This window comes from Rosa chinensis, chromosome 2, assembly GCF_002994745.2.
Source record: "Rosa chinensis cultivar Old Blush chromosome 2, RchiOBHm-V2, whole genome shotgun sequence".
NCBI lineage: Eukaryota > Viridiplantae > Streptophyta > Magnoliopsida > Rosales > Rosaceae > Rosa > Rosa chinensis.
In genome coordinates, this window is record NC_037089.1 from 51,367,159 (window position 1) to 51,439,247 (window position 72,089).

The 72,089-nt window shown below is 36.4% G+C and overlaps 4 protein-coding genes and 1 long non-coding RNA gene across 9 annotated transcripts; 1 reads left to right on the forward strand and 4 right to left on the reverse strand.

Moving 5' to 3' along the window:
* Positions 1-9,972: 9,972 nt before the first annotated feature.
* On the forward strand, positions 9,973-15,147 carry LOC112186427 (protein NUCLEAR FUSION DEFECTIVE 4). Of its 2 annotated transcripts, XM_040514697.1 has the most exons (4): positions 9,973-10,627; positions 12,900-13,413; positions 13,501-13,789; positions 14,277-15,147. In XM_040514697.1, exons 1-4 carry the CDS (start codon positions 10,298-10,300, stop codon positions 14,740-14,742), a joined length of 1,599 nt encoding a protein of 532 aa, XP_040370631.1. In that variant the 5' UTR covers positions 9,973-10,297; the 3' UTR covers positions 14,743-15,147. The 2 variants fall into 2 exon arrangements, with proteins under 2 accessions (XP_040370631.1, XP_024180626.1); XM_024324858.2 differs by having other exon boundaries at positions 9,974-10,627; positions 12,900-13,789.
* A 153-nt stretch (positions 15,148-15,300) lies between these two features.
* Positions 15,301-16,582, reverse strand: LOC112186429. The gene has a single exon (XM_024324860.2). The coding sequence runs from the start codon at positions 16,473-16,475 to the stop codon at positions 15,858-15,860; it is 618 nt and encodes a 205-aa protein (XP_024180628.1). The 5' UTR covers positions 16,476-16,582; the 3' UTR covers positions 15,301-15,857.
* A 4,208-nt stretch (positions 16,583-20,790) lies between these two features.
* LOC112190776 lies at positions 20,791-22,145 on the reverse strand. Its single transcript, XM_040513462.1, has 4 exons — positions 22,142-22,145; positions 21,770-22,026; positions 21,591-21,679; positions 20,791-21,068 (listed from the first exon to the last, which is right to left on the reverse strand). The coding sequence occupies exons 1-4, from the start codon at positions 22,143-22,145 to the stop codon at positions 21,044-21,046; spliced, it is 375 nt and encodes a 124-aa protein (XP_040369396.1). The 3' UTR covers positions 20,791-21,043.
* A 6,245-nt stretch (positions 22,146-28,390) lies between these two features.
* On the reverse strand, positions 28,391-32,453 carry LOC112189610. Of its 4 annotated transcripts, none has more exons than XR_005806924.1 (9): positions 32,220-32,453; positions 31,924-32,109; positions 30,383-30,565; positions 29,562-29,743; positions 29,283-29,473; positions 29,118-29,204; positions 28,838-28,879; positions 28,700-28,756; positions 28,391-28,587 (listed from the first exon to the last, which is right to left on the reverse strand). It is a non-coding gene; the product is annotated as an uncharacterized LOC112189610 (long non-coding RNA). The 4 variants fall into 4 exon arrangements; XR_002931995.2 differs by having other exon boundaries at positions 28,393-28,587; positions 29,283-29,457; positions 32,220-32,450; XR_005806926.1 differs by lacking the exon at positions 28,838-28,879 and having other exon boundaries at positions 28,394-28,587; positions 29,283-29,457; positions 32,220-32,449.
* A 2,382-nt stretch (positions 32,454-34,835) lies between these two features.
* Positions 34,836-37,182, reverse strand: LOC112188153 (amino acid transporter AVT6E). Its single transcript, XM_024327201.2, has one exon. It carries the CDS (start codon positions 36,882-36,884, stop codon positions 35,415-35,417), a length of 1,470 nt encoding a protein of 489 aa, XP_024182969.1. The 5' UTR covers positions 36,885-37,182; the 3' UTR covers positions 34,836-35,414.
* Between the last annotated feature and the right edge of the window lie 34,907 nt (positions 37,183-72,089).

Here is a 72,089-nt window from a genome sequence, read left to right on the forward strand (position 1 = left end):
TGGTTTAGGCCCATTTGCAAGCACTTCTGGATTCAAAAACCCGTCATGAACGTTGCCCCCTTCCTAGACACCATTCCACATAGGCTATACTTACTAAGATGAAAAAGTTCATAAGTGTGAAGACAGTTCAACAAGTGTTAATAAAGGCCGCCCTCAACCTTAAGGGACCTGAGCTAGGTACCAATAAGGGGTTTAGGCCAATATTAACAAAAGAGACTTCACCTATTCCTCTCAATTTACAACCTACAATTAAAATTCGTGTTCAATAATATAAACAACATCCTAATTAATTTAAACTAAGTTTCAAACAATTTTTAAACAACAAATATATACAATAAATGACACAATTTAGCAAGTGATTTTTCAATCCCCGGCAACGGCGCCAAAAATTGACGCGCTTTGAGCAAGCGCGCAATTTAACCCTGAAATATCGTTAGTAGTATAAGCAAATAGGGATCGTTCTATCCGGGGATTGAGGGTACACTTGTAATTGTGAAACAAATAAAGAAAAGTATTATTTACAAAAATAAAATAAAGAATAAATATATACAAGTAAACACAAATAAGGGGGGATTAGGATTCTTAAAATTAAAATAAAAATAAATAAAATAAAGAAAATATAAAAACACGTGTACAAAAATGAAACATAAGAAACAAAGATCAAAACCCAAGTTTATCATTGAATTCGAATTAACCCTACATTGTTCTTGCAAGTCATGTGAATGGAGTTGATCATGTGAAACATTCGAAAGCAAACGATTTCCCATATTTTACTTTTCAATGCTAATTAATCTAAGTGAAAGCACATAGACTAATCCTATCAAACATGTAATCAAGCCCTAGAAAGCTAGTCAATCATGACATGTTCAACGCATGAAACACATAGAAAGGCTATCAACTCAAGTGTACAACTTAGTATGAATAAGTTCACCTAATTGCAATCCTCTTTAATTGAATTCGATTTTTGTCCAAAACCTTTACTACTTTTGATTTAAGTTCATAACACAAAAAGTTGAATCATGTTCTTAAATCTAGCACCATTCATATCAAAACCCTAAGTGTTTCGAACCACATAAGATTAAAATACAAAAGATATCTATAAAGCAAATTCAATCGAACAATCACACATAAGCAACTTTGGAATCACAACATAAGAATCGAAATTCTTTATTCAATCATAAAATTTCAGAATATAAACCTTGTTCAAACATAAATGTCAACTAAAAACAATTCTCACGAAACTAAGCAAGATTACAAAGAAAGAGGTTGAATTACACCGTGAGATGGAGATGGGGATGAATGATGAAACGTTATGGATTCTTGAATCTCGAAAGCAAGCTTCAAGGTGGAGGATGGATGATGATGCTCACGGCTCTTTCTTCTTCTTCTTCTCCCTTGCTTGAAACGTTGAATGCACTAGAGGATGGAGAGAAAAATGGAAAGGAAATGGAGAGACAAAGAAGATGAGATGGATGAAGGAATGTGTGACTAAGGAAAATGGAGAGGAAATGGTGAGACAAGAAGATGAAATGGATGAAGGAATGTGTGACTAAGGAAAATGGAGAGGAAATGGTGAGACAAGAAGATGAAATGGATGAAGGAATGTGTTTTAGAGTGAGAGGATAAGGTGTTTATATAGGGAAGAGAAAGAAGAGTGAAATTGGAAAAGATGGAGTAAATTAGTGTGAGTAATGATGGAGAAAACATGATGATTACACCCTAAAACATAGAATGTTTTTGGGTGATGATGATGGTGGATTAGTGTGAGAAATGATGGAGAAAACATGATGATTACACCCTAAAACATGGAATGTTTTTGGGTGATGATGATGGTGGATTAGTGTGAGAAATGATGGAGAAAACATTATGATTACACCCTAAAACATGGAATATTTTTGGGTGATGATGATGATGGATTTCCTTCTCATTTACTTCAATTTTATCTCCACCATTTGTAGGTAAGTGTGGACATAATGCTCATTTCACCATCATTTACTCCAATGTACCTAAGAAAATAGAAATTGAGTTAAAAATCGATTCGTTAAGGAATTAACTAAGCAAAATGTGAGGAATTAACTATTAAAATATCACATTAAAATGCTCCTATCAGCTCTCTATTATAATTTTTAGCTATCTCGCTCTTAAAAATAAAGAGCAGGATGAGGCTCTCTATAATTTAAAACATTCATTTTAAGGTATTTTATATAATTTATAAATACATTTAAACTATTTAATATTCATTAAAAAAAAATATATAAATTCAAAACTAGCTAAAATAGAGAGCATTGATGAAAATATAATTCTAAAGTGACTAGCTAAAATGACTTTTTATTTTAGCTACTTTAGCTAAAATTTGACTCAAAAATGGCTAGCATTGCTAAAGATGCTCTTAGGAGCGAGTTAACTCAAAAATCGTTCACCGCTTATCTTTCACCAAGATATGATCATGATTAGTATATGGTAATTTTTTTGGGGACTGAGATTAGGGATTACTAAATTTACATTTTTCTTTGAATATCATTTTGTAAATTTTGTTATATTCTTTGAGATTTAATTTGTTGTTTGAAGATGAATGAGATTGTGATGGTATTTTGAGATTCACATTGCCGGTTTGTACTTGATTCCATAATATGTTGTTTGTAAACTATTCACATCGAGTTGAATGTTCATGAGATATTTAACAAGGAACTTATTCCAATCTAAATAAGTTGTTTCTTCACGAGTTCACGGACATCAAATCAAATTGAAATATACAAAACAGATTAGCACCTTTGAGCAAATATGACACACATAAATCAAGAAATATAAAACAAGTTATTTTTCATGTGAAATCCACCTCCATTCACAATTGTTTGTGTTTGTGAACACAAATGCACAAAGTGCAAGTCATATATTGAAATAGTTTACCTTATTTCATATTTTATGATAAACATATTTGAGCACCTATTTATGTATACACCAGGCATGATCACTCGGTCACTAATCATGAACAGTACTTTACTCATGTATACACAACATTAAATTAGAGAGAAAGCTCAAAGAAAAAGTAAGTAGCAATGAAGTATTTGGGAACTCAAACCCTAGTGTATAATACAAGCACTAGTAGATTAGGGATGGAAAGAATCCCTAGCGGGGCGGAGCTTCATTGGATACCCGCCCCTAATGGAGGGAGAATTCGGGGACAAATGAGGGGGAATGGGGATGTGGATTCCCAATCCCGCTATCTAAGATTGGGGATGGGACGGGGATGATATTATGATCCCCATTCCCAAACCCGTCCCAATAATATATTTATATATATATATATATTATATATTTTTATAATATAAATCATAAATATATATATATATATATATTTATATATTTACTATTTTACTTTAATGGCTACACTTTTACTTTAATTGTATTTCGACTTTTGCACTCACTGAATTATGATTTATAAATTTAATCATGTTTTAAATTTATTTGTTGTAGATTTTGATTTTAAAAAAGGCAATATGAGAAAAAATTATTTTAGTTATTAAATTCTTATTGGGAATTTGAGGCAGGTTTGGAGGCTTAGTCCTCAGTGGGGATGAGGACAGAGAATCCCCAATATATTTTTATTAGGGATTGGGGCGGGGAATGACGCCAGGGATGGGGATGTGATTTATGGAAAATTGTCATCCCCAACCTGCACCATTGCCATCCCTATAGTAGATCTTCCAATCATTTATGGAAAATTACTTGATTTTGACATCTAATTGAATTTTGATTCTAGTTTCCATTCAGAGTTACAACAAATTGACTTGCAACTCTATTTTACAATGTTCTATTTAAAGCATCTTTAGCAATGCAATTTTTTTGTCAAATTTTAGCCCTAAGTAGCTAAAAAGTCATTGGATGGTTTTATTTAGACCTATCTGTTTAGTATTTGGACCTCCCCTCACCATTTCCCCCCTAAACTTCCTATTTTATCCTTTGTGTTAATGACAACGCAAATCTAGCAAGCTTGTGAGCCACTAGATTGAGCCGTTTCTTCACATGCTTCTATGAAATTAACTCAAACTCAATCACTCATTATCAATCTAACTACCACTCCTCCAATTTTGCTATGATCCTAATTATGACCATTTAGAACATTGAGGATCCTTTTCACTTCAACACTTCTTACCCCTGATTACCCACAGTACTTCAACCCATGCCATAAGGCAAGAGATTTAGTTGTTGCAGGGTTAAGAGAATAGGGCAGCGGCATGGATAGAGCACCCATTAGACCGCCTGCCGTGCTAAATAGAATACACCCTAGACTAACCTTCCCATTCTCCTTGTTCACAGCCTCGTCAAAAAACAAAATAGGGACAGACTTACTGCTTACCTGGTCTTCAGTAGTCACCTCTCTTGTCAAGCCTGCTTGTGTCGAAGGGGAACCTCCCGATATCTTAGTGAATTCCATTTGCCAATCTAAACATCGTTGAACAAGCTGCAAAGGGTCTTAACTCCTGCTTCCCATGAACGACATCATTTTTGTTCTTCCAAATCCACCAACATATGAATGCAAACAGCTCCAGCTCCTTACATGTACCCGGATCTGCAACTCGGATAACCCTATCAATAAAGGACTGCCCCTTCAACTCTTTACAACCCCTCCTAGTTAAGTGTGTTTCCAAACCCTTCTTGCTTTCTAGAATTCCCACAAGCTATGTAAAACAAACTCCATTGAGCAACCACACCTATTGCAACCATCAAAGAAGCACACTTTCTGGCATTCCAATAATATTACTTAAAGCGTAGCTATATTTGAATCAAATTTTTTTTTTGAGGGAATATTTGAATCAATTTTTATTTTTAATTGGGTAATCAAAAAGTATATATGAAATGTGTTTAGTCATTAATCATGTTTGTAACATAAAAGAAGATACATGTCACAATTATATTGGTTATTGCCATTAATTACCTATATTCTTTCTTCCTAATATGTAATGAAAACATGAAAGACCTCGTTTGGTTCATGGAAAGTAAAGGGATTCTTTTGTCTTTCCTATGGGATGAGAAAGTTGTCATGAAATTACAAATTAATGCAATAAAATAATAAAAGATGAGTAATTAATGCAAGAAATGAGAGAAGGAGAATGAATCCCTTGTGGGTATGGGATGATTCACTCCCCCACTTTTTCCTTTCATTTGGGAACTCGTTCCTCTTCTTGTGCTTACCAAATACATGAAGTGAATCAATTTCCTTTCCCATTGTTAGCCAAAGTCACTCTCAAGTATAAGGAGTACAAGTAACAGTGTAGGGATTTAAGAAAGGTTGTCGAACCCATAAGGATTGGATTCCTTTCACTAGCTAGGGTGTTAACCTAAGGAGAGCTAGAATATGCAAATGTACAATCACAAACCTAAAATTCACAAGGAAATCTAGGCTCATGGGGAGTATATACATTGTGGTGGTAGTGAAATTGTTTGTTGGATAGAGTGGTGAACCAATTTAAAATAAATGCTCAAATGTAAACAAAACTACTCTAAACTAAACTAGTAATATAATTGATGAAGTAAGGGTTGGATTGTCAACCTCCCTTGCAAGTATTGAAGTTTAAATACAAGTGATGATGCTATTCTAATTTCCCAATCACCCTCTTTGCATCTGAATAAGACTACTAAGGCTTAAACTCTTTTAATGTCATCAATTCCAATCGGATAAGTCTAGAATTAACTACCTAATAACAAATCATATTACCGGTTAAGTCTCAATTCAGTGTTCCTAGATGCATAAAGCCTTGAGTTTAGATAATCATGTAAGCAAACCAATCTTAGATTTAGGTGATTTTAACTCACAACCTTCACATGCACATAGAGGATGCTATCATGCTATCAATGCTCAAGGTTAATTACTCCTTAAACAATTTTTCATGAGATGACAAACACAACACATTCAAAGTAGTTTGAATGAATGCATTCACTTCTTGAATTAGCATATGAAGATGAAAATCACAAATAACATCAAATGTCAATTAAAACATCAATTCATAAAAGTTTTGCTAGGGGTTTCAACCCTATTCCTAACAAAGTAACTACTCACTCATAATCATACAAATTAACATCAAATATATAAAGTACATCGAGGTAAATTAAAGAGTTAAGGAAATAATAAACTGGTTGAAGCTTGACAAATCAATAGGTAGCTTCTCCTTCATTTTCCACCTTCAATGCTCCTTGAATCCTCCTTGATGGTGGAATAGATGGATGATAAACTTCTTGATGGTGATGATGAATGGAATGATGATGAAGATATGATGCTCTTTTGGCCAATTTTGAGTGGTAGTCATGCGATAGTGGTGGTGGTGATGGAGGTTGAGGAGTATGGATATTATGGGTTTGGATTTTGGAAGGTGGAGATGGAGGTTTTGTGGAGTAGATTGAGAGAGAAAGAAGATGTAATGGGGTGGTGTGGGTGATGTCTATTTCTTGTGAAGAATGAGTGCTTAAATAGATGGAGAGGGATGTGAAAATGGTGTTGAGAAGTCAAGATAGTAGCTAGGTTTTTGAATTAAGTAAAGAAGTAGAGTATGAGAGTGGTAATAGATCCCAAAAACGAGAGAAAAGAGTGTAGGAGTGATGGTGTAGGTTAGAGTAGGAAATTATGAGTGAGAGATGATGATTATGCCTAAAACATGATAAATATTGAAGTGATGATGATGGTGGACTTTTGAGTAATAGGGAGTGTTTGGTTGAATTGAAACCAAAAGGTTTGGAATTTGGTTAAGATAGAATGATGGTGAATGGATGTAATAGAATAGATGCAATGGTACTCATCCTCCTTGCTCCTCCATGAATATGGCCGGAAAATACCTAGCACCAACGTGAGTGGTGGTGCGCCGCCACTTGTGTTGCCAAAAGTGGTGGTGTAAAGAAAATTTGCCCGAATTTCACTTTTTTCTCCTCTTGTCAAGATTTTTTACAAAACATGGAATTGGATAAGTCAACATTAAATTGGACTTTAGAACAAGTAATTTCTATATTTTATGGCAGAAATATGTATATGAATTATAATCCAACACCCATGCCATCAAATTCATGAACCAAACGAGACCTTCGGTTGAAGGATGATATTTTTCTAGTCTTTCAGTAAATAATGATCAAGTGAAACACAAATTCTTTGGTTTGAATCTTTCTGGTAAAAAAGAAAGCTGTATTCCTGATTATTCGGAATTGAATCGAATCATATATACGAGTCAAAGGATTTTAAAAATAGAGAATGAGATAGTGGAGTTGTTGGAGTTGATATTTGAGAAAAAAAAAACCCTTATATATATATATATATTTTTTGCAAAAGTAACGTTTAGGGGATCTATTGGAGGTTCTCTAAGAGATACAAATAATAAGAACAACTAGCTAGAGGCTTCTGAATTAATTCTTATTACCAATCCTTATCTACGATTGTTATTCCAAAATCATGATAGCAAAAGTGCCCTAGCTAAGCAGATGATGAACAACTTCGTGAACCTTCCAAAAAATACACTTTGTGACATTTATCAAAGAAGACAGGATGACCACTGAATATCTAAGATAACATGTCTTGCATCTAAAATTTGGCAATTTAACGTTCAAAAACTTCACAATAATTTTCTTTTTCTTTTTAAGGAGACACAAGAATTTTATTGATAATATGGCAGCATTACACAGAAGTTTATCAAATACAAAAAAATTCCACTAACACAACTTGTTTTTTAGGTCATCATCCTTTACAAAGGATATTTTCTAATTTGACTTTGGTCATTATATATGTTTTTTGTTTCCGTGTCTTTTTTTTTATTAAATAAACAACTCATATACAACAACTAATTTATTGTGAGTCAAATTCACTTCGCTTTAGGAAAATTATCATATTTGCTTCTTCTATTGCACTGGCTGTGATATCTCAACTTAGTGATATTAATTCACTTAGCAAAGGTACCATGCATAATACGGTAGTGGAACTATATGTACTTCATTCAATTGGAGTTCTTAGAAGGTTACCTTGTGCACCAAAAGTCACATATATAGATTAACTGGTTGACTCCACTTTCTCATGTGGTGAAAGTGAATACATATGGGACAGCTAGGGGTTCCCCTGTTCTGGCAAGCTTTGGGGGAATTGTTAGAAATCATTTGGGTCTCTCACTTGGTTTCTTTGCGGTTTCACTTGGAGTTGCCACGACTCTTGAGGTTGAGCTCTATGCTATTCGCTATGCGATGGACATTGCTTGGAAAATGGGTTGATGACGGCTTTGGATTGAATGCGATTCCTCACTAGTCATTCATTTTTTATCTTCAGCTTCGCATTCACAGATACCTTGGAATTTAGCAGTTTCCTAGTATAACTGTTGTACTTTATTGTCTTTGATGGTGGTTCCTTTCTCACATATTACCGCAAAGGTAATCAGCTAGCAGATAAGCTAGCTAATTATGGAGTGGACAATGCAGACTCTCATTGGTGGGATAATTGACCTTCTTTTGCAGTGACTTCTTATGGCAGAAACCTCTCTGGTCTTCCAGAATATAGATATAGTTAATGTTTTGTTTGCTTTTTTTTTTCGCACATTTCTTTTTATTAAAAAGGTTTTGGTTTGGTCACCCTTTCTATTTGTATTTTCTTTTAGTTTAATAAAATAAATGGAGAGACGGGCGATGGGTTCCCGAATGTAATGGCCCTCTCCTTCGAGAGTGCAGGTGGGCGCTTGACCCTCCAAATCGACTGTTGCAGATGAGCTAACATCGCCTAATCTTGAATTTATAAAAAAAAAAAATCACGATCTTCCTCTTATAAATATGATACTTATATCATTATATTAAATAGTACTGAGTATTTTTTTCTACCTTCTTTACTTTTGTTATATATATATATATATATATATATATATATATAAAACCATAAATATTATATATATATAAAACCATAAATATTAGCTTAAACAAAAAGTACGATGTCCCATCGTCCCCTCATAGTCTTCGAAATATTTTAACAAAGTAATTTGTGCGAGGGCAATTTGACTGTTCAGGCCATCGATTAAACTATCAAGTAGCAACTAACATATTAACATGGAGAACAAGTGCTGTCGTATTTTAAGTATTAAATTATTCTTGGTGATGGCTCTCCTTTTAGATATCTTGCGGTGCATCCTCTCTCGAATTTGACGTATATTCTGCACTGTGTAGTGTGTACCATGCGCCATTTCCAGTACCACGTTATTGGCTCCATTGAAATCAGGTACCATTTGAAATTCACATGTTGCACGAGTTGAAAGTTAGTTCATCCCTTTTGGAAAAAATAGAAAACAAATGCAATTAGGGTACAACAACTAAAATGATTGGACTGTTTAATTCGATGACTACTATCTACAACAATTGGTGGATGCAGTTGCGGACTCGACTGCTATCTACAGCAACTTGATTGAGCAAAGGAAACCACGCGGACCAATTTGCAAATTTTTTAATTGACTAGTTATTTCATGTATTTTTATTATTTCGTCTGACATTAATGTAAGACTACATCAAGCATACTACCTCCCTATAATGATATACTCGCTCCACATAGTGATAGACTAAATTGGCTTGATGGCCTTGCTAACTATGGTGCTTCATCAAATGGTTTTACCCTGTGGGATTCAACTCCAGGTTTTATGGTGAGTCATTGTAATAAGGATCATTTAAGTCTTTCTAATTTTTCATTTCGTTAATTTGTATTTTTTTAGTAGGAGGTTAGCTGCGTTTCTTATGTATGTCTTATATTCTTTAATTTTGTAACCTTCCTTTCATTAAATAAATTTCACTCACTTGATTGAGTTTAAAAAATTAAATAAATAAAATACAATAAAAAATTGGCTTGATGGCTGCTGACGTTAAAAGATGGTCCACGATTGATACACCATGTCTTAACTTTCTCTAATTTTATGCATACGTACAAAACATATGATTTGAATATATAAAAAGTTGAACTCAACATCTGCCCTCTGGCTTGCGGCCATTTCTTCTCGACTTGTCACTGCCCTCTCCAGTCTCCATGAGTTTCGGTATAACTCAGTCCAACGGACAAATGCCATATCTCATAAGTTAGGTGGCCTTGGTACCGATAGCTCTAAGACCCTGTTCTTTCCCCACATTTTTTCCTTCCCTTTCCATCCTCTCCTTTTGACCCTTGTGTATGTTTTGGACCTTCTTTTCCACACTTTTCCTGCCTTTCCTCTATTTCTGACCACTTGGTACGAGTATTAACTCATGACTTGACTGTCTTGCAACCACTAGCAAGTATCAAACCATATGTTCCATTGTAGCACCAAAAATGCCAAGCCCAGTCCTGAAAGCTGGGAGCAGACCACCATGGGTGGGTTTGGGAGCGGCTGTTTGGGTCCAAATTGCTGCTGGCAATGCCTACAACTTCCCACTGTATTCTCCTTTGCTGAAATCCGTGCTGGGTTATAACCAGATGCAGCTGACCATTCTTGGAGTGGCCAGTGATATTGGAGAGAGTGTGGCTTTGCTTCCTGGGATTGCCTGCAACAAATTCCCTCCTTGGGCTGTGCTTCTGGTTGGTTGCGTGCTTTGTTTCTTCGGCTATGGAGTTCTCTGGCTTGCTGTTAGTGAGACTGTTGCTAACATGCCTTATATTTTGGTGAGTCACCCTTTTCGTGTCTCTGTAGTTTCTTCTCTTTTATTTGAGTTTTGGCAAATACCATTTCAAATTGGTTTGTGGGGTTTCAACTTGCTGCTGAGTTTGTTAACTCCAAGTATTGAAATTTTGCTGTGAATTGGAATGTTTTGGATACATGTATATATGTGCAAGGGGGTTAGACTGCACTTTTGGATATGACCTCCTTGATAGATATGAATATCTGAACTGTTGGATTGGAATATACATATTAGACGTTGTTTATGTCATTGCATAACTTGTTAAAAAGTATTTCTTGAATTATGTATCTACCACTATCGTCTTGGTTGTCCTCTAATAAGATTTTGATCATGATTTTGACGATGTGGTGCATCATGCTGATATTCCATTTTCTGCTATAATAAAATTAGCTTTTCATTCTTCAAAGGGAATGTACCGATGTTGAGCTGCTAACAGTGTGGCCTAAGATTTGAAAGAAATTCTTAAAAGCCATCAGGGAAATAAAGTGTTTTTCTTTCCTAATTTCATTTATTCAAGGAGCTATATCACATCATTGTAAAAGAAAGAACCCCATGGCTGAAAACAAATGCATGCTATAAAAAAATTATCACAGCTTCCTCCCAAAGTTGGGGTTTAAGTGTTAATGTTGGATGGGTCTAATCAGAAAGAGGTTGTTGGATATGAAAAGAGATTAAGGTTTGCCTAAACTATTTGTCTGTGGTGGAATTGACCACCGTCCAGTGTCTCCTAAAGTTCAAATGCTTTGAAAATGGTTGTACCTTTTGGCTTTGGGCGTTCTGGTAGCCTTTGAAAACTCCTGTAGTGAGAAATCAAGTCTGCTGTTGATTTTGTAACGTACTTTCCTTGTAAAGATACACTATTTGCAATTAAAACATTACAGCTATCAGGAAACCGTATAGCATAAAGGGAAGAATTCTCTACTGTGTATACCTGGGGCTTGTGCAACTCTATCTTATATCAATGACACAAAATACAGTCTGGGTGAAAGCACCAGAAACTAGACACTACACAAAAGTCAAATGCATTTTGCTACAGTTTCAGGAACGTGGGACGTTATGCACAATAGATACTGATTACATGGGTTTATAAATGGTTTGACCAAACACAAGCTATATGATTTATGGTCTCAGCCATAGAGACCATAAGGATGAAAAAATAATCAAGATATGGTTCTTCTAAGTGTGCGTGTGTGAAAAATTTGATGGTTATCAATTAATTCCAATTTTACTGTAGTTGAGTTTGGCAACACACTCCTGAATTTCTTGCAACACCCTTCCATCTACACGTGCAGTGAACAAATGTTCTTTCTAAGCATGGATTGATTAGATTTTCAAACCCGAATGATTTTTCAACTTCGTTTCCACTAAATTGTGGTTGTACAGTTGTTATTTCTTGTCTCTATTTTGTTGAGTAGAGCTCACCTTGTCAGAAACTAGAAAATTATGCTTAACCACCCTTGGCTCTGGATCCAACGGTAAAAAAAAAAACTCAAAACTTAAAAATAATTCTTTCTACTGTTTGGATCTAAATCCAAGGCTAGTTGAGCATAATTTCCTTGGTCAGTTACTGACATTTGAATACCATCTCCATTTTGTGTATGTAGTAGTATGGAGTTACTAGTTGAGTTTCTTGGACTTTTCTCTACAAGCATGCATTAATCTTTGTGTCATTACGTTAATCTGTTCAATCATTATTTCACTGTTTTTTTTTTTTTTCCATGGAGTAGTGCCCCAATCTATGAGAGTTGGCTTGGCTATTGGCTTCAGAATAAAATTAGTATCATGGAATTCTTTAAATGCATTAACTTGTTATTTGAAATTAGTAAAATTATTTAAATGCATTAACTTGTTATATACATGTCAAATTCTTTTTTCTGTATTCATTTTGTCGTTCAGCTGCTTCAGCATTGCCTCCTCACCAGCATTCTTGTATGAACAACTGAAGATGTTAAGTTATGCAGCTTACAAACCAAAACTATTCAGGGAAAAAGCTACTTTAAACGGAAGTCTATTAGTGCTAGAAATTAAGAGGGGGAATATATATGTATGTAAATAAGCATTCATGTTAATTGTCACCTCTTTAATATGGTGAGCTATCTGCATTTACCATTATTTGCTTTGTTTAGGTTGCAAATTTAGTTAGTCAAAACTGTATTTTGACATATGTTATCTGCGTACAGTTGGGGTAATGATTTTGGTATATATGTTATTTTTTCATTTGGATCTCTAACGTCTATCTTTTGATGCTATGGCAGTTGTTTATCACAATTCTCATTGCCACGAATAGCAATGCTTGGTTTGGCACAGCTGTGCTTGTTACCAACATGAGGAACTTCCCTCTCAGTAGAGGCACTGTTGCTGGCATTCTCAAGGGCTATATTGGGATTAGTGCTGCAGTTTATACAGTGGTATACAGTTTGGTGCTTAAAGAGTCTGCCTTAAATCTATTGCTGTTCCTTGCTCTTGGGCTTCCTGTTTTGTGTTTGGCCTTGATGTACTTTATTCGGCCATGTACTCCAGCTTCTGGAGAAGAGTCTTCAGAGCATGGCCATTTTCTCTTCACTCAAGTTGTCAGTGTTATGCTTGCAGTCTATCTTCTCATAATCACAGTAGTAAACCAGATGATATCCCTTAGTCAAACAGTTTCTTATATTTTGATTGCTATTGTGGTTATCCTTCTGCTGTCCCCCCTTGCAATTCCTGTCAAAATGACATTATTTCCTGTAAGGGACCGAATTGATTCTTCAGACCAACTTGCTCCACCAGAAGGTAATGCAACCCAAACAGATCCTTTGTTGACACCATCTTCATCAGCTATTAATCTTGGAAGTTTTCATGAGGCTGATGATTCTTCAGACGTGGAAACTCTTCTTGCTATTGGGGAAGGGGCAGTGAGGAAGAAGAAAAGGAGACCTAAGAGGGGAGAGGATTTTAAGTTCCAAGAAGCTTTTATAAAGGCTGATTTCTGGCTGCTTTGGTTTGTATATTTTCTTGGGGTAGGTTCAGGAGTAACAGTGCTCAATAATTTAAGCCAGATTGGGGTTGCATTAGGCAGCGATGATACGACAATATTGTTGTCTCTCTTCAGCTTTTGCAATTTTGTGGGTCGTTTGGGTTCAGGTGTTGTTTCTGAACACTTTGTCAAGTAAGTGCTCATTGACTTCTATTAAATTGAACAACTAGATCTAGGCTTTATTCCATTTTTCTTGTTTTTGTTTTTTAAAGTTGTTGTACTAGATCTGATGTTTTGTTTGGGCTTCTTATATGTTCTGCTAACTCAATTGATTGACTTGTGTTCTTTGTACCTTCATTTTTTTATTAATTGAAAAATCTTTCAGACAGCTCATTGGTGCTTGTCCCTTTATGTATATCCTTCCTCTTTTGCCTTCCATCTATTGCAGGATTAGCAGATTGGATTTTTTTGGAGATTGTACTTTTTTGTTCTTCATTACTACTTAGTTTCTGGTATTCACATTAGTCCTTGAGATTTCTATCAACATTCTTACAATCCCAAGATTATGGACCTTCCTTGTTTCCAGCATATGATTACCTATCTTCTCTGTCTTTGAATGATGGAGTTGTTCTCTTGCCTCTAAGGGAATGACATTAATATCACATTTTGTCCATTGCAGGAACTATACACTTCCTCGTACATTTTGGATGACATGTGCACATATATTGATGATCCTATCGTTCATTTTGTATGCGTTAGATCTCAGTGGTACTCTCTATGCTGCAACTACTCTGCTTGGTATCTGCTATGGTGTTCAGTATTCTATGATGGTTCCAACTGTCTCCGAACTTTTTGGATTGAAACATTTTGGTATAAATTACGGCTTCATGTTAATTGGAAATCCTATTGGTGCAGTTCTTTTTTCAGTTCTTCTTGCTGGTAATTTATATGATGCTGAAGCTGCTAAACAAGGAACCTCCACCTGCATAGGTGCAGACTGTTTCAGGATCACATTTATAGTTTTAGCCGGCGTCTGTGGGTTGGGCACCATCTTGAGCATAATTTTGACAGTTAGAGTACGTCCCGTTTACCAAATGCTTTATGCCGGGGGTTCTTTCCGTTTGCCTGCTAGTGCAATCCACTGATGATTGGAGATGTTATTATGTGATGACATCAAGCAGCACAGGTTCTATGGAGAGTTATTCAGATAACTAGGGAACATATCCGCTGCTTATATCAGTTGCATTTACGCTATAAGTCACCCCAAGCAGGCCAGCGGCATATGTTGGTTGTGTGCTACTGGCAGATCGACTGGCAGATCGAGGAAAAGCTAAAGACAAAGGTTGTGGGGGTTATCATATTCAAATTGATGTATTATTAGAGTTTGAGGTATGCTGGGTTTCTTATGAACATTTAAGAGGAGACCCTTTTTCTCTTCTTTTTTTTCAGTCATCACAGTTATGTTATATTTAGACATTCTAGAATGATTTATATTGGTAGCCAACCTCCATCATGAAGATTGACACTTCAATGCGGGTTGTTTTTCAGAATGTCAAAGTCAGCAGTCTTAATCCCGTTTGTCAGCTCACCTAAAAAACAGCCCCTTGAAAAAAAAAATATAATAATAATAATAAAATAAAAATCAAATTCTGTGATCCAAAATGATGCTCTTGTTATAATCTTTTGAAAATGAAAATACATCATACAACAAATCTTTCTCGGGATCTTATTCAAAGACTTGTCAAAGACTACTTACAGAATAATAGTAAAACAAAAATTGTTACACAAAGTACATTATCGTTGTACCATTTTGAGTTTTTGACAAATTGTCGCCATGTTTGCCTCTCTGAAAATACGTCTAAAATAGATGTTTTATGAAGGTTCACCGAAAGTTCGGATATATCATATAACAAATATCTCTACAATTTCTTGTTACTGTAGTTTTTCATATTTAATATAGTAAATACATATCTTCACAATCACACTAAACACTACTGCTTTCAATTAGAATCACAGATAAAGACGAGACACATACAAAACAACCTGTCATTGCTGGACTCGACCCTTGAATTTAAACTTTTGCCCAATGCATGACCCACCTACACTGGAAAAGCTAAATAACCCTTGTGCTGAACAAAGCCAAAACTCTCCCATGGTGGAAGAACCAAAAACCAATCCCTCACCATTAAAATTACCATCATAGACAGATGACAACAGTGAAGAATCAAGAACAAACTGACCAAAACACTAGAACAAAACCTCAGGTAGGTTTCAAGTCCTGGAACATGGTATCCCACCTGATCTCTTCAACCCCGGTAGACCAGTACCCGTCATCATCTGCGTCCATCTTCTCCTCCTTTCGAACATCGTACACCACCGGACTCGAAAAACCGTCGCCGTGAGGCTGCCCGGAAACCACCACAGGACTATTACCAGCTGTACCATTTGTGAGCAACAACCTGGTGCCTTGTACTTGTTTGGTCGCCCCCAACTTCTTGTTCCTCTTCAGCATGGCTCCTCTAAACCTCGACTTGTAATTACTTGGCCTCGGAACGAGTGCTAGAGCTGAAGAATCCTCACTGCGGCGAGTCCACGTCCGTACGAACTCAGCAAAACACCTCTTGGTCTTCTTGATCGCCACTATAAGCCTCGTCATGGGCCGCGGAGCACTACTTGCTAGTCTACCCTTTTCTTTTCTAGCAAGCTTGAGGATCTCTAGCCTGTGTTTGGCTATGGAGATTCCCATGCTTTGAAGAAACTCGTGGTTGAAGTAGAGAATGTCTTCTTCCTCGAGTTCATTGTGAGCAAAGCAAAGACCATACTCGTACACAAGCGAAGGCTCTAGGCCGGTTTTGGATAGCCATGAGAACCAATCCATGATGATGTAGAGTGAGTGCGCAATTGAGTTTGTGTCTGTGTGATGATTTGAGAATTGAGAGAGAGAGAGAGAGAGAAAAAAAAAAGAGAATGAGGGGGTATGTATAAAATGGGGGATGAGAAGGGAATGTAAAATATAAAGTATAGGGGTGGTGAAGTTGTTGAGGGTGACTTAGACTTGCTTTTGAGGTTTGGGGGTTTCCTTTGATTTTCTTGTAAAATGTAGGTTAGTTGTTAGTTGAAAACTTGAGAGTGACTAAAGAAAAAGGAAAATGTGGTGTGGGGCATCAATGTCCATTATCCTCCAAAATGGGCTATGTGATAACAAACTTTATGGAGTAAGAGCTAAGGCTTCCATGTGAAATGGTAATGCCATAAATCACGGTATGGGAACATAGAAGGGTGCGTGGGTCTTTCCCATTACTAGGGTTTGTGCATTCATTTGGTGGAAAGAAAGTGGCATAAATAGGCTCAAATTTGAGAATTGACAAGTACCCTGGTTTGCAAGCTAGGGATGCAAATCCTCTTTGAAATCCGAGGCATTCAATGTAGATTTGAGTTCTGTTATTGCACTTCAATCAAGGTCGTGAGAACCTTTCGGATAAGAGTTTGAATGAAGTAAAGATAGCACTCTTGCTCTAAGTTAAGCAAAAATGACATCTTTTCGCAAACCATCAAAATATCTAAATTATCTTTCATTTATGATTTTATGAGTGATTTCGCAACATATTTGTGATGAGATTTTACATTGAGACATTTTTATACTTTGGAATATTTTGTTAATATTTGAACATTTATGAAGTTTCACGTGTTTTGAAAGTTAAGGATAATTTAGACAATTTATGTGACAAAAAGACTATGTTTGTTGATGTTATGAAATAATATCATCTTTGTCCACTAATCGTGTAACATAACCTTTTTTAATTATGTTTTTTCAAAAAATATAGGACCCTTAACATATCATACTATCTAACTTATTTTTTTCATTCATCACCACTTGGGTGATCATAGTTTGGTTGAACTGAAAGATAATCAACTACAGATTGCTGCCTAACTAAATGAATTACATATGATGGACTGAAATATTTAGAACGTTGGCCTAAATTGCATGACTGCAAAGCACCTACTTAAAATGATTAAAGACCTTTTGAAGTCACCAATTTTACTCAATATATCATATAATTTCCTATTAAACTCAAGACTGCTCAAGAGAATTATTCAATTCACTAAAGCGGTCGTTGTGCCATTTGATTAGTGATCATGAAATCTTGTACAAGCAAAATGTGACATGGGATTGTGCACAGACCTTTTTTCTATACTGAAGAAAATACTTTTGCCAAATCTGTGACGAATCTACTTTCCTAAAACACAATCATATACTCAAATATAAGAATCAGCTGATACAATTTTTGTTGTTGTAGGCTTTGTTTGTGCCTGCTATCACCAATTATTATTAATCTAGAATTTGCAGATACAAAACATGAGATTAATATATTAACCAAAAACACGAACATAAAGCTCTTTGCTTTAGGTACACGTTGAGCTATTGTCATATTGGACCATTTTCTAGAATGAGTCAGACATGACTATGCTAATTACATAGGGAATTTGGCAATCACACATAAGCAAAAGTCTATAATATTTTAACGTTTCGCTGCATTAATGGGTTAACTCCGTATAAACGTAATTAAGCTATATCTATATTTATACTATTATTAAGAGAAAATGCTTTGTTAGCCAAAATCTAAAATTTTGACCAAATTGACCCTAAAATATTAATAAACTTTGAGAATTAATTAAATCACATGAATAATTAAGACATTTACAAAATATTTTTTTATTTAAAAATTTAAAAAAAAAAATATCCACAGCCCACTTTTTTCTCTCTCACTTTCTTTTCTCTGTAATAACCAACTTTTTTATTTTTTATTTTCTAAAAAAAAATTAATAACTTGCACATGCAGAGCATGTGTGGAAAAATGCTAGTTATTATTAAGAGAAGAGGTTTTGTTAGCCAAAGTTATTATTAAGAGGTTTTGTTAGCCAAAGTTAGTGTGAAAAGACAATAAAATCCTTAGACCTTATATTAATTTTAGATAATTTTTAATAATTGAGTGGTAGTATGGTAAATGGTAAAATTAAAAATTACGTATAAAAATAAAATAAATAATTTTCAGATAATTAACTACCTATATCTGCAATAACCACCCACAATTTCAGATAATTTCCCTTTTTTTTCAAATAACTTCTATTTTTTTCTCAATATAATAATTATAAATTTTTTACACATGCCCTGCATGTAAGCAGAAAACTAGTATAGTTATTTATTAACTTGAAATCGTGTTATGTTAATCTACAAATAGTCCAATATTATATATCAATACTTTCACGCTCTACATGCAGACAACTTCTTTTTGCAAAGTAACGGCTTGAGATAAGTTTTAGAGTCCAAAATGTACCTTGACTTATATTGGTCCAACGATTATATAGATTATACTAAATAAAAGTGCCTCATAAAGTCGGTCATAGTGTGTAAGACGCTAAAAAAATACCCACCGCAGCTTTAGTCGGCTGTCTTTTGTCTTTTGTAGACACATCTCCTCAATCCTCCAAATATTGCTAAACAAAAGAAAAAGAAAAAGACGCCACTAATAATTCGTATCAATAAAGTGCGCCTTCTATGTTAATATTCAGTATATATAACTGAGACAAAGTTTTTGAGATTTGGCTCCAACAAACTAGTGCCTCCTAGCTCAAAAGGTTCATAATAACAATTTTTCCTGAATCCACATGCCCCTATCGATTACATTTTGGACTAGAAGAGGTTCACGGGCCTATTCGATTAGAGTGGAGCACTATTTCCATGTGAATGAGAAATATTCTGTTCAGGGAAGGATTTGTATTTTTGTTGATGATTAAGAGCAATTGGAATTTTTGAAACAAACAAATAGAAAAGAGAGGGTTCATTTAATACAAATGAGATTGAAGATCCCATCAATCTAATTGTCCGTCTAGTTGTCTATTGATTTAAGTGAGGTCTGAAATTTTAATGACATGTAGATCGGATCATCGAATTATGAAATAATTATAGTATCTTTTAGACCTCGTTTGGTTCATGGAAAGGAAATGAAAGTAATTCCTTTGTTTTTCTCATGGGAAGGGAAATGATATTTCCCAACAACTTTCCATTCCGATGTTTGATAACGTAAGGAAAGTTATCAGGAAAGTTATTAAAAAATTTGTAAATAATGTAATAAAATAATATGTTGTGAATAATAAATGCAATGAAAGAATGAGGGAAAGTGATTCATTTGGGGTTTGGAAAAAACCACTTTTCCCCTTATTTTCCCTCCATTCAGGAAATGATTTCCTTTCCTTTTGCATCCCAAACGCAAGAAAAGAAAAGGCTTCATTTCCTGATGCTTACTTTCCGTGAACCAAACGTGGCCTTAGAGTAAAAAGATATCATCTCAAACCAGCAGCAGAACTTGGTGACAATTCAAATTTACTTTAAACTGCTTTAATCTAAATTTATTGGTTCTTTGTTCTTATTGCAACTCTTACTTTTTCATTCACAAATCACAGCTGGATTGTGCCAATATTAGACTGGTTTATAAATCTAAAATCTCACATTAATCCACATTGCAATTTTTATTTAGGGGAAAGAAATTATTCCATTGCTAACAAAGGTCAATACATATGACCGTACTAGATCAGACTAGAGTAACCATTTCTTTAAACTAGTTTCATCATAATGTCGAAGCCACAAGCCAGCCATACTAGAAGTCATTTTAGGAACTGAAACTCAATACAATTTTGATAAGCTCACTTATTCAAACCACTGAACTAACCAAAAGCAAATACTAACCATAAGAAAATAACCTAAACTAAAAAGTAAAACTAAACTCATATTCTACAACAAGCCAAATCCGATCTTGGCCAACGAAGGCGCCTAAGAGCATCTCCAATGGGTTTGTTATTTGGCCTTGGTCAAATTTGAATTTGACATATGACATGGCAAATTTGATGTAGCAACATTTTGACTATTTTTAGCTCCAATGGAGATGTCAAATTTTATTTATGTTGTCTTTCCTTCTTTTTTTCTTGTAATCAAAGATCATACAATGAATGGTTTCATTTAAAGAGATGCAATTGAGATTATGAGAAAAGAGATGCAATTGAGATTATGAGAATTTGAGAAAGGGGAATACATAGCCTGAAACATAAACATTAAACTGCTTGAAAACTAGCAGTCAAGATAGCAGGAAACAGAATCAGCTAGAATTTGATAGCAGTCAAATACAACATCACTGGAAACCAACAAACTGATACAAACTGAAATGGATTGAAAACAGAAACAGAAATTGCACAGTTCTAGCAGTCAAATAGCAGGAAACATAGTCATTCTTAAAGGGTTTGCAAGCAGTCAAATACATGATCACTGGACAAAACCTCAAACTGATACAAACTAAAATGGAAACCAACAACCTTGTAGGCATTGCAGATAATAAACTGTTGTCTACTCTGCAAGTTTACTGCTAAAATATTGATGGTTCAGCAGTTGATGGTTCAGCAGTTGATGTCTCTCTCTACTCTGAAATATTGAATTACACACACAAAAGCTGCAAATTCAGCAGTTGATGGTTCAACACAAAAACATGAAAGATAAATGCATTCTTAACAACAATCCCCTCTTAAAGATACTCGGTTAGGACCCTATAGACATCTAAAAGACATGTTTGAAGTTTAAAGCTACAAAGCCCTTATCTTGGTATCAATAACTTGTCTCAAGAAACCGTTCCCTTCCTTCCTTAATTCCATATAATTGAGCTTCATAGAGAAAGCACCAAATGGACTCCTCTGTATCATTTGGATTATGGGCAACATCTATTCGGAACTGCTCTGCTCCTTCTTCAAATTTGTACATAAAGATAAATAATTTAACCCTAGACACATAGCTTCACCAAACCAGTTCTAAAATTTTACACTCAATTTGGGGACCAATAAATTTTAGTTCCATACACGCACAAATTCAGCAAACCCAACCCACCAATAACTGGGATTTATCAGAATTAACAATTTCAATTTGGAGATGAATCTGGTTTTACTAGAATACCTCTTTCGGTGGAGTGACTGGAGTGAATAACCCATCAATTTTGAACATTGATCAAGGGCTGAGCCGCAAGCCGCCGAAAAACGGAAGAACTGAAGATCAGAATTCGGAAATCAGAAACTTCAAAAAAATGGTATATCTGAATATAAAGGAGAAGAAGACGGAGAGGGAGAGAGAGATACCTGGAGGCTGGAGCTCGGAGACGGAGAGGAGGAGAAGAAGTGAAGGAACAGCGCTTGAGAGAGGAAAAGAGTGTTCCCCTTTTCCCGGTGGGGCTTGAGCCCTACCTGGCCCGTGGCTGGATCCGCCCCTGGAAGAGAGGAAGCTTGAAGTTTTGGGTGTGAGCAAAGGAAGAAAGACGCGAAAGGGAAAGAGATAGAGAGAGAGTAAGAGCGAGAGCGAGAAACAATAAAAAAATAAAAGACCGAAAGGGGAGAATCTGTCAAATTTGACAGAGGATGCTCTTATGTCAAATACACGTGTAATAGACATATGGGTTGGAACATAATTTGGTTGGTCAAAAATAAACGTTAGCTGTCCATCTGGCAAAAGACCCATCTGTTAGAGATGGTCTAAGAACATCAATTTGTATCCCAACGAAACTCAAGAAAAGAATAGCACCATTGACATATTGTAGAAAAGGGCTAGTACATCAAGAACCTCCCCCGACACGAGTAGCGGTGACCTGATCAGGGTCAGCCCACCACCAGCACAGCCGTGACGCCCGTCATATGGCTCAACTTGATTTACCCTTGATCGGTACTAATCAACTCAAATCATATTACTCCAAAGGATACCCATCTACCACAACTAATCCACACCACGATCCCAGTCACTACATCCCTTGACAACTGTAGCACTTGACCACCACGGTATCAATTCCCACAGCCCCTAGAGACTACCCTAGATCAAGACAGTCCACCATCGCAACACTTACACTATTGCCACGATCCTAGGAAAACAATAGCCTTAGAGCCTTGCCTCCAGCTCACTAGAACTCAAATGCCAGATGGTATCACTACTTGGTCAGGGCAAAGCAGAAGTTCACCTCTGCCACTGCTCACAAAACCCTAAGTTTTGGTCTCAGGTCATGTTTCTATTTAATTGAGCATTTAACCGTATATATATATATATATATTTTTTTTCGGAACTGCAATTACAAAGCAATCACAACACCCAACTAGGGTTTACATCAAGGAACAACAATAAAAGACTACCCACATGTATCTTCACTCTAACAAAGAGAGACTGACGCGTCAATGAATCCAACGAAGGAGACCAATTTGAGTTGCTGAACGTGCTAAATTGACCCAAAAAAGTAGCAATTATCGGAATAGGAACTTACCACAATAGAAGACTATTAGGCGGGCTATCCCAGGATCTCCCATTCTCCTCAACACAGGCTGATAAAGAAACACCCGGCTTTAAGCCAAATTAAGACTGGGTCGTGTTAACTATGAACCAGCTACCCAAATCAATCCACACGCCGGAATCCACAACGACAACCATAACTCGATAGAGCATTTAACCGTATATTTAGCAACTCCTCAGTTTTTATTTATCTAAGATAATATGTAGATAAAGAGGAAACAGGAGAGCTCCTCTAGTATTTTTTCTTGTCTCAGCACCGCAGTCGTGGTCTAAGATGGTAGATGAAGCTGCCGCTCGTTTAACGGCGTCACTTGCAAATCTAAAAAGGAGAATGTTACTTTTGGTGGTAGTAGCAACGGTGTATTGTCCTAGCACCATTACATTGTAGGGTGTCTTATTTCACTACTGAAGATCTAAAGGTCTTCTTGGGCACTATGTCTTCTGTATAAAATTTGAAGAATCAGCACTCTATTCGTGATTATGGAGTGATCATTTTTCTGATTCGTGCTCAAATTCTCGATGATGAAGGAGCGAGACCAGATTGTCAAGGAGGACCCCGGTTTTATGGCAAGTCCAGGGTCAGCCTGTGGCAAGGCAACCAGCGCAATCGCCTTAGGCCTCACCCTTGAGAAAGCCTCACTTTAATACTCCTTATGAAGTGTTTATGTCTGATTTCAAACCAAAGGCCTAGTATATGGCCCAACAATTAGTTTTAAACTTAGGAAACTTTGTAGTCAAAGAAACTATCCCAATAAAATTGGGCCCTTTTCTCCAAATCCACTTTATTCACTTAAACTTGAGGCTTTATGACTTTGTTAGACATTTTTATGTCGGTAAAATTGAGGCCTTTTAGAAATTTTAAATAAGAATAAATAAAAAATTCTACTAAAATTGAGCCATTTATAGAAGAAAAATCATTTGAAGAAAATTCATTCAATTAAAATTTAGGGGAAATAATCATTTACCCAATTTCAGCTTAAAAATTATCCACTTGTTCCACTAAGAGTTTTTTAACCTCATTTACCTCAAACACTCTAAGAGATTATTTCCCTATTGCCCAATTAATTCTTTTTTTTTAAATTCTTTTTTATTTATTTTTGGGACTTTTTGGCCCTCTCTTTCTTTCTCACTTAGAGAGAGAAGTCGTCGGATACTTTACCGGACTCCGGTGACTAGTAGCGGGCCACTGACTCCGGTGACCGGAATCCGGGGACCGGAAGCCAAATCCCGAATCCGGCTACCGAACTGGTGTCCGGATTTCTGGTGTCTAAATTTTTTGCCCCCTAATAATATCCAGTAACCATATTATTGCCTCCCAGTAATCATATTATTGTCTCCCAGTAATCATATTATTGCCCCCCAATACTCATATTATTGTCTCTTAATAATCATATTATTGCCTCCAATTACATAAACTCCCAAAACCAAAATGAATACAATACAGGCACAATTGATCAATTTATATGCATATTATTGCCCCCAATACTCATATTATTGCCTCCCAATAATTATATTTTTGCCCCGCAATAGACATGTATAACTACTCAATAATTTTTTTTTTTTTCATTCTTCTTTCTTCTTTCCTTATAAGCCTTCTGCCAAATTTACTAAAAAAACAAAAAATAGGGCCACCCAGAAAAAACCAAGCAGTGGAAGTTATTATTACAAACTCATAAAGCAACAAGAGGGTCGGAGCCAAAGAGGTCGCCAATGTCTTGGAAATAGTCGCAGGTTGTGGTGGCGGAGATCCGAACCCAAAATTCATAGCTGAATCGGCGAAGATGTTGCCGAAATTTTCAAAATCGTTAAAGCTATCTTTGAAAACAACGACTCTGGGTGCAGCCCGGGACCGGAGATACAATCAAGTTGAGATTTCCTTGATAATCAGTTGCCGGCGAGAGAGACAGAAGCAAATCGAAGACGTACCCGATTCTACTGGCGGTCTTTGACTCCTTCAGAAGGTCCAGCCCGGCCTCGCCGAGCTTCTCAGCCACGAGGGTCGTTGGCTTGGAGTCGAGCCTGGTCGTGGAGGGCAAGACCACGAATTTCGATGCGGTGATGGCGAGAGCCGGCGTCGGGCAAGACCACGAATTTCGATGCGGTGATGGCGAGAGCCGGCGTCGTGGGTGTCCTGCTAGAGGGAGGGAGGGAGGAAGGGAGGGAGAGAGAGAGAGAGAGAGAGAGAGAGAGAGAGAGAGAGAGAGAGAGAGAGAGAGAGAGAGAGAGAGAGAGAAGAGAGAGAGAGAGAGAGAGAGAGAGAGAGAGAGAGAGAGAGAGAGAGAGAGAGAGAGAGAGAGAGAGTGTGTGTGTGTGTGTGTGTGAAGACCCGAAATTTTCAGTTAAATGTTTTGTAATTCGATGTTTGTTTAATTATATGAATTATGAATTGTCGGCTTGAGTCATATGATGTATGAGGAATTTGGTTTCGAATGTTTTTATTTTCAAAACGAACGTTATTTGGGGGGGGGGTCACAAAAATAGATTTTTTATACGTAGAAAATTTGAGAAAACTTCATTTACGAAAGTTGTAGAGCATGTCGATACTGTTGTAAAAAATATGGGACGGAATTCCTATAACGTTAAAATAAAATAATATGAAAATATCTTGGGAAATAAACATTGAGATATAGATAAGAAAATGAAATAAAGTAAGAAAATAATATAATATATAGATTTTATATATGAAAACTTATCGAGTCGAGGCGTGCAAGTGCACTGTCCTAAGAGAAGATTTGTCCCCTACTGCACAGGGTTGAATGACGAACTTCCCCCAAGATACAACAACTCTTCGAGCTCCGTCGTGCAGCTAAGAAGCCTCATTGAATCTTTATCACCCGTGCACTCAAAACGGTGTATAAGTAAAGTATGTATATGTATAGTTTGTAAGAATATCTTTAGTAGAGGTATTTGGCTAGAGTGGTTGCATTATGGTGGATTATACCGTCATGTATACCCTCATTATCCGACAATCTAAACTCCCACACATGTGCATGTTTCATGTCTCACCATATGTCTTCCAACCATAGCCACGTACCCTTATATAGGGCACACTTACCATACCATCAATAACCTCATTAACCATATAACGGTCAAATAATAATCATATATTTAAAATATAAAACCGTTAAACCATAAATAGAGGAATAAACACAAAATAAAAATAACTCCAAAATAAATAAAGAAATAAATATAATATAATATATTTTAATTTTAAATCATAAAATTTCCAACAGATACGAGTTCTTGTATATGCGGAACGCAAGAATCGCAGTTTGTATGAAGAAGTTATAGCATTTGGAAAAGTTGCCAAATTGAGTATATATATAAATGGAAAGTTGCCAGAAATAGGGTTTCCATTTCTGTCACCCGTTTTCTTCCTCCTCTTTCGTTTTCTCTCTCTCGGCCGAAACGAGCTCAAAACAGAGCAACTCTTCACCAGCCAATCTCTCCCTCCTCAGGCCACCTCAAGACATCAGACCACCTCCATTAGTTTCGCCTCGACCTTGCGCAGCTGCCAATGGCACGGCTTGTAGAGGCGGCAGGAAGCTTGTTTCCATTTCCAGCCGTTTTGAGTGCGAAGTAAATATCTTGAGCTACCGGCCACCAAAACTTGAGTTTCTTGGCTTGTTGAACCCATCTTGAGTTGCTTGACAAGCACCAAGAAGGACAACACCTGAAGTGACCGAGTTGCTCAAAATGATTAAACGAAGAGGAAAATCTCAGCCTCGACACCATAGGAAGTGGTCGGCTGCGGATCTGTCCCTAACTCCGACGGCCTTTTCCGGCCACCTCCGGGGGTCCCAAGGGCAGTTTCTGCCCATTTTTATGTTCTACATGTAGATACGATCATTTCGATATATAGCATGTGAATTTTGGAGATAGTATGATTAAGTTAGGAATTTTACAATTTCAATCGATTTCGATAGTTCGATTTGTGATCTGTGAAGATCGGACCATCCGTTAGACTTGAAGTTTGTTATGATGATCATAGGACTGTCCTGATGACTTTGTGTGGTCACGGGTGAAGATCCGACAGTTGGATCTTCATATAAGTGCGTTTTTGAATTATACGCTAAGTTAATTATCGTATTTGGTTAGGTAATTGACAGTTGAGTTGGCGGACGATTGTGAATCGTGTTTTAAGCTGTTGAGAAGACGCAGCCTGATTAGAGGTGAGTAAATCTCACATGGTTCATTTACGTACCGAATTTCCTTGTTGCACAATTAATTGCTATGCATGAAAAATGATTTTAAGGATTGAGTTTTAAAGTATATAATAAATGAATTTCTTTGTTTTTATTCCGTGTGAACTATAGTTGGTATTAGTGGTCATTCCTGAGTGGATTAATAAATGAATTTCTTGGTTTTTATTCCATGTGAACTATAGTTGGTATTAGTGGTCATTCCTGAGTGGATCAGTATGTATATATATCTTGATTTTATATGATATGGTGTGACATTGAGGTGTGAAAGTGTGATAACTTGGGTTATGATATGTCATTGGTTTGAGATTTGCCATGATGTATTATGTTAAATGACATTGAATGAAAGAATAATGATGGTGATTGTTTTAGATTATTGTTTAAAACGCGTGATGGTTTTAGAATTACAATTTATATGGTAATTGGCTATTGGATTGTGAGAACGCGAATGTGAGAATAGTTATAACATTTGAGTCTAAGGGACCTTTAAATGTTCGATCTATGGATCATATGACACTGTAGGGAATGTGTGATTATATCGTAAAGGTGAACATAGGCCAAGGTGACATGTTACGATTAAGCTAGAGCTCTAGTTTGTCTGCCATTGTGTGACATGAAATTGTGTGACATGAAAGCAGCGAGTTGGGTTACTCGTGATCATGGACACGGGCTGGAGGTTATGAGGTGTCGAGTGGTGAGACTTTATTTGAAATAGTTTTGAGTTTGTTAATGAATGTTTGATTTGTGTTGAAAATGTTGTGATTAAGTTGTGTTTTCGTGGTTTGTTAAAATTTACTCACGAGTTTGTTAATCGACTCGAGTTTTAGGACTTAACAATTTTATTTGTTTGTTTCTCCTAACTAGAATCACCCTTTTTTTTCAAATACTTATCTACTTCTCATTTTTACATTTTTTTTTCTTTTTTCTATTTTCTGTTTATTTTATAAATTGACTATTTTACCCCAATCTGTTTTATGAGTGTTAAAGTTTTTTTAATAATCCAAGGTCATTATGGTACATTTTTTCTGTTTTGACTAACAAAATCTCTTCTCTTAATGATAGTACTAGCCTTCCTGCACGCGCGAGTTTTATTTTTGGACGATACATTTCCCATATGCACATTTTCGATCCTCTATTACAATGTATGTCAGATTTTGTTGGGAAGTGCAATACAATTTCCGCGTTACACATTACTCTCTTAATTGCAAGCATTACACTACAGTGGTACTTGGTTTTAGAAATTCATTAGTAAAAAACATTAAACTTCATACAAAAATATGCACTGGTATATACAAATGTTTGCAATAAAAACATACTTTTTAAAAAGGAACTTATATACATGCCTATATACATATTTGTTCAATAAAATCCCCATGCTCGAATCAACTCCATCTCAGCCATCCATTTGTCAATAGTCGTTGCCCAAACTACAAATTAAAGTACAAAAAAAGAACAAAACATTATTTAAAAAAAAAACATAAGATAGTGTCTCGATTTTTTACTTTAAGGTGAAATCGATGTATTAAGTGAAGTACATACCATGAAGTTGGCTAATTTTCTTACTGCAACACCCTTACTCCAATTATCGGAAGAGTTCTGTAGTGATAGAAAATATTAAATTCTTAATTGTATGATTTGACCAAGTATAGCATATGAATGAATTCATTATATAATCACCTCAATATCATGTTTCAAATCCTCAAAACATTTGATGTAGAACTGTTAGGAGAAACAAACCATTATTGTTAGGAGACTTCATAATAGTTCAATGTCATGTATACTTGCTCTTAGGTATCACAATTGAAATATAACTTGACCAAAAAGCTGTTTTGTTCACGATGTTTTTGCCTCCTGCTCATCCATATTCAAATTTTTTTATGAAAAAAAGTACAAAAATTGTTGTGACTGTTGAAGATGCATGCAATAAAATGAAAAAATTATACATCATAATGAATACCTAATGCGCAAAACCTTTCTCCAAGTTCGTTTAATGTGACAAATATCGTGTGTCATCAACTCTCTACGTGCGTTTTTGTAGCGCCAACTGTAAGAATTTAAAAATGTGACAATAAGGTAAACAACTACACTTAGAAGAAAAGAAACAAACTAACAGTGTACATACTGTGCATGCTTCTTTTTCTTCCACTCTTTCAAAATCAGCTCACTAAGATAAGCGGTGTTCATTTTTACTGATTGTCCCATCCGCCAACCAGATGAGAACACGGAAACACGTCTCCTAAAGCCCTCGTTTCTTTGAAACTTTTTCTTTTGTTGAGGGTGCCTAGCCCGTACATTTCCTACAAATAGAAAAAACTACACAAAATCAAAGATTGTAATAAAAAAAAAGTGCAATCAAATGTGTAAGTTTATAATCTTATTTATCGTTTGAACAAAGAAGTACATGGAGCTTGTTCAGTTTTGTTGCTTGATCTAGTTTCCACCATTGGTCGCTTTCCTTGAGCTATTGCACGTCGTCGGGCCAAATATGCTCGGCGTTGTGAAAAACTCATTGACAGTCGCACTTTCCTACTATGCCGAGCACGTACATGCTCCATTTGGTCCATGAGTCGTTAGGACTTGTTGCTATAAAAAAACAATACATTTCTTTAGCTTTTTTCTTCAAATCTTTTTGGTATAAATTTTTCCATTCTAAAACGGTTTGTATTTAAGAGTCACTATTCATTTATATTTTTATTTCAGTTTATGTTACTTATCATTCTAAGTACGCACGCGACGGGAAAAAAAAAAATCTTTATTTCTTACGGGTAAGAAAAGAGACTAAATAGTAACAAACCAAAAAGAATTGAAACGATTGTACCTAGTTATAATGACCATTGTAAAAATGAACCTAATTCTGATCATCATTGAAAGAATAAATCTCAAAGATACTCTTCCTTGTAGTTCTACATACTCTTTTAACTTAACAAAATAGTCATCAGCTTTAACTAACAGACACATGTATAACTTTTTTTTTTTCCTCCATGGGAGGAAATAGTACAGATTCAAACTTGTGTTAATCCAAGTTTAAAAACACAGAAGGACAATTGTAAAAAGCAGTGGAAGTTTTTTTGGATTCACTTGCTTGGTGTCACTGTCACATTCACATAAAACAATGTCCAAATATAGTACATTTGCCTTAATAAAGCAATCCTGATATGGTAATCATATTTTACTTTCAGACAGCAAACAAAAATGAATGTGGGGAATTACTTGCATAAATACCTGAAGCACTGGCTGAGTTATTATAGGTCTATGATTGGACTAATTTCCGTAAGAACACAGGAATCTGAATCCCATTCCCATCAAAACTCTTAGCTCTAAACTTTAACAGTCTCCTTCTCCTTCACTTATCTTCTTTTTCTCTTGCTTTTCAATCACGGGTTACCAAAATAATCCCGGTCCTCACTGCCAAAAAAAAAAAGAGTTCAAGATGAAGGATAACTCCCGACGGTGTGTTTAGATCATAGCCGCCAAACCAAAAAACATACATTAAAGAAACAGAACATGACCCTTTAACAATCAAAAAGCACAACCAATGAGGAAGAAAAAGTAGAAAATTCTGGAAATGCGACTTTCAAAATCAAGTCATACAATGAGAGTAAGTAATTAGAGACGCAAGTCTACAGGGCATCCATTATTTTCCATTTTTAATATAGCCCTTCCACTCAAGAGTAAATGAATAAAAAACCTTCAAATGGTACATTGCAACACCAGATATCACACATCAATTGCAACACCATACAATAATCCAAAAAAGAAAAGAGAAACAGTTTCCTATCTGCAAAATGGTTTGAGAGAGTTTGGTAGACGGGTGTGTTTCTATATATCATTGTATAATATTCCTACTGCTTGGCATACCATCTTCCCACATACAAAATAGCATATCTGAGCAAATTTCACTAAATTAGGTAGAAAAATTGGAAGGGTGAAAAAAAAGAAAAGGAAAAGTCCAATATCAAACAATGTCATAAGCACTATTTCACATCCTATGATACCTCATTGAGTCATTTCAACTTTTGAAGTAGGAAGAACAAAAGCAAGTTTTGAGACCAATATTGACAACTCATGTGGTAAAGATACTCACTTTTGTTGTAACAAAAAACAATAGTTACTGTTTCAAATAAAACCCTAACTAAGTTTAAAGTTCGATTATCAGAAGCACACAGCGTAGGGAAAAAGGGGAAAATAGAACTTGTCATGAGACCCATCATGAACTCTTAACTTTTGACACCAAAGGCATTGGTGTAATAATGCTCCCTAAAAGAAACATTCATGTCGATATTTACTGAACGATTACCAAGCATAGTACAGTAACAGAAGTAAATTTAAAAGAAATATGCATGCATAACTAAGCATATACCATAGACAATAGATAAGAAACAGACAACATAGATCTAACAACTTGCAGATCAATCATACATATAATGGTTTACAGAACATACAACAACTCTTAACACCCAAAAAGTTAAAATAAGCTGTGCGTTGAGAAACAGAAGAATATGAAATCTTTAATATTAGAATATAGTAGATATCATGTATGGGAAGGCCTAACAATGGTCATCAATAAAAAACATCTCTCATTCATACCTAATCAATAGAGAAACATAGTTTGTTTGGTTCATTTGCACACACCCCCCCCGCGGTTACTATGATTATTTGAAAATGTGAAACCAAGAATCAATAAAATCACCAAACCATACCTATAACCAAAATTTTCAATGTAAGAGTAAGAAATCAAAATCGAAAAATACAGTTAATACTACCTCCAAACTTTTTGAAGCCATTAAGCTTGATTTATTCCAAATAGAATTGGTGGGTAGAGATTTGTTCAAAATCTGGAAACAATTATCAAGTCTTACTCCACTGAATCTGCAACACTATCGCCTGAGTTCATAACTATTTTACTCTGCCTTTTGGGTTTGACTGAGAATCCGCTCTGCACACAATATCTAACAGCGATAATCCAATTCCAATGAGTAACACAAAAAACCAAATATAACAGAAATAGGATACCCAAATCAATGGAAAAAGAATTCTGAAAATTACTGGCTAGTCTCACCTTATCTGCAACCACCGATTTTTTCCTCTTTCTGGGTTTAACTTTGCTCTGCTCCTCTTTCCCTTTTCTCCTTTTATATGAACCGTAAATGGAGAGTGGGGTGAATAGTGATGAAGCCATCTCTACTCCGAGCATCTCCCACGTCCGTCTTCAGTCTCCAACTGGCAGTCGTTCTTCGAGGAGATCGTGCTAACCTTTGGAAATTTTTATTTTCGTCTAATCATTCCGTATTTATTTTTTCTCAATTGTTTTTTTGTATTTTACGTTGTTAGCCTTCCATCATATTTTTCATTTAAGTTGAATTGTTCTTATATATGATGGGTAGTATGGGGAGTTCACTTTTTGGTGAACCTATTGACACTAAAACAGACTCTTCCATTTCTAATAGTAAAGATAGATATTAGACGTGCATAATTGAACTCAGAAAATTTTTGAAAAAAGATTTAAAAAATATATATATAAAATAAAATAAATTCACCTTAGGCCTCATATTCTATGAAGTCCACCCTGGGTAAGTCGTTGCTCTATCGGTGCTTAATTAACTACCTCACCGATGTTGACCATATTCTGATCCAGTTCATTCCGATCTAGGTGGAGATTTTTGGGTTAATTGCAGCGTTAGTGATGGAGGAGGCGGGCTTTAATGGTAGCTCGACATTAGAGTTTGTCATGCAATTGTATAAAAGGCTGATATTCGCAGAGGTACAACAATGTGTGCTCACTTATGCCATGGGATCTTAGCATCGGTGAAGCAGGCGTAACTATCGATCATTTGATTTTGAGTTTTCACCATCTCTGCCACTCTTCGGTTCAAGTATGACAAGTTTGTACGATTTTGCAGGGTGTGTGGTCGATCTTGTAGAACACCCCAAATAGGTTGTTTCCAACCACCATTTAGGAGTCAAGGGAGGCTAACCTTAACCCTATGACTTTAGGTATAGGGTTGCAATTCTCTGCTATAGTGATTGAGAATATGCCTCCTAGAGTTTTAGGCCGGAATTTTTCAATCACTGGTTCCCAATCAATTTGCTGCAGCACCCTTCTTCTTCACCATTCATGGCGTCTCGGCGCAGACTTTACTAGAGCATGTAGAGCGTTTCCGGTTACTAGTGCTAATGACTACTTTTTATCCTTCTGGGAATTCTATGATGACCAATGTAGGTGAGAGGTCTTGGCAGCGGAATATATTTTTTGTAACCAAAAAAAAAATGTAGGTGAGAGGTCAACTAATATTGGGGTTACATATCCAGCAACAAGGCTAAGTATATATGATATACGGGCGAAACAGGTGGTGCAACTTGATTTTAATCCTCACTTGTTATTGCTTCTAGAGGGAGTGTTATGGTTGTTTCACCACCGAAGAAGAAAAAGCTTGACGTCCAGTTTGCAATAAGAATAAGCCGAACGACGAGAACTTCCAGTCAAACAACTTAAGTTACCGGGTGATCCTAGAAATATGGATTCAATCCCCAAGAATGACCTAATACCTTTACCTAAGAATCCTCGTAGAGAATCAAATTCATAAGCACCGTGCTGCTAGGTGAAGCGATGGAGTACTAGAATTATTTAAACCGGAGGCTTTTTATAAAGAAGTATTGGATTGATCTATGAATATTGATATGTATATATTTTTTTATCAGATAAACAACTCAGATACTGCAACTATTTTTTCGTGAGTCGAACTCATAACCTCCCACTTACAAAGAGGAGACTATGCCACTAGACCAAATAGTATTGGGCTTGATACGTATATTTGATAAAAATAAGTATACACATTTTCTAATTTATTTGATTGTTTTTTTTTTAATAATTGATTGTTTTCTTTTTTTAATGCAGTATTTTGCAACTAAGTTTTCGTCTGTACAGGTGAATCTTTTTCAATTTAATATTTTAAAGGAGAGGGACTGACCAAAGAAACTGGAATCAGTTGGATTCATTTCTAGTACAAGGTTCATCATTTTGTTGTTCATGACGTGGCAGAGGAGCTGCAACAGGGTGGCCTTCTCTACCACAATGAGAAGCTTGCTGTTGACTCGGGAATCTGGTAGGCATCAAATGTGAGTGATCAGATCGAAGAACCTCCTAATATGTGGCAACTTCCGGTGTTGCCCAGCACAGAACCATGCTTTGAGATGCTCATAGCTTCCACCATTTTCTAGATAGTTTGTGCTCTGCTGGGATTACTGGATACACTGATTCTAAATAACTGGAAAAGCAACCCCAAGGCTACCATATTAGTAGAGGGCACAATTATGTCTTCACATCCAAATTCCAATAAGCCCTTTTTCTTTAAAGGCTCTAAATGGATCAGATGATAAACAGATATGAAAGTATATATATAATCAGGAAAGTGGCTGCATATTCAGACTTTCCTTTCATCATTCAGAAAGACAAGTACAATTCAAGGAGGTTGCAATTCTTGCTTGAATTTTAGTACCTTACTCCTTACTGGTGACTGACTAGGGTTGGCTATTTTATGGTTGAAAAGAGAGAAGGAGAAGAGATTACACCATTTATCTGGACAATTATCACCATTTTCCATTCCTGTTGATAAAGGAGATATATTGTCCTGACAATTTACAACCCCAAAAATCAATAGCTAATATAGCCACAATAAAAGGGATATTGATTACTTCATTGAACCAAAATTTTAAACATAGTATCATCCAAAAAGAGAAGAACATAAACTACTGTGAAAACAAAGTATCACTTACAAAGCAGCATGTTGCTGATCATACAGTTACAACAGCATCTCATGCAGGAAATATCATGGGGAAGAAGAAAAAGGAAGAGTAAGAAGGAACTAAAGACCAAGAAACAATTTTGTGAATACTTTTGAAATGAATTGAATATATCGTACAAGTGGTAGGAATGACTAATTTGTGTAGTTTCCTCTCAAAAAAAGTCCTTGAGCACTGAATTAACCTACTTATCTGAGTTCCTCAACAGTATAAAATAGCAATGAAACCAGAACAAGAACGCACCCTTCCAACCTTTCCAGACTTATCTTCCTGCCTTATAACTTCCTGATCAAGGGGTCTACTCACAATGACTTGCATTTGACTGTTACAAATCAGCTAGGCAGCAAAGCCATATAAATAAGAGTAGTCTCCCTGTGACAATCTGTGTATAACCACCAAATTTGTTCATAAGCAGAAGCAAACCTCAAACGTCTAGCACAGACTACAACAAGGATCATTCAGATTTGCTATTGAGGCTATATATATTCCCAACTACTCCAACGACGCTGACTGCTATTGCCATTACCAACATGAACCATGACACGAGCTTCTCTGCAAAGCTCAAACCCTCCCCTTTCCGAGATAGCTTAATTGCAATAAGAGAAGGGAATATAAATCCCAATGACACAGCTGTTGTTGCCCCTGTAAATTTAAAAGCTGTCCAAATATTGGGAATCATGGTAGATCCTAAATAAATAAGTGCCAGCAAGACCAGCGTCAATATAAGACACCTCTTTCTACTCTCTGGCAGTGGAGCTGATCCCTCAAACACCAAGGCATCCACGGTTTGTCTCAACGAGAAATGTACAACAGGGAATACAAGAAGCAAATGAAAAATGTAACCAACTCTGACGATATAATTCAGCGCTGTGCTGTAACGGATCCCAAGGTCCTTATCAAAGTTAGTCAGCACATCAGACTCTGTATCCTTTCCAAAGAGTAGATAGCCAGATATGGCTGTCAAAGAATAGACCACAATGCAAAGAACAGTCGTGATCCTTCCAACCCGGTTCATCTTCTGAGGAGACCGTCCTTCAAGCTCGTTATATATAGGTTGAACATTAAAATGGCAGACGTAAGCATTGGTCATGATAGGAATCACCACAAGCAAATCTAATATTGCCTTCTTCGACCCAAAATCTGGTGACATCCTAGGAGAGTCTGTTTTCCCTTCAGCAAGCTTAATAGAAGCTATAGCACAAGCAACCACAACAAACACAACTGCAAGAGCTACAGAAGCAGCCGAAGTGACGCTCAATGAATCAATCTTGTCCAAGGCACAAAGGGGTGCTAAGAAAACCACCAACATAAACAAAATCAGTAGCCTTCTATGATCCCAAACCCCATGCCCCAGCCATTGATCGAAAACCCCCACATGATGAAGTGAACCAGACATAACATCCCCCATAATTATCAAATACACCACCAACACGCCTGCATTGTTGACGATTATGCAAATCTCCGATATTATCCTCGCGGGTCTTCCCAAGGCATACTGAACAACCTCCCCATAGGATGTAGCCTTTGACAAAACCGAAAATCTCACCAACAATTCGACACTAACTTCAGACAAAATACCCATCAAGATTATCAAAATAAACCCCCAAACCACACCAAGAACCTTCATGGTGGCAGGCAGAGCCATAATCCCAGCCCCAATAATGGTAGTGGTGAGATTAAACACCGCCCCGGAGATTCCAGACCCACCATCACGCTTAGACCCATCAACAACAAGCGGATAATTCCCATCATGAAAATTAAGACTATCATCAAAATCATCACCATCGTCTATATTGAACCTTTCATCCTCATAAGTGTGGAAATTCCCACCGGATTTGGGACCAAGTCTCGGGCTTTCAGTATCATTTTGCGATTGCAATTCTAAATACGAGGTTTTGCGAATAGCTGAATAGTTACTATCCATTATAACATAGAACAAATCAGATCTGAGAAAAGGGAAACCAAAAAAACTTACTAGATGTTTGGAATTCGGAAACCCAACAAAGATTTGAGCTTCCTGACGTTTTTCTGGGTCCGAAGAATGACTCTGGATCTCAAGGTCAACAACTTGTGTCCCTCTTCTGTGTCCTATGGGGAGGAAAGAGGTGGGGAAGTAAATAAGGATTGTCTCTATTGGTTTATTTTTCAAACGTGGACTTCCCCGCCGTGGATTTTGGTTTTTTGCTTGTTTTCGTGAAAGATAAAGTGTTTTGTTTTTCTGTGCAACTTACGTCGTCTTCATTGGGGGCTACTGACTTAGATCCGTAGCACACTGTGCATATGTAAATTAAAGACGAAGGCATATATCGTAGAACTTTAGACGAAATTTTCTTTTTCTTTTTCTGCTTTTTTTTATGCTGAAAGTTAGATGAGAATGTGAAATCAAAGTAGGTTGGGGAGATTAAACAGGTGGGGTGCTTTTTTTTTTTTTTTGGCTAAGAAAAAGTTACAATATTGATTTTTCATAAAGTAAAGTTACGATAAGTAGATCTTCTGCTTAGTTCTCTTTTTTACTTGGGTCTTTTTAGCTTTTTATCATAAACTACCATGTGTCCAAAAACACATCTAACAGCTCCTATCTTTATTGTATTTATTTTATCTTTTGCATTTCCATATTCTCTCTCTCTCTCTCTCTCTCTCTCTCTCTCTCTCTCTCTCTCTCTCTCTCTCTCTCTCTCTCTCAATCTTATTATTTTTCCAAATTTTAGTCTAAAAGTACAAACCACAACAAACAATAACAAGTAGCTTCAAATGTCGGTGCTACTAGGAATTACAGGATTGAGATGGAAGAGAGAGAGACATAGAGAGAGTAGTCATCCATTTCCAACACAAAGTGTTCTATTTTACTTATTGGAGTCCGGTCATAATAATACACATCTAGCTTAAGTTCCTCATGATCAAATCAATAGGATTTGTAAGAAACCATGTGACGCGGTAGGCGAAAAAATTTTGTAAATCACAAACGCCACAACCCAACGCATCACTATCATCTTCTCTCATGAGCGTTCTATACACCACTAGGCAAGGGAATTCACCTTCGATATGATTAAGCAGATCACTCAAATCAATGGCTTGAATCATCAACACCACCGACTTATCATGCATGTGTTCTCTGAAACACATGTACAAATGTAAATTAAAGATGAAGGCATATATCGTAGAACTTTAGATGAATAGGGAATTTTTTTTCTTTTTCTTTTTCTAATTTTTTTATGCCGAAAGTTAGATGAGAATGTGAAATCAAAGTAGGTTGAGGAGATTAAACAGGTGGGGTGCTTTTTTTTTTGGTTAGGAAAAAGTTACGATATTGATCTATCATAAAGTAAAGTTACGATATGTAGATCTTCTGCTGAGCTCTCTTTTTTACTTGGGTCTTTTTAGCTTTTTATCATAAACTACCACGTGTCTAAAAACACATCTAATAGCTCCTATCTTTATTGTATTTATTTTATCTTTTGCATTTCCATATTATCTCTCTCTCTCTGTCTCTCTCAATCTTCTTATTTTTTCATATTTCAGTCTAAAAGTACAAACCACAACAAACAATAACAAGTAGCTTCAAATTTCGATATTTCGATGCTACTAGGAATTACAGGATGGAGATGGAAGAGAGAGAGATTAGTCATCCATTTCCAACACAAAGTGTTCTATTTTACTGATTGGAGTCTGGTCCTAATAATACACATCTGGCTTGGGTTCCTCATGATCAAATCAATAGGATTTGTAAGAAACCATGTGACGCGGTAGGCGAAAAAATTCTGTAAATCACAAACGCCACAACCCAACGCATCACTGTCATCTTCTCTCATGAGAGTTCTATACGCCACTAGGCAAGGGAATTCACCTTCGATATGATTAAGAAGATCGCTCAAATTAATGGCTTGAATCATCAACACCACCAATTTATCATGCATGTGTTCTCTGAAACACATGTGCAAACTTCTCTTATTAATGTTAGCCGACGTAATCTCACTACGCTGAAAATGAAGATTCTTATCAATATTAGCTACCGTAATCTCATTAAGCTGAATAGAAAGATTTACTGCCAGTTCTAGAATTGGCCCGCTTAAAATAGGCCGGGCCAGCCCATTTGGTACCTCTAGTTACAAGTTGAGGTAGTTCCAGGTTGGTGCTTTAGGTGGTGGTGGTGTTGCAAAGGCATCGACTGTGAGTGAGGGGGAACGGTTGGCCATACTTCTTGATTTGGGTCACACTGTCACACATAATGACCAATCTTTCACAGACCGAATAAAAAAAAATTGGCACTACCTTAAGTAACGTCAACTTTAACAACCACTCTGTTGCGTATCGCATATGCAACAACTTCTAGGTCACAGAAAAACATCAATGGTGGATCTAAATTCGGCTGCAGTTTGATGCTGCCAATGAGCATCCCAAATAAAAGGCCAATACAAGCCCAGGTCCGAGATTCAAACCCATTTTGTCAGTTTGTTTTAGGCCCAACTTCATCACTTTGGTCAAATTTATCACGTACAAAACTGATATCATTAGCTTTGAATATTCTTTTTTTTTTGTTTTTGAGAATATAGCTTTGAATATTCTTAAGAGTGGGGTGTATTTGGAAACATAGTCTAATCAATCCATTAAAGAATTTAATCCGTATTCTGGTTTGACTGGTTTCCATTATTTATTTGCACATACCACTTGTCCATTTCAATGCGTCTTTAATCAATCAGTCTTACGCTCATCTTGTACAAATACAATAACAAGATTTCCAGATCCAAACATAATGAGGAGTGAGAGAGAAGAGAGAGCTAGAGTCTTAATCACACACCATATTTTGTCCCTTGTTGTATACATTTCTGGTCCAAGTTATTCACCCAATCTCTCTCAACAATGACCTTTTCTTTTCCCTATTTTTCGCATTATTGTTCTCCACCTATGATGAAAAGATATCAATATCATGATATTTCATTTCATGCATGAGAAATTGTCCAAAAAAGAAAAAAGAGAGAAATTGTATGACAACTTACAACAAGGCCTTGGCTCTTCTCTTTTCCTGTTTTTGAAGAAGAGTGCTAAGCTTTTATTCAAAGGTCAAATCAAAGGGTTACAATCCTGTGTTGTAGAATGTTGAGAATACAGTTTGGAACTCTACCAAACCATGCATCTCATTGGTCAGATTCAAAAGCTATGTTGGCTAACCTATGAGCTTCTAGGTGCATACTTGATTTGGACACCCTGAATGCTTTCTCTTGCAACACTAGTTAGTAAGTTCGCCAATAAATTCACGTACGTGTTCCGTTCCAAATCCTAAGGTTCGGAATAAAAACGCATTTTTTTATGCTAAATGTATTAAACGCGAATTGTACATATTGCCGTATTTTGTAATTTGGAAAAACGAATGTTTAGATTTTCCATGCATTAGACATTAAACTCTCCAATACGTTTTTAGTTTCCCAACTGTACATTAATTAATAAAAAAATCAGTAATTAAATAAGACTAGGACTCTAGGTCTAGGATAAGACCCATTTAGTAATTAGGCAGTTGTTTTGATAACAATTTTAAGTTTCTTCTATTAGTATATGTCAATTATCAATTATATCTCTAATATAGGTGTATGGTGGGATTATTGTAGGGATAGCCTTCCCATATTGAAAAAGCATGTTATTCGAATATTGAGTCAGCCTGATAGTTCTTCATCGTGTGAGAGAAATTAGAGTGTATTTGAGGCTGCACAGACAAAGAAAAGAAATAGATTGGCACCGCTATGCTAAAGAATCTTTTCTATGTGGGGATGATCTCTTTCAATAATTTTAACCGTTGATTCTTTAGATTTTTATATTAGAATTGTGTCCACAAAAAATCACTAAATCCATAATCATTTGGTCATTCAAAATTGTGTAAATAAATGTATTCCGTTAGATAAAACTAAAACAAACATTGTGTTAATCAAATGGTTAAACGTTATCTGATTTGACTTATTTTTTGTAGGATTCATACGTATATATGTAACTAGAGAATGAATGATTTAGACTATAAACTACATGCTAAAGATAAAAACATCCTCAAATTTCAAATTTAATGTAGTCCTCTCTAAATCATATATATGTGTTTGTGTTGCTTCTGGGTAAAAACGATGAAGAAGAAGACGAGGTACGTATTAGATAGATAGCTAGTGTTTTATTTGATTTGCCAACTTTTTTTTGTCTCCAGGCCATATGTAAAGGCAATAAAACAACTCATCATTCATGAATGTTTATACACTAGCTAAATGGTTGGCCACCAGATGATAAAACAACCCAGAACCAACAAGTAAAGGAAGTTAAACTGGTTTCATGATACTCCGAAATTTCATACTCACACGTTTACATTCTCTAAGTGAGGCATCGGTCATATTATTTAGCTATGTATTGTATAACTTTTGTAAAAGATAATTAGAAATGTGACGTCTATGATCGATATAGAAAGATGTTGACCAAAACAGGATATGGTACAGATGCATGTATGGTTTCTTGGCTTTCCGTTGTGGTATATAGAAATCAATTTAAACAAGGTTCAACATCAACATCAGAAATCACATGTTCAGGTGGAAGGAAATTCAAAACTTGTCATCGATAGTCTTATAGGAAAAATCAGAAAGAGGTGTATTTAGGGTTTAGGGCGTGAGGCGCTGTTGCTAAACTAGAGTTTGTTTTGTGGCAACAGTCCATTATTATTTTTCATCCGACTATGTCTAATAAAGTGATGATTTGTTATGAGATTGTCAATTTTGATAAAATAAAATTAATTAATTAATTAAATAATAATAATTAATTAATTTTTGTTCAATAAAATTTATAATTAAATTGTTGTTTTATTATACAAACCGGTCATCTTAAAATCAAGTTCACAGCATTCCACTTATTTATGCATTAAAAAAAAATAGTCATGAGCATGTTTAAATATTTTTTTTTACTTTTGTAGAAATTATATGCAAATAAATTATATTTTTCTTATCCAAAGTGATTTGGAGTATGAATATTGTTTGTATAAGTCATATATGGTAATTTGGAGTAAGCCTGTTGTTGATGCCCAAAAATCCAGCTAGCAGGCCCAGTTCATCTTGCGGCCTAATAAAAAAGAAAAGCGAATTACACACAAATCATCATGCCATACATGTGGACTCAAGCCTCATTCACGCACTTGGGGCTTACAAGAATGGATGTGGTATGGAAGGTAACGGAATTGCATGAGGCCTGTTGTTAGTTTTGGACTTGGGACCAAAATTCAAGCCCAACGTCCTCACTCCTAATACCGGTATATGAAGAAGATATATCCCAAATTGACAAGCCTTATTTATCATAATAACAACTCTCTTTCAAACCAAACAACCAACATCTTTTTACACAAACAATGATTTCTTCTCAAATGTAGCATTCTTTTACACAACATTGAATTTACTCTTACATGTATAACAACGGGGACTCAATCACAGCAGAAAATATGCCAAACATATTCCACAATCTTCTTTAAATAAAACTTGATAGACCATGAGGCATTACAAAATTCAGTACATGCATTTAACCCAAGCGATCTCTTTACCCAGCAGTAGAGACCTTCCACCGAGATTCCTTTAGCTGCCGGAATTGCATATAAATAGATACTGTTATTAACCAAAAAATATCATAATGGAGGATGCTAGCAAGCTCTCTAGCACTCTTCTTCTCCCATGCTTCATTTCTCCCAAATCCATCCATAGTTTTCCATCCTTTCCAACTCATCTTTTGTCCAAACTTCTTATCTCATATACCTCAACCAGTATACAACACTACTAGGATCTCTTCTTCTGAAACTCAGGCTTTTCTAGCTCCCACGACACACGCATCTTGCTAAGCCTCTTTTAGAATGTTCAATTCACTGCCATGAATATGTGAAGAGCTGTCGGGAAGAACAAAACAGCAAGCTTCCTAGGATTCTCAAGTCTTTCAAAGCTTGCTGGGCCTAGTCTTTGCTAACTCAGACAAAGGGGACAAGATTTTAGGCTCAGTCATGATGATTTCGCTGCCATACAACCCTGATCAAAAGTTTCCCTACAACCACAAACTTTTGAGCCTCATACTCATGCATCAAGCTTATAGCATCTGAAAGCAAAAAAAATTGAAATCAGGCAAAATCATTGCCTTTACATACCATAACTAGCACCAAATTATATCGATGTAAAAATTCCAAATCTCGACAACACCTCAAGCAAATCCACTCTCCACAATCACTCATACCATACCATTTAGATCTATTGCATAACCAATATTAGTGACAAATTACTTCAAAATGTTACTATATCAATGATAAATTGTCGATTCTTATAAAAATAGTCACTCAATTACGAAATTAAATTTTGTCAGTTAGCTACAGCTTGTTGGTTAGTTAAAATAACTAACATCGTGAAAATCATGATCCAATCCTCACTAATAACCATGAGGTGATATTAAAAAGAAAACCAAGCTACGATTTTCTTATTTCACCCTACAAAAAATTGAATTATTGAAAGACTACATTACCCAAGTGCAAAATAATTAATAAGTACACTTGGGCATGAGATAACATTAATCTTTCATCTTCTCCACCCAAATTTGAATTTATTACTATTTTTTTTTGTCTTTTTGTTGCCTCTTCATCGTTAATTCGTTATACAATTCACATAATCATTAGTGTTAACTTCATCAAAATCTTTACGATACCCTTTGTAAATATCGAAAATAAAAATTTAAAACATGAAAAAAAAATAATCTCTTCTTCGTTGCTCATAGTTGTTAACTTACTAATCTTTTGACATACATTGAAAAGACACACATTTAAATTGAAAGAAAAAATTAAAAAATAGAAGTAAATTAGATTTTTTTTTTTTTTTTTTTTTTAGAGAAGGATGATAGAATTTTATTACTCAATGAGAAGAAGTATTACAATATGAAGCAACAAGGCTTCTAATGGCGAAAGGTATAGAACCCTTCCAATTAGCAGACACATTAGAATACAACGCAACCTTTGCAAGCTTGTGTGCTTCCAAATTGGACTCTCTGTAAACATGTTGAAAGAAAGAACTAGGAATAGAAGCTAAGTGGACTAAAATGTCATCAACCACCCTCCCAATCATGGAATGATCTTTTTCTTTAGACTTAAAAGAATTGACCAACTGAAGATAATCACTTTAAAAAATAATAGGTGCCTGGTTGAACTCCACAACCCAAGCACATGCAGCCCTCCCAGCAAGAGCCTCAACAACAACAGGAGCACTAACTGATGAAACTCTACAACAAGAGCCAGCCACAATCAGCCCACAGAATCACGTACTACAACACCGATACCTCCCATGTTAGTATTGCTATCAAATGCTCCATCCAGATTTGCCTTAAGCCACCCTGTAGGAGGAGGCACCCAAGGAGCTTAAGCACGTTTTGTTTTGGGACTTCTACCCGGACGAAGGGAAGTAAACAATGAGAAGCTAGAAGCTGCTTGGAAGAAAAGTTGTTCCAAATCAAGGTATTTACCATTCCACACTCTTTGATTCCTCTCTTTCCATATTGCCCATAACAGATACAGAAGAAAGTCAAAAAGCTCAGAAGAAATAGTCTGCATCCAGTGAGATAACCAATCCAACATCGAAGCTTGATAGTCAATGCTAGATGAGATCACCGAACTTAAGCCTGGAGCCTTTCTTAACATAGTATGCACAAAGGAACAATCTATACTAACATGATGAATAGATTCGTCTCCATCATTGCAGAAAACACAACCATCAGTAATGCAAATCCTCTTGGTTCGAAGTTGAGCCAATGTAGGAAGAATAGAAGCACATACCTTCCACATGTGAACCTTCACCTTACCAGGGATCTCAGCATTCCAAATCCGTTTCCAAGTGTCCACAAAAGGTGAAGGGTTGGAGACAGAAGGGATATCTACATGAACTAATTTAATAGCAAGCTTGTAGGTACTTTTAGTGGAGAATAGACCTTTTGCGTCAAAATGCCAAATCAATCTGTCAGAAACACTCCTTTGGCTAAGAGGAATAGACAAAATTAACGCTACATCTTCTGGCTCAAACCACTAAGCTATAAGCTCAAAATTCCAAGACAACCCAGGGAGTAACAATTCCCTAACAAAAGTCGGAGCACCATCCCTCCTAATGAAAGGTCGGAACGAATTAGGTCTAGGCAACCAAGGATCATCCCAAATATGAATGGATTGACCATCTCCCACCTGCCATCTCACCCCACTTCTAAGCACTGATCTGACTTCAAAAATTCCACACCAACAAAAGGATGGTACTGACATTAGAGAGGCACTCCAAAAATCACCATCAGGGTAATACTTAGCCTTATAAAGTCGGCTAAGTAAATAATCTTAGCTCAGAGAGCAAGATTATGAGCATATAAATCACGAAAACCCATGCCACCCTCCTCTTTAGGTTTGCATAAACCTTCCCAAGAAAGCCAATGAATTTTCTTGTTCTCCGCTTTGCTTCCCCACCAAAACCTAGCACACAATCTTTGGGAAGAAGAAAGTAACTCATAGCAAAAAAAAAGAGGAAAAAGTAAATTAGATTATGATTTTATTATAATGTAAATTATTCTATGCACCGACCGTGCAAATGACCTAACACTTATAAGATGATCTCATCATTTGATATTTATAATTAATATTTTTATTAATAACCTAAAAGTGTATTTAATATAATCCAACCATCTATTTATGTAGGTATAAGTGTACGGCTATGTCATTTAATGATATTTTTGAAAAGAAAAATGAATTAGATAAGTAAATTTAATAATAAAAATTAAATTAAAATTAAAATATATAGTGTAAATACTGTAATGAGTAAGTATGAGGAACAAAGAAATTAAAATGTACAGTGTAATCACTGTAATGAGGTAATATGGGGAACAAAGAAAATGTAAGGTGTACCAAAACTATACATTTTCAATTTTTCATCCCCACCTTTTCTTTACTTTTTTCATGCAATTGGTCCCCACAAGCCACAAAGAGGTCGGAATCATTTCGCTATCTAATGCACCAGATGTAGAAAAAAATAAAAATAAAAAACCTTTTGATAGAAAAATAGTAATAAACTCTAAGTAGTAGTCCAGTCAATATTGGCCAAAGAAAAGAAGTTAGTCTAGTCAATATATCACGAAAAATCGACAATCTCCTCATACTCTTGAATCGATATCTCACAATGTAATTCAGGAGAGAGGAGCATTGGAGAAGATGGTTTGCAATAAACGTGTGGTCCTACTTTGATTGTCCATAAATTTTTGTTGAGGATAGAGATGTCATGGGGGTCCCCATACCCCGACGTCCTCGTTTAAACGTGGAAGTGCATGTAATACTTATCCGGAAAGTTCTATTTTGATCTTTAATCTTTCAAATGGAAGTGCATGTAATCATTATTTTTAATAATAAATATTGAAAATAAAATAAAAAAACGAGATTGTATTTTAAAATTTTTAAAATACGTTAGATAGTTTAGCAAAAAAAATATTCTTCATAATTTTCTAAGCTGCGAGAAGAAAAAAATTAAATTGCCTTATAATTGTTTACAATTTTGTTGAATAAAATTAAAAATATTTTTATTTTTTAATCTTTCGAGAAATAAGTTGCCAAATGAATTACCACATCTTTTAATACAAAATTTTAAACTTAGAGTTGGTAATAGGGTTCTTGACCCAAAGTATTAAAATTGGCCAAAATTATCTCACTTACCCCAACAACATATTCTTATTCCCACTAATACAATTTCAAATAAAATGACAATTTTACCCTCAACTTAATTAAAAAACTACATCCATGTCATCTCTCTCTCTCTCTCTCTCTCTCTCTCTCTCTCTCTCTCTCTCTCTCTCTCTCTCTCTCTCTCTCTCTCTCTCTCTCTCTCCCTCCCTCCCTCCCTCTCCCCTCCTCCTCTCCCTCTCTCTCTCTCTCTCTCTCTCTCCCTCTCTCCCTCCCTCCCTCCCTCTCCCCTCCTCCTCTCCACCGCCGTGTTCATCCTCTTCCCCTCTGACCCGGTCCTAGAGCTCGCCTGGATCCAACTTAACCACGTCGAAGTCCACTCGTCGCCGGAGCTCACCCTTGACCTCTCATTCTCGCTAACGTTCAAGGTCAACCAGTTCTCGGATCTGCCGCCGATCATGGTTAGAGCATGTAGAAGGAATTGACGATGTTGTAACGGAAACCGCCTAGAGCAACAGAGAAAGAGAGACAAGTTTTCTGCAGCACCGATTCCGATTGGCTAGGAATTGAAATTCTCTCTCTACGGTGGCGTTGGACGGTGGTGACTAGTTTGGTTGGAGAAGTGCTTCCAGGGACGACTTGCTAGAAGTTGAGATTGGCGTCCTGGACTGACTGGATGTGCAAGGCAGGGAGAGAAAATTTCAATTTGTTGACGTGGGTGCCCAGAGCAATTTCTGGGTGCCCAAATTAGATTTTATTTTATTTTATTTTTTAAAGTAATGGGGCAAAAGGAAAGAAAAAAAAAAGTTTTGAATGTTTATTGGGGGGCCATAAACGTCTATTGGAGGGCAATAGACGTTTTAAAATTGATATAATCTTTTTCTTTTCTTTAATCAAAATTTTATTTATCTGATTTTATGAATATTAGTTCTCATTCCGGCTACAGAAAGTTCTATTGGGGGGGTAATAGAGGTTTATTGCCCCTTTATTAGGGGCGATAGAAGTCTATTGGGGAAAATAAACCTTTATGACGACCTCTTTGCTGACCTCCGGCGAGGTTTTCAGAAAAGTCTGGTGGGCGGAGGCCGGTGACCGAAATCCCGCCACCTTTGACCGGACTCTGCGAAGTCTCTTATGGTTTCTCTCTCTTCCATTTTTTTCTCTCTCTCTCTCTCCAAGAAACAAAAGGATAAGGGTAAAATCGTCTTTAAAAAAAATTAGGGAAAATTACTTGTCCCCCCATGTACTTTTTGGGATTCGACAGTTCAGTCACTGCTATTCCAATTTTAACAGATAACTCCCCAAACATTCAAATTTGACACAATTTGATCTAAAATGACCATTTTACCCCTCACTTATTATTATTATTTTTTCCTTCTCTCTCTCTTTTTATATATATGTATGTGTGTGTGTATATTTTTTATTCTTCTCTCTCTTTATATATATATATTTATATGTGTGTGTACATATACATATATATATATATATAGATATATACATACACATTAGATATGTATGTATACATGTATATGTATGTATACATATATATCTAATGTGTATGTATATATCTATATATATATATGTATGTATATGTATATGTAGATATAGAAATATATGTATAATTTTATACATATGTGTGTATAATGTGTGTGTGTGGGTGTAGCTATATGTATATGTGTGTGTATGTATATATTAGATATATATATAAATTAAAAAAAAAAAAAAAAAAAAGAGGAAGTGAGGGATAAAATGGTCATTTTGGATCAAATTGTGTGAAATTTGAATGTGTGAGGAGTTATCTGTTAAAATTGGAATAACAGGGACTGAACTGTCGAATCTCAAAAAGTACAGGGGGACTAGTAATTTCCCAAAAAAATTATAAAAAAAAAAACCTTAATTTGGTATTAAGGAAGACTTCCTTAGAGTGTTTTAGCTAAAAGGGAATTAAAAAAACTTAATGGAGTAAGTGAGAAAAAAATCTCTAGAAATGAGATAAATTGACAAAAACCTAATTGTATTGCGACACTTCTACTAGAAAAAAGAATCACAAACAGATATTAAAATTTTGGAGAGTAAAGATTTCACATTAGAAAAGTGACAAATAAAATATAATTTATAAGTTGATAGATCACACTCAATTGCAATGAAACATTTTATGATTAAAACATAACAGGTAAAGGGTGGTTAAGGAGTGAAAAAAAAAAAAATCTGAAAAATCATAAACAAGTCGGTTCGGTGCAAATTTTCTTCTTAGGGGGGTGTATTGTATTTGGATTTGTGCAGACTTTTTTTAAATGACAGACTTTTTGAAAAGTCGACAGACTCTTTAAAAAGTTGATAGACTGTTATGGATTTCTTAAAACCATTGATTTTAGCAACAGACTTTTATTGATTCATGAAAATCTATATACTTTATTATGAATGACTTCTATAGATTTCCTAGGATGTACAAAATATAAAAAAAAAAACAAATGCAGTCCAAACACAAAATAAAATAATAACTTGTTGTCTCTTCAATGCTCCAGTATCTTCTAATAGAAATTGACTTCAATAAATGATTGTTAGTCTGTCTAGCGAGTTTGTTTTCATTCCTAATCTCCCAACAACATAAATATACAATATAGATCACTTGATGTTTATGGTTAATTATTCTCATCAATTTTGTTTTCGCCGATTAACATATATTGTAGCAATATTGATCAATGTCTTGATCTATAATCAATCAATTGAAATTCAATTGTTCAACCTTTTTTTGAACCATAATATAAATTCAAATTAATGAGAATAATTAATTAATAAGATAAAATTTAGTATGGTTCAAGGTCTTACGGTTAGACCACAATATTTGAGTTTTAGGGTTTCATAAATCATTTTTATTGCTATTAGGGTTCGAAGTATCACAAATGAAAAAAAAAACAAAAAAAAAAATCACATTCAACAACTACAATGAACATGTTGGGTATCAAAAAAAGTTGATATCATAAAAAATTAGAGAAAAGACAAAAAATTAAGAAAGAGATCTGATGAAGGACAAACTTCTTCGTGCGTAGAGAGAATAACTTTGATAGACCTTTTTTTTTTTTTTGAAGAGGAAACTTTGATAGACTTTTTGAAATCTTTGGTCTGAAGGCTGGAAAATTATTGGAGTTTGTTATGTATAGTTAACACTACAAAGTCCATGATTATCCATGATTTTCTAATTTTAGAAGTATGAATGATATTTTGAATACCTTTGTACTTTTATTCATTTTTAAAAGTCTTAATTGAATACCCCTAGATTTTGGTGGAATTCATGAAGTCTTTAGAAATCCTAATTGAATACCTCAAGACTTTCATGGATTGTTAAAAGTCTATATTGAATACACCCAAGCTTTTAAATTCCATAGATTTCTTTTAAACTTCCACTAATTCCATATACAATACACCCCCCTTAATTTTCTCATTTCGGTCCCGTTCGATCTCAGTCTTGAGTGTCTCACACTCCACACACACATATGCTTGTCCACATACTAAGTTGTCTCTTTCTTACTCTATCCTTTTCCTCCCCCACTCAGCCGACTCCCTCCTTCTTTTTTTTCTTTTTTTTTCCTCTTATTTTCTTCGTGCCTAAAACTATGGCCACCATACCTACAGACCAAAAAAAAAAAAAAAAACTATGGCCACCATACCTAACTATGCATATGCACGTGCGTTGGACCATACTACAAAGATCAATCTTCTTCTAGGCCACAAAAGATCGATCTTATTTTATGTGTTTTGTTTTTTCTTAGTTTCTTCATGCAACTCTATGGTCTCGGTGACTTGATCGATCGATCTATGTTTCTAGGTTGATGAAAGAACTAAAAGAATATGAGTTAGATTTGTGAAAGATGATGGTTTTTGGAAGAATCGGCAATAGATCTTTGTCTGCAATTTTCGAATTTCAAAATGATTTGAGAAGACCGAAAAGACAAAAAACCGAACAAAAAATATTCAGTTCGGATTCTTTTCTGTCCCTAAGATATGAAAAACTCAATACAAGACTGACCCAAAAATTTCAGGTTTGACCTGATTTTTACAAAATTTTCAACTGAACTCGGATCCACGCTCAGCCCTAGTTGCCTCCAACAAAATTAACCATAGACAATCGATCCTCCCGTCACCAACAACACAATCATCACAATACAAAGAAAATTGTACAGGCCCAGGATCATAGTCAAGAAAGATGATGTCGTGGTCTCACCCTTGGTAAGAAACTCTATTGATGTTACACAGTGGTGTTCACCTGGTCAGTTGCTGATCATAGAATTTATGTTCAACAACCCTTAGATTTACATCCAAGGGTGGAAAACAAAACACCTCAACTTAATAATAATTTTCTCTGCCCTTGGATTTACATCTAAAGGTGGTTCAGTATTATTTTCTTGGTCAATAACTGACCAGGTGAACATTTTCGGATGTCACAAAGCACGACAAAACATTCCCACCAGCCAAGCAATATTTTACGCTACTGCTAGCTTGACAACCTTGTAACTCTTTATATTTATTAAAACTATTTCTTTCATTTGGAAAATTAAAAATTATGTCAATCAATGATGGGGACTTGCATCATCTGAATGGAAAGTATCTGGCACGTTTAGTGTGGCATTAGTTCATTTTGAAAAATGAAAAGTCAGGTCCATCGCCCTCAGCTTCGGTTACATCGTGTATACTGTAGCCTCTACACGTTTAGGACTTTAGGGGATATGTCGCCTATTAATTCATGCTTCTTGTAGTTGTCGTGGTCGTTCTTTTGATGGTAAAAACAAACCCAAATTAAGTTGCGTCTTCTATTGAGACACCGCCTGAGTTGAATATGTTTATAAAGATGGTATAGTCGGTTAAGCTGGTTCTATTATCTCAATCTCTGTAATATGTGTTTCTAACTCTGAGACCTTGAGGCTGACATTGACGGAAACAAAACGGAGAAAAAATTGTTGTCCGTCTTGAAAATCTAAATTTTGCTCAATTATAAATCAGCTGCTGATGTGGAGCGGTACCAGTGTTTGAATTTTGACTGGACGGATAATATTACAAGTCAAAGATAATCAAAGACAATAGCTAAGCGAAGGAGAGGATCCGGATCCAAATCATAAAGAAACTTGTTGAGACTTTGATTTTTTTTTTCCAGTTTATAGTCGTTTTTCTTTTCTTCCTAGTGGTTCCATTCAAATCCACCATATTAGAACCTTTTTTTTTCCGTCTCTATAAATTAGTTTATGGATGAAATAATAATTAACTAATCTATCATTTGAATTAACTTTTTTTTTTTTAAGGGATTTGGAACCCGACTTTACTGGAAGGCTCAGCCTCACTTCTAAATATTATTAATATCAGAAGAAATATTGTACAGCGAGAGGGACATAACTTTCACCTCGAGTACTAATACAAGAATCCTCATAGAGCATCCTGAATAATAACAAAAGCCTTCTCTAACCAATACTCATCTAAATAAGGACTAGCAAGGTATGTCAATCTGTGGGAAACACTATTTGCTTCACGATATATAGACTGTACCTCGATTGACTGAATAACCTATAATTTAAATTATAGAAATCAGAGTTTCTCAACCACTATAGAAATTTTGACATTATTACTCCTCATATATTAAACATTTTGAAAATCAATTTAATCAAGAGAGATTAAAAAAATTCACTATCAGAAAACTATAAATAAAGGGGAAAATATTGTTTAGTCCCTGTATTAAGACTCTGTCATCGTTTCAGTACCAGACATTCTAATTTAATCTGAAAAGTCTCTGAGGTCACAATTTCCGACTAATCGGTCATCACCGTTAACATTCCATCAAATCGGGCCGTTAAGTTTCTAATGTGGCACTCATAGGCACACTAGCTCAGCAGTTTGCATGTCATGTAACATGCAAATTGTCCAATATACCCCCTGCCTTTTCCCCCATCTTGACCAAAAAATAACTCCAAAGTGCTTGAATTTGTCACTCCAAACCCCACACCTGCAGCAACAACTTTTTCAAACATATACATTGAAACTCTAGCAAGCTTCTCAAGTTTCAAAACTCCATTCTATGAGCTCTCGGTGCATAATCACATAGTAACCACAAATTCTTGCTTTACTTTCCTGTTCAAGCTTCACAGTTTCAATTATCATATTAACCAACTTAACAAGTATGAATACCAAAAATCAAAGAAAACAACTACTATTTCTACTTATCTTCCCCGAGCAACCAGCTTAACCTTCCAATTATCCAATTCCTCCATTTCTTGAATTTAAGCATAAACAAGTAATCAATACATGTTCCTGAGCAAGAAATGAATCCAAAATGAGCAGAGAAGATCAGCACCGCCGCTACACATGGTGGTTTTAACGGTGGCCGAAATCACCAAAAACTCCATGTTTCTCAAACCTTAACTAAAATCAAAACCAAGTATATAGACATGTAGATCTCGAAGAGTTGGTGATTGCACCGGTGGCAAGATTGCGGGTTCATATGGTAAAGCTGGTGTGAAGGCTGTGTGGTCGAATGAGGTCAAAGAAGAAAGAGGATTGGTTTCAATCTCATGGTCAACGTTGGGAAGAGAGGCAGACTCAATGTTAGGGCTGTCAAATGGAGCTAGGTCGGGTATTGGAGTTGGAAGTGGGCCTGAAGACCCAAAGAAGGTGAAACAGAACTGGGCTCGACAAAGGCATAAGGGAAGATGTTTTTGTGAAAAATAACATCTCGACTAGTGAAAACTCATCGGGTGGATAGATCAAATAATTTGTAAGCTTCTTGTCTAGTAGGAAAACCGATGAAAACACATTTGATGGCACGAGGAGAAAATTTATGAGCAACACGAGGATTTGTAGCATAGGCTAAACAACCAATGGTCCGAAGGCGTATACATCACTTACCATCAACGGTGACCAGAGTCGCTGGAAAACTCGCCGAAAGCATCGAAGCTTCCCGACTTCGATTCTATCTCATGCCTTATCATCTGGACAAACCAACACAGTGGATAGGTCGGCGAGGATGAGAAGAAGCTTCTGACACCAGTGAGCGGCCACGATTTGGCTAGAATTGGAAAACCTCACCGGAAACACGTGAAGCTTTCAGGCTTTGCTCAGCCACCATCGCCGCTAGTTCAGAGCAAGGAAGACTGGGCTCCGATCCGCGCCTCCAAGAGGAATCGAACAACACCGGTCTAACGTCGAGAGGTAGCTGGAAAGTGGAGAGAGGGCTGAGTCACCGTCGCTACAACACGACTTGAATTTTGGGGTACGATCTGATGCTTCTCAAGAAATGGATGGAGAAGGGTTCGGCCTAAACACCCTTAATAGAGGGCATGGATAGTATAAACATTTTACAATTAGAAAGGCTTACGTGGCGTTGACTTTAATGCCAAGTCAAACTACAAACGGAGCAATTGAACGCAGTGTACGAATCAGAAGAAAATTGTGACCTCAGAGACTTTTCAGATTAAATTAGAATGTCAATGACTGAAATGAGGACAAAGTCAGAGTACATGGACTAAACAGTATTTTTCCCAAAAATAAAAGACAGGAAAAACATGCTTAATTACTTGGTACCCCCATCCACTCCCACACAACTAGTACATGATTAGGGGAAATGTGGGTTTTGACATCAAAGAAAAGAACTACATTTTTCCTTAATTAAAAGGTAAGAATACGATATAAGTGGTCTAAATTTAGTTGGCTCGCAAGAAAGAAAGCAAATAAAGACAGACAAATGTGGTATACGTGAAGCCTAGTTCATTGGACACCATGACTTGTCTTTTAGAAAATTTGCTAGTATTATTTGCCTCTGTCATATTCGTCTCAAATAGCTACTACCACCAGCTATTTAAAGCAAGTTCAACCAACTTAAAAAAAAAAAAAAAAAAAAAAAAAAAAAAAAAAAAACACCTAGTTAATCAAGAAAATTTGGACTTTAAATCATCATTTGGATTTTGGAGGAACAAGTCTCTACAAAATGGGACCACATTTATGTCTAGTCTTATAGTGACTTGTAACTTGTAAGTTGTAATCCTAAAAGTATCTTCAATGGAGATATATTTTGGTTTGTGTCAGATTCAAATTTGACATAAAGCTCTTAAAATTGACTTATTGATTTAAATTTGATATTTGGCTAATCTTAACTCCAACCAATATGTCAAAATTTTTGTTCAGAAATTTTTATTTTTCTTATGGTGAATAGTAAATTGACATTGGAAAATAGAGGGGTCAAATTTGACATATGAAAAGAGATGTCCATTGCTATTTTTTTTTTTTGTCTGAATGTCCATTGCCATTTCAGAATTAACATATGGGTTGGATGAACTTAATCTATCAAAAATAGTTGTTGGACTTGTCATGTGGCAAAAGCTCTTGTCCTTTATTTCTCTTAATTGAGAGAATATCTTTATGGTAACTATGTTCTGTGTATGGTGTAGCAGCTTAGTAAAAATTCAAAACTTTATATTTGTATATCAAAAATGATGTTGCGGTTAAATATGAAATACTCAAAACCTCCTACACTCAACCTCTCATGTATTTTCATTGGTCTGTTATACTATACACGTGGTACGATAGTCATACTTAGGCCTGACAATTGGGCGGACACGGGCGGGTTGCGGGCGGACTTAACGGGCTCAACCCGTTATAACCCGTTAAGATAACGGGTTGAGCCCGATGGGTTCGCGGGTTGCCCGTTGGAACCCGTTAAGACCGCAAAGGTTTTTTTTTTTTTTTTTTAGAAAAATTCTTTTATAATCAATTACCCACTAAAACCCGTTAATACCTGTTAACACTAAATTGGCCATTGAAACCCGTTAAGACCCGCTAACATAAAAATGAATTTATTATTTTATTTTATTTTTTGCATTTTTTTTAACTCTTTTTCACACCCATTATCTATTAAAACCCTTCTCAAAAAAAAAAAAAAAAGTTTTTATTTTGTCTAAACCCTCTTCCAACCCATTACCCATTAAAACTCTTTTCATTGTTGATTTTCATTAAATCGAACTATCAAATGTTAATACATATTGGGCTCACAATTCTTAAAAAAAAAAAAAAAAAAAAAAAAATTTGTTCTCTTCTAACCGGGCTCGATGGGTTCCATCGGGCAACCCGTTTCCGCCCGTTAACTAACGGGTTGTTAACGGGTTGGCAGCCCATTAACACGTTAAGTTATCGGGCGGAAATAAATGGGTTTTTAGCGGGCGGTTAATGGGCGGTTAACGGGTCATGGGCTGAATTGCCAGGCCTAGTCATACTAAAGATATGATTCTTAGTTTTGAAAAATTTTGAGTAAAATTAGAACTTATTTTGAATGGTCACTCGTACTACTAGTATCATATTAAATATTCAATTTAGGAAGTATGTTATTGAATCAAGCCAATTGAATTGAACATGTGCGGATAAAAATATACAATACTGAAGAAGTCGATCGCAATTTTTTTTTTTTTTTTGACGAGAAGAGGTCAGCCCATTAAATAGATTCAGCAAGCAGTACAAAAACGAAACACCCCTATGGTGTCAACAGAAAGAATTGTTCTTTAGGGAACCCTAAAACGTATTCTAAAAAATAAGATCCAAGAAACCCTCAGTATACCCACGTTTTAGGAAATCCACGCACTATTATTTCAAACAAAGATTAAAATCCTCCGAAGCTAATAAGTAAAATGATCCTAAGAGAATTTGATCTTTGTAACCCGATAAAAAACTAAATGCTAGGAATGGAAGGTGACTTGTCACCTTCCATCCCCTCCAAAATTAAATAAGCCTCGCAGGCCCACCAGTAAACATTAACCCACAAGGCAATTACGAAGGGCACCCCACCACCGCCTCCAACTAGCCTAGCCTCACCTCCACAAAGCTCCGACACAGAGTCACTGCTAGGCCACCATGACCAGGCCGATTCCCATCCCAACTACCGGCATCGCCAACGAAAGTAGATTAAGCTAGATCACCGTCCTTCACCATCAGCAGATCGCTGCCCTCATCTCCAAAATCAACCAAGCCAAAACGCCCCAAACAGAATCCGTTGAGATGCATCAGATTCTCCGCGACCAGTCCTCGTTGACAATGGTGTTTTGGGCTTGACAACTAGGTTTGTACACCATTGCCAACGCTAACATTAGAGGGAAGAAACCCCTCTTCACCTCCAAGGATCGATTCCGCCATTCACAATACCTCATGAACCCAACTCATAAGGTTTCAAAGTCAGTTTCAAAGTCAGATCTAATAGTCCTCCACCAAAGCCGCAAACACCGAGCATAAGGAGGAGAAAAAGCAAAGAATAGCAATTAGCAACGTGCCCCAGAATAACGCAAGACATGCCGAAGGAACGGTCAATTGTGGCAAGAGCCATAGTTTTGGGAAATTTATCGAAGACGAGAGGCCAATGAGTAAACCCTAGCAGAGCGGCTAGGTCGTGAGTTTGGAGTAATTCTTAAATCGATCGCAATATGGCTATGCTTCCTTTTTTATTAGATAAAGAGAAATAATTACACTTTTTTTTTTTTTGACAAGTAGTTTCTTGAAAAAAGTATTTCTTTTGCGTCTTCTTTTGTAATCTTTTTTTAGAAATAGAAACGTGTTATAAATATAATAAATATGTGGCTGTCCATGTAAATTCTCATATTTCATGTCGTTAGGAGGTAAACTTAACTCCTTTTTTTTTTTTTGAGAAGAAAAGAATCCATTAATAACCAAAAGATTACAAAGCATTGGAATAACTGGTTGTGGTATCAACACCACGACACATATTCCTACCAAGATCCCTAGTTATGGGTCAGTCACTAATAGTAACATCCATGAACCGAAAAGGTCCAACCCCTAACCAATTTTTCCGCCTATCACCCCAGGCTACAAAGAACAATAACCAATCCCGAGCGTCACGATACGACCTCATCACCAACATCCAGACGAACCACTCCACCCTCTTCAACACCGTGTCCATAAACCGCCAGACCACGTGCAAGGGAAATCCACATTTCCGTTGATAACCAACTAGCATCGAAATTATAATATATTGTTCCCAGGAGTAACACCATATAGATGGCTCCATAACACGACCAGAACCTCCAAACCCTAGCTCAAAAGAGTAGGGACGATTTATTCGACCTAACCAAAAACTTGAAACTAAAACCCTAATAAAAAACTGAAAGAAACTACCATGATTGACCATCCCTTCACGTACCAGACCAAAGCTATGACAAACACCTTCCATCTCTCCAATTTTCCCGCCAGCAGACCACCACCACAACTCTTGCCCTTCGAGCTCACCACCCTAGAGGTACCCATTCAACACCGCAAGCCACACCGATTCACCTAGCTGTCGTCAGCCGGATCCAGATCTGGAAACACATCCACTCCGATCCAAACCACCAAGAAACAAGAATGGAATCGCCGAGCACTTCCACCTCAGAACAAAATCGCTCCACCCATCTGTGCCCATCCTCCCGGGAGCCCGAACCCACAGCTGCAAACATCGACGAGCGACCCACCTCCGAGCAGAGATCAGCGCCATACGATCCATGGCAAGCCGCCGCCACGATCTGGCCTCTGACCCCTTGCTCCAAGCCTGCACCGCCACCGAAATCCTCCTCCCCCCTGCTCATCTTCCTGAGAGTAGAGAAGAAGCATGCCAAGCCCCGACCACCGCAAAGAAGACAAGATCGAAGGTCCCAAGACCCCTATCTCCCGTCCGGCAACACCTGCCATTCGTCGCTGAGGCGGGAAGTGCCGATCAACGAGGAGGCACCGCCAGACGAGCGACCACTGCTCCTTCACTCTTTCCAAACCCTAGTTTTCTCTCCTGTTTTCTAGGTGCGAAAGTCCTGAGTTTCGTCCGGTTGATCAGGATGTAAACTTAACTCCTATATAAAGGAGTCTATGAGAATGAATAAGATACACACTTCTACCTCCTCCTATATTTTGTTTTTCTATTCTATATTCTCTTATTCCTACAAACGTAAGTTTCTAGTTTATAACACGTTATCAGCACGAATTTGCTCTTTTTTTTTTCTTCTTCTTTGAACTCCATGATGATCTACAAGTCTTATGGTGCAACATATATAGTTGCTTATACCAACGCAAATGATCTATGAGTTCCTTTTTTTTACCTATAGATGAATATCAATTTTTTTTATGCGTTCATATAATTGTTGACAATTTATATTTCCTATACGACAATGAAAACTACATGTTCCATTGCTCAAGACTCGAGTCCTCTGACCGAGTAGTCTTATAACCTATAGACATCACACGAATGTTTTTCTCGTGTGTTCCCTATGGGATCTATTGTTCATATTTATGAACACTTCGAAACTCTGTTTCGTACACGATTTTTATATCATTGTTCACAGAACATAAGGCTTGCGGATCATCATGGAGTTCAAAGAAGAAGAAGAAGAAGACAAATAAGAGCAAATTCGTGCTGATAACGTGTTATAAACTAGAGAATATGAGAGAGATAGAATAGAGGAACAAAATGTAGGAGGAGGTAGAAGTGTGTATTTCATTCTCATTAGACCCCTTTATATAGGAGTAATGTTTACATCATAAGGACATAACTAATGAATATTTACAGTGGACAACCACATTTATATAATATTTATAACACTCCCCCTTAGATGTCCACCACTAAATGATATGGTGTTGGACACGCTTATGTATTCCAGTAGTTAGGGGGAGATAAGATTGTTCCTTTTGAATGTCGTGAATTATCGTGGGCTGTACCCACTTTATCTCATCTTGATCATCGTACCAAACAATGTGATAATGAAGTACGACGGATTCTTCATTTACAAAATATTGCTGACACAATGCCTGATGCATTCACTAATACAGCAAAAGTGACAAGATCACATATTCCAGCTACAAATGCGTATACAAGAATTGATGTCCCAATTGGACAAAATAATGTGGCGGCTAATGAGCCATTTATTGCACGTTTGAAGCGTGGCAGGCCTATAGGTTCAAAAGATTCAGTTCCTAGAAAAAGGAAATCAATGGCACATCTAAATCATAATGAAATCGCTCTCGGGCAAACTTTTGGGCAAGATATCAATGTCCGACCAACAACTCATGATTCTGAAATTACAAAAGAGGACAATGTTTTTGGTGACACAAAAGTCTCAACTGAGGCTCAGGTACCTGAAAATAAAGAAATTTCGTAAACTATGTGTACACTATTGGGTTGTGGGATCGTAGGGATATGATCATTGCTAATATATTTTCATTCACAATAGCTACTGAAATAATAAAAGGCGATGATACTGAACCTCGGTCTGTCAATGAATATAGACAGAGACATGATTGGCTAAATGGAAAGATGCAATCCAAGCAGAATTAAATTCTCTAGACAAGCGCTGTGTTTTTGGACCTGTTGTCCAAACACCACCCAATGTAAAACCAGTTGGTTACAAATGGGTGTTTGTGAGAAAGCGAAATGAAAATAATGAGATTGCAAGATATAAGGCGCGACTTGTGGCACAAGGTTTTTCACAAAGACCTGGAATTGATTATGATGAAACATATTCCCCCGTGATGGATGCTATTACGTTCCGCTATCTAATAAGTTTGGTGGTTTCAGAAAAACTTGATATGCGACTTATGGACGTTGTTACTGCATACCTATACGGTGAATTAGATACTAATATTTACATGAAAGTTCCAGAAGGGTTTAAGTTGCCTAAAGCAACCACAAAACCGCATAACATGTACTCAATCAAATTGAGACAATCATTATATGGGCTTAAACAATCTGGACGAATGTGGTATAATCGTCTTAGTTAGTATCTGATCAAGGAATGATTCATCAATGATCCTATATGTCCTTATGTTTTCATTAAGAAATCAATTTCTGGTTTTGCAATAATCGCAATCTATGTCGATGACATGAATTTAATTGGAAGCTCTGAAGAGCTTGAAAAGACTGCTGAATATTTGAAACGTGAGTTTGAAATGAAAGACCTTGGTAAAACTAAGTATTGTCTCGGTTTGCAAATCGAGCATTTAGCTTGTGGAATTCTTGTCCATCAATCAGCTTATACTGAAAAAGTCCTAAAGAGATTTGGTATGGACAAACCTTACCCACTAAGCACGCCAATGGTTGTCCGTAGTCTTGACACCAATAAAGATCAATTTCGACCAAAACAAGATGATGAAAATATTCTTGGTCCAGAAACACCATATCTTAGTGCTATTGGTGCTTTACTTTATTTGGCACAATGTACAAGACCGAACATTGCTTTTGCAGTAAGTGTGTTGGCAAGATATAGCTCTGCTCCAACATTACGCCATTGGAAAGGTGTAAAAGATATTTTACGCTACCTTCGTGGTACGACCGACATGGGTTTATTCTATGCAAATAATTCTGTCAATGGTCCAAAAATTGTTGGATATGCTGATGCAGGATATCTCTCTGATCCACATAAAGGTCGCTCTCAAACAGGATATGTGTTTACTTGTGGAGATATAGCAATATCATGGCGATCAACAAAGCAAACACTAGTGGCAACTTCCTCCAATCACTCTGAAATAATTGCACTACATGAAGTTTGTCGTGAATGTTTTTTGTTAAGATCAATGATCCGCCATATTCGGAGTACTTGTGAGTTACCTTCAGTGACTGATGCTCCAACCATCCTACATGAAGACAATGTGGCGTGTATTGCTCAAATTAAGGAAGGATTCATCAAAGGTGACAAAACTAAGCATATTGCACCAAAGTTCTTCCATACTCATGAGCTTCAGAAAAGTCAAGACATTGAAGTTAAGCATATCCGATCTAATGACAACCTAGCTGATCTCTTCACCAAATCCCTACCAAAATGCACTTTTCAAAAGTTAGTATATGGTATTGGTTTGAGGCGACTCTCGAAGCTGTCAAGTGACACATCCAATGATCAACGGGAGCATCAAGAAACATGCTATCTAGGACATATGCGCATTGTACTCTTTTTCTCCTTCGACCAGGGTTATTTTTATCCCACTGGGTTTTTGTTAACTGGCAAGGTTTTTTGACTAGGCAACATTGAGTGCGTCCAACACCATATCACAAATTGGTGGACATCCAAGGGGGAGTGTTATAAATATAATAAATATGTGGCTGTCCATGTAAATTCTCATATTTCATGTCCTTAGGATGTAAACTTAACTCCTATATAAAGGAGTCTATGAGAATGAATAAGACACACACTTTTACCTCCTCCTATATTTTATTTTTCTATTCTATATTCTCTTATTCCTACAAACGTAAGTTTCTGGTTTATAACAAAACGTAGAAAATGCTAAAAGAGTTAGATTTTTTTTTTTTTTACTTTTGGGTAACATTTTTTAGGGATCTGTTGAAAATGATAAAAGAATTTCATTACGGACGAGAAAGTCCTTACTATAGCGCACAAAATTTGGTCATTTTTCAAGTATCTTTTGACATATGTAGATAAAAAATATACAATATCATAGATACAAATTGCACATATTGTTAAGCAATGGAAGTAATTATGTTCCAACTGTAATTAAATAAAGAAAAACTAAAAAAAATTTGAAGAATAACTTTGACGATAAACTACGTTGGCAAAGTGTTCTCCTAATTCTTTTATTCTTTCTCAGTTTTTTTTTCTTGCTTAAAATAAACAAATTGAAAAGAAGGGATTTCGATTATCAAATTTCGGGAGCTGGTTAACTTGTTGGGTATCACTTTTCAGTCTCTCAAAACGGGTGCATGAAAACATACAATTATAATAATACTACAAGGCAATCGCAAGTAATATGTTTTAATTTTAAAGGAAAATTTCTCAAAAGTCTAATTCTACCACTTTTTTCCTCCTTTTTTTTTTTTTTTTGAAGCAACTGACAACTCTTTATTAATTAGTAGCTAACTCTTTCTCAATTACATCTAGAATAAAATACGGAGACACAAACTCCCCAACTAACATCTTGAGAAAAAGAACAGACATAATTAGCTAATTTATGAGCCACAATATTAGTTTGGTGATAAGCATGAGTAAAGTAAGAACTTGGGACCTGACGAAGATCACAGGTAATATCATCATACACACAATCCAAGGAGGAAGTATGGGGGATGACGCTGTGCTTTTTTCCTCCTAAGTTGTACTTAAATAGGAATTTTCCAATAAGTCTCTATTTTTTTCCCTAAAGTCTTTTTTTTAATTCCTTTCTCCAATGTTTTTAGTTTTTTTTTTTAAACTATTTTGCCCTCTCCTTCTCAGTCACTATTGGGGGGGGGGGCACTTTTTCTAGATTGGTTTTAGAAACTGACGTGGCAGATTTTGTAAATTGATTTGATTATATTACAAAATTGCAATTTCACCATGTTTAGGTTAAATGCTTGATGAGAACCTTTTTTTTCTTTTCTTTTTAGTGAAATTCACACTCCATGTTTCATTTTTTAGTATCTTAATTTTTTTTTTTTTGTAAAGACAAAGTTTTAAGATTGTAAATTTCATTCTAAAAAAGGAAAGAGAGAGTGTGGATTGCAAATTTGGGAGTGTAAATTCATTCATTTTTTTTTGGTTGGGATGATGGGGAAAGATATCCTTATAATTGGACTTATGGGTTAAGGACCCTAATTTTAATGAATTAAAGATAAACAAAGGAGAATTGGGAAACAAATTTTTCCCTACAAATTGATTGTCACCAAACATGTTACTCTTATTTTTGTCTTTGATAATATTTGTGGAAAGTAGAATATAGAAAAGGAAAAAAGATTTCATTATCTGAATTTTAGGTGACCTCTACTAGGGTTCCTAAAAGAAGCTTGATTGGATTCGAAGTTGGTTTTTAAGCATGTGAGTTACAAAAAAGACCAACTATGGTATTCAAAATTTTGTAATTTTGAAAGTCTCTTTAAATTAGGGCTATCAATTCTGACACGACCCGATAACACGACTCAAAACCCGCATGAAATAAAGCTGGTTGAGCTCGCACAATTAAAAAGCGGGTCAGTCGCGGGTCAACCCGCCATGACCCATTTAATAAATGGGTCGGCCATGGGTCAACCCGCCAACACGAAGTGAACCTGTATAACCCTATTATGTTCTACTTCATCTTGAAATTTTGGACGTTGGAATATTTGATCATAGGATTAGACAATTTGAAATATTTTGCTTTATAATCATTGGATTTAATTATTTATGAATTATATATAATCATTTATATTCTTTGTCTTGTGGAGTTTTTAGTGAATTTAATCAATTTATGCATTTTTTTAGTTAAATGGGTAGCATTATTAACCCTTAAATGGGTCATTTTGTCTAACACGACACGATCTATTTATTAAGGGTTAAGCATGTTTGAAACGGGTAACCCGTTTAATAAAAATGTTGGCTTTGGGTTTAAATTTTTGATATATATGATTATTAAATGGGTTGGGTTTGAGTTTGTCTCCTGCGACACGATAAATACCTTAACCCGACATGAACCCAACCTGACACGACCTATTGACAGCCCTACTTTAAATGGATTGAGATAACATATACAATATCAAATAATTTAAGGTAATAATATTCAATTTTTGTTAAAAAATAGAAATCCTAATTGTAAAAACGACTTCTACCAACAAACAATTCCCCAATTATTTTAATAAGATGAATTGTCAAGATGGTCATTACATATCCTCCTACTGCCTTCTATGATATATCAAAAAGTTGCAGCGAAAACCATTACGGTACATATGGATAGACAAACTATATTTGAACTAATCGCTCACTTATTAAAAACAAGCCTATAACTATGAGAAATATAAGACATAACATATAGGCATAGCACAACAAAAGAAACTACATTTTCTCTTTGCCCTTCAAGTTAGGGCTATGAGGTTTTCCTTAGTACAACGTGCTCAAGACTTCATCAGCAAGCACCTTCTTTTATTTTGGAGGATTTTTATTTTTTGAGCCCAAAGGCCTACCTCTCTTCTTATTTGTACTTGCAGATTTCAACCTGCACAGTTCTTGGTAGCATCACTTCAGCTGACACCAACATGCCTCCCGATGTTTCCACAAGCCCCAAAAATTTGGCTGTAATTTTTAAAGTGAATTCAGGTATTTTCACTTTGTTTGTGGGAGTCACTGCACTTGTCTTTCCTTCTAGCAAGCCATATAATAGAACCTTCGGTTTTTTGGGGGAGAGAGAAGGGAAATGCAAGGTGTCCCCTCTTCACAATTTGTTGATCAGCTTCCACTGGCACTATAGCCAAAGAGTCATCTTCACTGGTTGATCTCAACTCAGCACTTCTAATGACAACGTATTTTCTAGTTTTGCGTGACTCAGGTCCACCAAATAACATTCTTCCTACTGGTGGCAGAATGGGAGTAGTAACTGCTTGAAAACAAAAGGTACCATTTTACCGGTTAAGCCTAGAAAAGAATTGGTTAATTCTAGTCTTCGTGCCACCAATTTGTCAGCTTCCATCACTTTCGATTGTGCATAGGTTATAGGATATACCCCATTGTCATGGTACACAAGGTTGCAGTTCTTGCATTTCCCAACCAAATTCTCTAAAAAGATGTGAACCTCATGTTCAACACCTTGAGCAAACTTGAGAGATTTTTTCAGATAAAAGGGTTTTAAAATTTCTTCCAAAATGTAACGTCCCAGTCCGCATAGCAAGATATTGTCTGCTTTGGGTCCTGTCCTCACAGTTTTTTTCTTGGACTCCCACCTAAAACGTGTCTCACTATGGGGAGGTGAGTCAGCACATATAAAACAAATCGCTTCTTCTCCCCCGGGAGATACGGGATCTCACAATGCCCTCGTTAGCAGACTTCTGGCCAGGGAGTGGCTCTGATACCATTATGTAACACCCCAGTCCACATAGCAAGATATTGCCCTTTTTAGGTCCTGCCCTCACGGTTTTGTTCTTGGGTTGCCACCCAAAACCCGTCTCACTATGGGAAGGTGAGTCTGCATATATAAACCACATCACCTCCTCTCCCCCGGGAGATGTGGGATCTTAAAATCCACCCCCCTTAAGGGCTTGATGTTCTTGTTGTCATACTTCTGGCAAAAGAGTGGCTCTGATATCATTTTGTAACAACCCAGTCCACATAGCAAAATATTGTCTGCTTTGGGCCCTTCCCTCATAGTTTTGTTCTTAGGCTCCCACCTAAAACGCTTCTCATTATGAGGAGGTGAGCCTGCATATATAAAGCACATCACTTCCTCTCCCCTGGGCAATGTGAGATCTCAAACAAAACCCTAACCCTAATTTGACCAGTTGAATCAAAAATCTTGTGATCCAAATCAATATACCTGCCTACTACATATGCAACGTTGGCTATAGTCTTTTTCTGCTCAAAAGTCGGTGGCATGTACGAGATCCTAAACCAGAAGAACAGGGCGTTCATAGCAACTACCTGTATCGGTGTAACACCATTATACTTCTGCATGACCACCAGAGCTCTATTGAAACTCCATGGACCACCTATTAGAACCTTGTTGCATTCTTTCCTGAGGTCAAAAGAAAACAAGAACCGATCAAGAGCACATTCCTGTACTTGGAAGCCCCTGTCCATAACTCAAATACGTCGAAAGTGACCTTTCAGGTTAGTTGCCTCCACCATATTTGTTGTCAGAGGTCATGTAAGGTGGTAAGATTGAAAGTTCTTCTACGCTCCTCCTTCGGCCATCTTAGAGATATCAACGACTTCATTACCTGCAATGGCCAGCTACGTAGAAATTTTTTTAGTAACAGACTCAATGGCAGACATGATGTTGACAGAATGAGTGATCGGCGACACACTAGGTCGAGAATGGGGTGATCCTGCGATAAAGAGCGGTCGGGGTTGGGGTTCTAGGGTTTGGCTGCTATTCTCTTTCGTACCATAAAAAAAAATATTAATAATAATATAAAAAAGGAATTTGTAAATTGAAAATATTGTGTTCATGAAAAATATTTAAAAGGGTTGGAAGAACTTTTTCTCATTTTTCCAATTTTTTTTATCAAAACTTTTATTACAACAGGATGTGGTTTGCGTGGTGGTGGTGCTCATGATGAAGGTTATGATTTAGAGTCTATATAAATCGGCGTATAGTTTTGGGCCTCAACATGTTGAGCCAAGAGCCGCATATCTATTTGTTGGATGGTTTATCTTCTAGGGTCATACGTGCTGAATGATTTGTTTTTTAGGCTCAAGTATGATAACTTCTTCGCTTAATGGGATGTCTTTTTAGTACCAAATTTTGGACCTTTGTGGGAGGATTTTAGGTTTTATTGTAAATCTAGAAATTAGTTTTAAAGATCGGGATCCTATCTGATCTCTTTCTTGTTTTTTTAGTAGAAAACATCATAAATAATAGTTTTTTTTTTTTTGAATAAAAGGCTGGTGCACTGCCCTCAAGCCTTGATTAATGAAATTGTCGAATACAAGAGGGGGACATTGAGCATAAACCCCTGATTACAATAAACAAGTAGAGCACGTCCTGAAATAATATCAGGAATCTCTACAAAAAACATGTATTCTAACAAGCACCAACTAGCAAAGAGTGCTCGATTGGCTACTCCATTTGCTTTGGTATAGCAGTGACATACCGGAAAGATAACTCGACTATAACGAAACATAATTACCAAAATCACAACTTTCCTATTATGTTGCCGCAAAAGAAGAAATCCGACGATACTGAGTTTCATCATGTCACTAGGAGGTTGCGACCATTTAATCAAAATGGATCGTCTCCTCACTAGGCTAGACATGGCACTTAGAGTGCACACACAAGCAATTAGCTCGACGAGCCCTACAAAATACTTGCAGGGGCTTATTACAAGCCAATAGCAAGACAATTCTAACCAACTAATAAAAGTAAAATAAAAAATAGTGATTAAACAACTAGCCCAGGCAGGACTCAAGAAGAGGGCCCAAGCCCAAGTCCAAACCTTAACCCAAAGAGGAGAAACAACAGCCGCTAGCCAAGGTTGGCCCAACCCCCCCACGGCACCATCTTCTGTCTCTTTCAAAATCCACCTCGATTCCCTGATGCATTACTGCTCTGTAATACCCCGAAAAATCCAAATTAAATTCCGTGGATTTTTATAATTGATATCTCGGTATTAGGAGCAGGCACGAAGCTTGGAGAAGTTGTGGAAGTAGTTCGAACGATTTTATTTTCGAAAACGAACGTTATTTAGGGGCCCGCGAAAGTTGACTTTTTATATGTACCGAATTTGGGAAAACTTCCTTCATGAAAGTTGTAGAGCTCGTCGATACGAACGCGTACATATGTGGAACGTAATATTCGGAGTTCGTATGAATAAGTTATAAATATTTGAAATTTGGAAATTTTCTATAAATATCAGAAAAATTCTGATATTTCATTAAGGACGAAAGTTTTGAGTTTTTGCGGAACAGTCCCCCAGAACTCTCCGTTCTCTCTCTTCGGTTTCTCTTCAGAACCCTCGGGTTCCGACCGACCCGACCCGGATCCATCTCCCTCCTCCGACGTCCTCCGGCCACGACCCGGCCCTCTCCGTGATCGCCGTGCTCCGCCAAGTCGCCCTCTGCCATCGATTTGCTCCGACGCTGCCCCGAAAGCTGGATCGAAGGAGCCACAGTTCCGATCGGTGACCCGGCCGGACTTCCCGTTTTCCGGCATCTCCTCGGCCGATCCTTCCCATTTTCGTGATCTCCTCCTCATGCTGATCATCCCTATGTACTTGACGGTTTGAGTTGACGAGCGTTTGGAATATCGTTATATTTGAGTTTTTAGAAGACGCAGCTGGATTAGAGGTGAGTAAACCTCACGTGGTTCATATTACGAACCGAATAAATTCAATTACTTTATTTTTGTCATAATTGTGTGAAAATATTTGTGGAATAAATATTTGTTTTAAATCATATGGACTTGATCAACTACGGTCCATAGGTAAGTAAAATGATTTTATTATACAAATGAATTTCACGGTTTTTATGCTTGAACTATAGTTGGTGTTAGTGGTCATTCCTGAGCGGATGATTACGTATATATATATTTACGTGAAATATATATGTTAATTGGCGTGTGATTGGCATGATGAAATGATTGAGAATTGATTTGGATATTATTCAAGCTATTAATCTCCCATTTAATTGTTGAATAATGAAATGTTGATCATGTGATGTGAAAGCTATTTTATATGGCCAATTGTGAATATGTGGAAATTATTTTAAGAAGTAAAGATTTGTCTTGAAATAATATGTCTCTTTATATGGGTGTACATATACATTTATACAATCTAAAACTTATAAAGATTGTATGTTGAGAAATTGATTATGTCTGAAAAGTACAATTATGAAGCCGGGTGATTTCAACAACCCCGTGCTTAAGTGAATTACTGGTAAATGTGTTTTGATGTTATGATGACGATTAAGCTGTGGGCCCTAGTCCCTTCAGATAGTGCACTATTATACTCTTAGGAAGGGTGCTTACTTTGAGTATACATGCCTTGGTTGTGTCCTTGGTATGCTGCTGCTTACCCGTACTTTGGGAATAGTACGTCGGTCCCTAGTACGTGGATTTGTGATTTGATACCAGTCAACCTGGTTGTCCCATGCTATGGGAATAGTACGTCGGTCCCTAGCATGTGGATTTGTGATTTGTTACCAGTTAATCTGAAAATTCACTAAAAGAGAAATGTACTTATGTGAAATTGATCAAATATCTATCCATGATATATTTTGAATATGTGAAGGTGTTATGTGAAATTGATCAAATATCTATCCATGATATATTTGGAATATGTGAAGGTGTTATGTGAAATTGATCAAATATCTATCCATGATATATTTGGAATATGTGAAGGTGTTATGTTATTTTGATCAAATATCTATCCATGATATATTTTGAATATGTGAAGGTATTAGTGAAAAGAAAATCAAGCATGTGTTACTTTAATGTTATTTCACATATTAATGATGCAATATTTGTTGATTGAGTTTTAAAAGAGAGTATCGAAAAATACCTACTTTTATGTTTATGAGATTTTTGGAGTTACCTTGTGAGTGTGTTGATTGTTTACTTGAGTTATAATAATTGTAATTAAATAAATCAACAGTTCTTTCTTGTTTACTCATACGGGCTGTCATGGCTTACCGGGTTTGGTGTTGTTGCATTCCCGGTACACTATTCAAATTGTGTAGCGGGTAATCTCACAGGTCAGGAGAATCAGGGCAGTGATCGTGCGGTTTAGAGTATTAGTATTGGATTTATAGCATTTGTTTTGTGAGGAGAATTATACTCATTGAGTTTTATAATTTGATTTGGTGAGAGTGTGCTGTAATAAGTAGCTTGAGGATTTGGTTTATGTAATATCAAGAGGTGTAATTAGTGGTTGCTTCTGAGAGAAAAATTCAGAACGTATTTGTATTGTTATTAGTCATGTTCCGGATTTGAATCCTTATTTCAAAATTCGGGGTGTGACAGTTTGGTATCAGAGCGTAAGGTGCATATTCAATGATTTGTCAATACTTTCCGAGTGATGGCCCGTCTGCAGCGGATCCCCATCATGTGCTCTTCGGTATTGATCAAGTCATTGGTATGTAAGAGTGTAGAAGTCATCTAGGACGTTAGGTCGTATTAGGAGTGATGAAATACCTCGGTGTGTTAGTATATTGGTGATTAGGTACTTGTATTGACTTATGCTATGTTTGAGTGTTGTACAAGTTTAACCACGTATTGCTTTACTTCCAAAGTAATGGACAGATTGGGAAGCATAATTAAGGATTGAGGTAGACCCTTAGGTTGAGGTATAGTCTTATGTAGGAACATGATCTTTTGAGGATGAAGTGTAGGCATTAGAGGTTGAGCTGACTATTCCACTTGTGGTTGATGTGATTAAATCTACTCTTAGGTTGAAATGGTGAAAATGTTGGGGATTTAGGAGTAGTTGGAAATAGAATTGATCTCACAACTCAAAGATGATAGGAGTGTGAGTGATTATGAGATAGAGTTCTCAAGACTATTGGTTTAATGGATGCTAACTTTAGCAAGGTGTAAGGAATAGAGGTGCCTTATTAGCCTTAAGATTTTTCTTACGAAGGCGAAGTGTGATACTAGAAGACCTAATCCCTTGGTGTGTTATGACAAGATGTGCTTGATGTCTATAGTAGACTTTTGCGTGCGACTTCTTTTGTAAAATGTTGTTCTATGTGGTATGTTGCATGATGCATTTTTCATTGTTTAACAGATTAGTCTTTTACCACTTTGTTAGTGCTTGGGCAATAGAGCTAATACTCTAAGCTCCTCCTAGGAAGATGCCAATTATGAAAGATGTGTCTAGCATAATTTGCTGAGGTTTTGAAAGAGCAATTGGTGACCAAGATTCGATCCTTGGTGTCGTCGTAGGATTAACACAAAAGGAGACGACATGCATTCAATCTTATTGATTTAGTTATTTTACAAAAAAAAAAAAGGAAACTACGCTATACTAAGCCAAGTCAGCAGGTCCGGATGGGTTGAGGCTGAGCTCAAGAGAAACGGGAGAACCACTATTGTAACCGCCTGAGCCACCGGAATAGTAGCCATATGCGCTACCTCCCTCAGAAGTAGTATTCGGGTCTCCAAGGACGTCCTCACCGTGCACTGGGAACAAAGGAAGAGTTTCGACCTCCTGGTGATCTCCTCCCCGTTGATCCATGGAAGATTGTCCTCCTGTTGGGCCAAAAGAGGTAGTACTGATATTAGCGTTGAAGGGTGAAGAGGAATATGGGTCAACACCATAGCCGACGCGTGACCCAAGGGTTAGATCGATTGATCCATCATCCCCAGTAGAACCAGTGGAACCGAAGTTGAGATCGATGGACCTACCATCATCAGTAGAACTTGTGGATCCAAAATTTAGATCGAGAGATCCACCAACCCGAACTTTCCGAAATTCCTTCAACTTCTGCCTCTCACGAGCCTTGAGGTTCTGAAACCAAAAGAAGACATTCTTGTCCTCGATCTGCCCATACGGTTTCAGATGAAGACAGATCTCTTGAATCTGCTCTGGAGTTGGGTACTTGTAACCCTTGTCATAGTAGAGCCCCTGAAGGATTCTTAGTTGAGCTGGTGTGGGAGCCCACCGGTTATTGGTCGGCCTGATAGGCGTGTTGGCACTACTCCCGGCTGCTTGGTTGTTTCCTCCATCCTCGACTTGTTGCTGGGCTTGTAGTTCCATTTGTTGCTAGGTTTGAAGCTCCATTAGTTGCAGAGTTCGTGGTTCCATGGTGATGGGTTGAAAGGAAGTGAAAAGTGAAGATCAACAGAGTGATTGAGTGTTTGGGGCGGATTAATCTTAGAAGGATTGAGGTTGATGATGGGGTGTTGGAGATTTGAAAGCTCAGAGGAAAGAAGTGATTGAATCAACTAGATGGGAGAGAAGATTCGGAAGGAGAAGGATTGAATCGAAGAAGATAGGATCTGGGTTTTGAAAGAAGAGGAAAGCTGAAGAGTTGAGAGAGAAGGGCTGGAACTCAGGAGAGATTTTTCTTCCCTTTGGAGTGAACA

Coding starts and splice junctions, on each gene's coding strand:
- LOC112186427 (XM_024324858.2), top strand. CDS start 10,298: ATGCCAAGCCCAGTCCTGAAAGCTGGGAGCAGACCACCATGGGTGGGT. Junction 10,628..12,899: donor CTAACATGCCTTATATTTTG/GTGAGTCACCCT, acceptor ATGCTATGGCAG/TTGTTTATCACAATTCTCAT. Junction 13,790..14,276: donor GTTTCTGAACACTTTGTCAA/GTAAGTGCTCAT, acceptor TGTCCATTGCAG/GAACTATACACTTCCTCGTA.
- LOC112186429 (XM_024324860.2), bottom strand. CDS start 16,475: ATGGATTGGTTCTCATGGCTATCCAAAACCGGCCTAGAGCCTTCGCTT.
- LOC112190776 (XM_040513462.1), bottom strand. Junction 21,680..21,769: donor CTCCGAGCTCCAGCCTCCAG/GTATCTCTCTCT, acceptor TCTGATCTTCAG/TTCTTCCGTTTTTCGGCGGC. Junction 21,069..21,590: donor CAGTCACTCCACCGAAAGAG/GTATTCTAGTAA, acceptor TCAATATTTCAG/AGTAGAGAGAGACATCAACT.
- LOC112188153 (XM_024327201.2), bottom strand. CDS start 36,884: ATGGATAGTAACTATTCAGCTATTCGCAAAACCTCGTATTTAGAATTG.